This window comes from Bidens hawaiensis, unplaced genomic scaffold, assembly GCF_021521415.1.
Source record: "Bidens hawaiensis isolate Kalapana, Puna unplaced genomic scaffold, B.hawaiensis_p1.1 tig00042384_1, whole genome shotgun sequence".
Lineage (NCBI taxonomy): Eukaryota > Viridiplantae > Streptophyta > Magnoliopsida > Asterales > Asteraceae > Bidens > Bidens hawaiensis.
This window is the reverse complement of record NW_027497505.1, coordinates 5,781-77,869: the sequence shown is the minus strand read 5'-3', so window position 1 is coordinate 77,869 and position 72,089 is coordinate 5,781. Positions and strand designations below refer to the sequence as shown.

At 35.5% G+C, this 72,089-nt stretch overlaps 2 protein-coding genes across 2 annotated transcripts; both read left to right on the top strand.

Moving 5' to 3' along the window:
- The first annotated feature begins 41,755 nt into the window (after positions 1–41,755).
- LOC143593580 (putative inactive G-type lectin S-receptor-like serine/threonine-protein kinase SRK) lies at positions 41,756–58,117 on the top strand. The gene is made up of 8 exons (XM_077073173.1): positions 41,756–43,047; positions 43,155–43,292; positions 43,379–43,536; positions 54,700–54,950; positions 56,421–56,692; positions 57,155–57,314; positions 57,398–57,539; positions 57,734–58,117. Exons 1-8 carry the CDS (start codon positions 41,757–41,759, stop codon positions 58,115–58,117), a joined length of 2,796 nt encoding a protein of 931 aa, XP_076929288.1. The 5' UTR covers position 41,756.
- Positions 58,118–61,804: 3,687 nt separating this feature from the next.
- On the top strand, positions 61,805–62,881 carry LOC143593582 (stigma-specific STIG1-like protein 1). Its single transcript, XM_077073175.1, has one exon. It carries the CDS (start codon positions 62,163–62,165, stop codon positions 62,616–62,618), a length of 456 nt encoding a protein of 151 aa, XP_076929290.1. The 5' UTR covers positions 61,805–62,162; the 3' UTR covers positions 62,619–62,881.
- The last annotated feature ends 9,208 nt before the right edge of the window (positions 62,882–72,089 follow it).

The window sequence follows — 72,089 nt, the reverse complement described above, 5'->3', positions numbered from 1 at the left end:
GCGATATTATATTGATAAAGATTACCCGAAAATGAAAATGAGTCGGGTAGTGGTATTTTATATATTATACGAAAATCCGAGTTGTTACGGATAATAAACCGCATAAAGACTCACAGTGTCCAGAAACCTGAGGCATCCCATCAATACAGGATTTGAGGCCATAAGACCATACACCATTGAAGTGTTAACCATTAGCTAGACAACTTTTATTTAGAATATTTGTTTTTTGGTGATCAAATAATCATAAGGCTTGAGTATGACAGGCTATCACAAGTCTGCCTTCATTACCAAGACTTTTGGAAAACACTAACACCTCTTTCAATTTGGCAATATTTATGTTCATATCACATACTTTACCCTAATTGTTTGTTTAAGACCTGTTAATGCACCAATGCAGTTAAGCACTCAGTCTTTTAAGCCTATTTTTATACTAAAATTTCAGAATAAAATGACCAATGTATAATCATGTTCTCTTTTTGCTTCCAAACTCATTTTGAGGAGCACAAATTTTTAATGTTTTTGTAGTTTTGAAATATTTGTATGTATTTTGATTTTATTTATACATACGACAAGCACAATATTTTTGTATTTTCCCATTGTCTCCCCCAAAACATAAAATATTAAAGAAATAAAAACAACACAAAAACAGTACAAACAAAAGAAAAATGATTATCCGAGCTTAGAGATATCAGCAATAGATTTTAAACCATTTAAACCAAGCAAAAATTTTAATCTTATTTTATCGAATGCTTTGGTAAAAAGATCTGCCTTCTAATAATCCATGTGCACCTTCCCTGCATCAATTAATTTCTTTTCATAGCAGTCACGGATAAAGTGATAATTAATATCAATATTATTCGTTTTAGAGTGGTGCACAGGGTTCTTCGTGATACAAATAGAAGCAGACTTATCAATAAAAATGTGGGTAGTAAGAAACTTCAAACCGTAATCCCGCAAGTGTTGCTGGATCCATAAAACCTGTGAACAACAACTCGAGGCTGCCACGTATTCGGCTTTTGGGTTGAAGTAGAGATCGTTGCCTACTTCTTACACTTCCAGGAAACAAGCCGGCTTCCTAGAAATTGACAACCCATTATAGCACACTTGAAGTTGATCTTGCATCCTCCATAATCCGAATAGGAAAAAGCAGTAAGATCGAAACTATCGTCCTTGGTATACAATAACCCGATGTCAGCATTACCCCCCAAATAGTGAAATATACGCTTCATCATCGCCAGATGAGTCACTCTGGGACTCGATTGATACCTGGCACACAAGCAATCAGCAAACATTATATCAGGGCACCATGTAGTTAAGTACAGTAAAGGACCTATCATAGCTCGGTAAGGTGCAGATCAACGGTATCCTCCAATTCATCCGGTGACAAATTGTGACCCACGGGAAGAGGAGTAGAAGGGACTTTTCTGGCAATAATCTTGAATCGGCTCAAGACATCGTTCACATACTTCGTTAATGAATGAAAATTCCATCATCAGACTGTTGAACCTGCAACCCTAGAAAGGAATATATCTCCCCCATTGAGCTCATATCAAATTTTGTCTGCAACGAGTTTTCGAAGTCCTTACATAACTTGTCGTTTGTTGATCCAAATATAATGTCATCAACATAAATCTGGATGAGGACCGTACACAACATCTCGTTATGCCCGTTTTACTGATGAAACGAATTCTGGTCCATAACAACTTCATCTTCTTACTTTAACTAAGTCTGAACGTCACTAGTTCGTCCCGAATCATCCCAAACAACTTGTTTATTACAGAGTTCACGTTTTTCTTACACGGTACGGTCCGATTTACATTAGTACCAAATCTTAAGAAAAACCTAACTTTTATATCTAGAACGTACCTTATCCGGATGTGTTTCTTACTGCTTCGTGATGCTTGAATCACAAAATCTGCCCTCCTTTAGCTCGGATTTGATCCGAGTTTGAAGGAGAGTGTTTGTGTGTGTTTTTGAGTGTGTGGAGGCAAAGGTGTAAATGAGGGTTTTGGGTTTTAGGGAGGTTTAAAGGTGTTTAATACCCCTAAGCCCATGGACCTAAGCCTCATCACTGTCTCTTATTCCATCTTTTATTGTCCAAGTTCACACTCTATTATTATTTAACTTAAATAATTAATAACACATCATTAAGTAAACGCAATTCTTTTATTTATTGTTATCAAAAGTAGAATGTTACAAGAGATATGCGATACATAGAGAGAGAGAGAGAGAGAGAGAGAGAGAGAGAGAGAGATAAAGATATGTGGAAGAGAGAGTTGTGAGTTATGGTTCAATTACATCTATAAACTATTTAGGCTAGATCTAGCCAAGTCTTTGAGATATCGGGCCTAATCCATGATCAACAAAAGATGATCCTAACAAATGAAAACCAAACTAACCGACCACGTCAATTCCATTAAGTCCCATTAGATTTTCAAAGACATAGTTAGTTTGGTAAATGAAATATATATACATACATATATATATATATATATATAAAATGAAAGAAATAGAAATGATTTAATAACTACCTTCGTTAATTAAGGTAACCTTGTTAGTTCAAATAATCCTAACTATCAAGTCCAGTTCATCAAGTATGCTTAGTTAACCTTGTTAACTTGGTTAAATCAATCTACTAACTTGATTTGGTAAGATCGTAGTTAAATGGTTAATTAATGCATACGCGTTTCAACAGTTAGCCGTGCCAAGTTGAAGAAGGGAGTTACCTTTAACTCGGAACGTAACAGGATTCAGGTGAGTTTCTAGCCCCTTTCCCTTAAAATGTTTTAGGACTATCTGCATACTTGTAAGAAAAGAAGTTGTATACATAATTTGCACATAATTATATATTGAACGAATTATACGCATGTGTTTATTATGCTTATACATATATGATTGTATGAGTTACATAAAGAGTAAAATTTAAGAGATAGGGTAACATATCCTTATAACATTTGTGCAAGAGTTAGGGCGGCAAGCCCTAATAATACTTGTGCAAGAGTTATGGCGGAAAACCCTTATAATATTTGTGCAAGAGTTAGAGCAGAAAACCCTTACAATATTTGTGTAAGAGTTAGGGCTGCAGACCTTTATAATATATTTGTAAGAGGTAGGTGTTGTTCTTGGAGACAAAAACTATCTACAATCTGATTTCATGTTTGCAACTGTGTATGTGGTCTGAAGGTCTGCAATCTGAAAATATAATACTGTTTGTTTTATAAAATGGATATCATCTGCATAAGCTGAAATTTAGTTACCTATCATATATATCTCAGTAGATAGAAGTCATTTAACAGCTATAGACTGCTAAAATAATTCGTGGTGGTGCACGAACTATGGAAGTAGGTGGTAGTGAATGATTGGTGGAAGACGATTGTGGTAGGCAGTGAACGGTGGTGGTGGATGATACATGGTGGTGATGGACGGTGGGTGGTGGTGGTGGTGGTGGGTGGGTGGGTGGTGATGGTGGTGGTGGCGGCGTGTAGCATCCCAGCTACCGCCGCACCATAATATTGTCCAGGTGGAGCCTTCCCAGGAGGTCACACATCCTCATACTACTCCCACCTGAGCACGCTTAACTATTGAGTTCTCCTCTCATCCGCTACCATTAAGCGCCCAAAACGCGTTATGATATGGAAGGTATCCACCTCCTTAAAAAGAAGGCTTAGTTCTCCTCCCCAACCGATGTGGGGTGTCACAATCCACCCCCCCCCCAGGGGTCCAGCGTCTACGTGGGACCTGGCACTACCGGTCAAACCCTGGATCTGATACCATCTGTAGCAGCCCAGCTATCGCCGCACCATAATATTGTCCGCTTTGGCCAGGACGTACCACCATCACCTCACGGATTTGCTTTTGGTTGCCCAGGTGGATACTTCCTAGGAGATCACCCATGCTCATACTACACCCACCTGAGCATGCTTAACTGTGGAGTTCTCCTCTCATCCACTACCATTATGCGCCCAAAACGCGTTATGATGGGGAAGGTATCCACATCCTTATAAATAAGGCTTAGTCCTCCTCCCCAACCGATGTGGAATGTCACAATCTTGTAAGGCCCTGTTCCCGGTGCCTCACTTTGGATGTTGAATTTACTCATAAACACAGTTCTAAAAATCAGAGTTAATTAAAAACTTGTGCGGAATTTAAAACTTCAACCATATATATTATATAATATTCAAATATTGTTTCGAATAAACATATTTTGTCTTTTAAGGTAAAATAAAAATCTTTAAAACATCATAACATTTTTCCTTGAGATGCCAGTATCTTCAATTCCATGCCATGTGTCCACGTCAAGCGAACTGCCTCATCCTACTCACCTGCGTGCATACTAAAAGTAAGCTACGTTGAGTGAGTTCTAGTTAATCATACAATACGTTTACTATCTTACTTATATGTATCCGAAGGCACATATACTTCATTCTTACATAGACACATACTTACTATCGTTCATACTTTATACTTTCATACTTTCATTTTATATACTTACTTACCTTCATACTTTCTTTCTTTCATATTCATACCTTACGTTTTAAAGAGCATCACGCCCCTATTTTCCTCGAGTATTATTAGGGCCCGGTTCCCTCTTGCGTCGAATAGTATTAGGTCTGGTTCCCTCTTTCCTCGAATATTAGTAGGGCTCGGTTCCCTCTTGCCTCGAGTATTATTAGGGCCAGGTTCCCTGTTGCCTCGAATATTATTAGGGTTTGGTTCCCTTTTCCACCATACAACCATACCTTACCTTTCCTTGTCTTTATAATTCTAAACATCATTCATACATTCAATATTTACATTAGCATACATACATTATACATATATACTTTCCTTTACATACTCATCCCATACTTACTACACATTTTCCAACTTGATAGTACGTGCAATATCCAAAGATCGTTCATGTACCGACAAGCATTCATTCATATCACAATTATAACTATCACATAGAGGTGCACAAATCGGTTTTTTTAAAAAAACCGGTTCGGTTATTAACCGGACCGGTTTTTTTCGTCCTGGAAAAAAACCGGTTCGGTTAATAACCGGACCGGTTAATAACCGGTTTTTGTGCATGAAAACCATAACCGGTCAAACCGGTTACGACCGGTTTGGGAACCGGTTAGAACCGGTTAATAAACCGGTTTTTTATAGACCGGTTTTTTAATAACCGGTCTAACCGGTTAACCGGTTTTTTTTTTTTTTTTTTTTTTTTTTAAATAACCATTATTTTTTCACAGTATAAACAAACCGGTAACTACAAGCATTAAATCGTTATCGCATATTCGTAACTCAAAAATACATAACTTTCATTTATAGCTTTTACATTAAAAATACAAACATTAAATCGTTATTGCATATTCGTAACTCAAAAATACAAACATTAAAGAATGCTTAGACATGATTACATTAACAACTTGCTATTTCTTACTCATTATTTTCATCGCTACCCGATCCCGAGCTATTCCTTAGGTAATCGTCGTACGCGGCTTCTTCATCGGTCATTGGTTGAGTGTGTCCTTGATTGACCTCGTCTTCATACAAGCCCGCCTCATAGTCCATTTCCCCCTCGAGTGAGCGTTGATGTTGTGCCCTATCTAAAGCGTCCAAGTAATCCTTGTAGCAAATAGACATCTCTACAGCTGGTGGAGTCAGTCGAGTCCTCCTAATCGATATAACCCTGCCAGAAACAGAAAAAGCAGACTCCGAAGCTACCGTGGAAGCTTGGACCGTTAGTAAATCTTTGGCCATGGCGGCGAGGATCGGAAACTCATCCTCCTTACCTCTCCACCAAGCCAGCAAATCAAGACTTCTAAATTCATCCGGAGTCATGTGTTTCACAAAGTTGGTACCACCATACCTTCCAAGTTCACTGCTTGGGGTGTTTACCTTTTGACGTTTACCGGCGTCTTCCCAAATCATGTAGTACATCCCCATTTCAAGGTCGGTTTGGGATTGGGATTGGGCAACAGCTCTTAACGAGTCATGAATTTGGGAAGACGACCCGTATTTTGTAAGGTAAACATCATACATGTTAGACAAGGTGGTGTTGAAAGCATTCTTTAAAGTTTGGTTATAATAGGGGTTTTGATCGTCGTTTAACTCTAGCTCATCACAAATTTTTTCTATTAAAGCTTCAACACCACCAACATTTATGCAAGGGTTTAACGCAGCAGCACATGTCAAAACAGCGGGTAGTTGTTGAAAATATTTTCTAAATTTTTCTTTCATTTTTACACCCATATCAAAATAAGGTGCACCCCTACAATGAAGTTCACCCAACTTTGTGCACATGACAGCAATTTTTGGTAAAGCAATGGGGCTTGTTGGATAGTAAACCCCGGATAAACTTGTTGTGCAAGATTTAAAAATTTGAAGTACCTCCGTAACGATCTCAATCAATAACCAGTTTCTAGGATCGTACGGTGCACATTTACCCCTACTTGACATTATTTGATGAAACGCAACTAGTGATTCTTTTTGTTGGATGGCTTTCTCAAACATATCACAAGTCGAGTTCCATCTTGTTGGACAATCCCAATTGGGCCCCAACCATTGACAATTAGCTTCATCACAAAATTTTTTGTATCTTGAAAATGTTTTATTGTTGCTAAAAACATCTCGTAACATTCTTTTAAAATTGTTTCTTTGCGTTTCGATCACGTTTAACCCATCTTGCATGGCCAAGTTGATAATATGTGCAATGCATCGGCTATGAAAAAACGCTCCATCACAAATAGGTTTATACTTTAATTTTAAATGGCCAACCGCGGCCGTATTGTTGGACGCGTTATCAAACGAAATTGAAAAGATTTTATCTTCAATCTTGTATTGTCGAATGACTTTATCCAAGAGTTTAAAAATATTTCCGCCCGTGTGCGGGTAATCAAACAATTGAAACGCAACGGTTCGTTTCATCATTTGCCACGACCCGGGGTCAACCCAATGAGCCGTCACACAAATGTATGAGTCGGGCGAACCATTAGGTACCGACCACACATCCGTTGTTAAGTTTACACCAGTTTGTAAGTTTGAAAAGTATGAAATTAGTTCGGATTTAGCGTTTTTCCAAGCTTTAAGACAATCTCTTCTAAGGGTCGAACGACTTACGTGTTGGTAGCGTGGTTGAACATACTTTTGCATCATCGACGTGAATTGAGGGTTGTCGAAGTGGTTGAAAGGAAGTGTATTTTGAATCACAAAGTTTGAAAACTGGTGACGTACCTCTTCAAGGTCGTACGTAAACACCGTTCCTTGATTCGTCATCTCCGGCTGCGAACTACTTCCCGATTCGTCCTTCAAGGCCTTGCAAAAGGGCCTTTGTACATGCGCTCTTAAAGTGGAGTTTGCATCTTTGCCATAAAACTTCAAACAATGTTTGCATCGAGCTTTTTGGGTACCGTTAGACATTTCGCATAGGTCGAAATGTTGCCAAACATCTTGGTTTCGTTTCGTGGGGATGACCCGAACGACCGTTTCTCCCGTGTTCGAGGCACCCATGTTGACGGATGAAGCAGCACTTTGGGAGGCCATGATAATCGACTACGAAATAAGAGCGTATGGAGTGGTAATGTGGTATAATTGAGCGTGAGATAACAAAATAATCGCGTATGTAATAAACGTTTAGAGCGTTTGGAGTTGTATAATCGAGTGTGATCTAACCAATACCCAACCTAAGCTATATATAGATGTTTGTGGGGGTAAAATGGGAAAAAAAAAAACGGTCAAAAATAACAAAAAACGGCTATATGGCCGTTACTCAACGTTCAAAAACCGGTTTTAAACCGGTTAACCGGTTTTTTTATAACGGTCAAAAACCGGTTTATAAAAAAACCGGTTAACCGGTTTTTCTAATAACCGGTTATTAAAAAAACCGGTTTTTTATAAACCGGTTATTAAAAAAAACCGGTTTTTTTTAAAATCGGTTATAAAACCGGTTTAGGATCCAAATTGTGTAACCAATATACAAACCGCCGGTTTGTAAACCGGTCAAACCGGTTTACAAAAAACCGGTTTTTTTAAAAACCGGTTTCCGGTTTAAACCGGCAAACCGGTTCGACGACCGGTTTTTTTGACCACCTCTACTATCACATCAATCATTATGACATACACTTACCACTTAAGGTAAGTGTATTAACATTCACATTGAGTATGTACACAGCCCCCGAAAACATAACACGGAATGGGGCTAGAAACTCACATTTCTCCTGTTTCTTTCCGAGTTTATAGTAATCCCCTTCTTTAATTGAGCACGGCTAACTATATGATAATTACATATAGCAATCACTAACCTTTTACACATCGTATAAGTTTCCTCCTAAAACTTCTAAGTCTGGATCATTCTATTCGAATGGGGTATTCCGCTTAAATGGGGTATTCTATTCTAATGATCATTCTATTCGAATGGGGTATTCCATTTGAATGGAGTATTCTATTCTAATGGACATTCTAATCGAATGGGTATTCCATTCGAATGGGTATTCCATTTGATTGTAGTATTCTATTCGAATTTGTATTTTATTCTAATGGAGTATTCTATTCGAATGGGGTATTCCAGTTGAATGGAGTATTCTATTCTAATGGAGTATTTTATTCGAATGGGGTATTCCATTTGAATGGAGTATTCTATTCTAATGGACATTCTATTTGAATGGGTATTCCATTTGAATGGAGTATTCTCATCTAATGATCATTCTATTCGAATGGATATTCCATTTGAATGTAGTATTCTATTCTAATGATCATTCTATTCGAATGGGTATTCCATTTTAATGGGGTATTTTATTCTAATGATCATTTTATTCGAATAGGGTGTTCCATTTGAATGGAGTATTCTATTCTAATGTACATTCTATTCGAACGGGTATTCCATTTGAATGGAGTATTCTATTCTAATGATCATTCTATTCGAATGGGGTATTCCATTTAAATGGAGTATTCTATTTTAATGGACATTCTATTCAAATGGGTATTCCATTTGAATGGAGTATTCTATTCTAATGGAGTATTTTATTCGAATATACCCACTGTAGGGTACTAAATATCATATTTATCATTTTTCACTACATATTATAACATCTATTCTCATATTTTAGTGTTCTTTTATCTTTTTAACATGCTTCCTTCTAATCTAGACCAAGATCTAGCTCGTTTAACCATCAAGTCTAAACCTTTATTGATTTTAAATGCATTTAGGCTGGATCTAGGGTTTCCATTGGAACCGTACCTACTAACAAGTTCATTAAGTCCATTTTAAACATCAAGTTTACATTTTTGTGGTATAACAATACCCGATTTGCCTTAGTACCAAGTCTTAAGGCAAAGCGTTCTTAAAAACACCTCCTTTATGTATAAATAACATACCTTTGACGTGTTATAGGCTATGGCTAGCTTCACTACGTGACTCTAGACTCGTATCTTGCTTGTATAACTAAAGATCTATCAAGATCTAGGCTTTGTTCAGGATTCCGGATCTGAGCCACAAGGTAGGAGAGGTTGTGTGTGTGTTTTGTGTGTGTAAGGAGGCTTAGAGGATAAGAATGAGGGTTTTAAGGTTTTAGGGAGGTTTAAGAAGTATTTATGCTCTCTCAAGTCCATGGACCTAAGGCACATTACCATCCCTTATCCCATTATTTTATTAACCAAGTCCACACTCTATTATTCTATTTAACTTAATTAAATATTAACACCTCTTAAACAAACACATTTCCTTTTATTTATTATAAAACGTAGGATGTTACAAGTCTTCCCTCCTTAAAGAGGTTTCGTACTAGAAACCTAACTATTACATAAACAGTCCTGTGTAAAACTTGTGCATTCCTTCTTCTACTTCCAAAGTGGCTTTCGATCATTTACGATGTTTCCATATCACTTTCACCAATGGGATAACTTTATGACGAAGTTGCTTTTCCTTGCGGTCAACTATCTCTATAGGTTGCTCAATGTACTTTAACTATTCATCAACCTCAATTTCTACTAATGGCACATGAGCTGTGTCATCGGCTAGACATTTCCTCAAGTGAGAAACATGAATGGTAGAGAGAATCCCTTCTAACTCTCTAGGCAAATCTAACTTGTAAGGCACTTCACCCACGCGATCCATAATCTTAAACGGTCCAATGTACCTTGGACTTAACTTTCCTCTCTTCCTAAAGAGAATAATTCCCTTCCACGGCGAGACCTTGAGAATCACATTGTCACCAACGTTAAACTCGATTGGTCGTCGCCGCTTATCAGCATACGACTTCTGACGGTCTTGAGCAGCTTTCATTCTTGCCTTGATCTGATCAAACCTTGAAGAGGTTTCTTGCACAACTTCCAAACTTCCAATCTTTTTCTGACCAATCCCTCCCCAACATACTGGAGTTCTACAACGTCTACCATACAACATCTCAAACGATGGCATACCAATACTCTAATTGTAGTTGTTGTTATAAGAGAATTCTGCAAGGTGTAGATGATCATCCCAACTTCCTCCAAAGTCTAAAACATAAGCACGTAGAATATCCTCAAGGGTTTGATCGTCATTTCAAACTGTCCATCTGTTTGAGGATGATACGCCGTACTGATGTTCAATATGGTTCCCATAGTTTCATGGAATTTCTTCCAGAATCTTGAAGTAAAGCGAGTATCTCAATCGGACACGATAGACAATGGCACTCCGTGCTTAGTCACAACTTCTTTTATGAACACATTTGCTAACGCATCTGACGAGATAGCCTCTCTTATAGGCAGAAAGTGAGTACTTTTCGTCAAACGGTCCACAATCACCCAAATGGTATCATGATGTTTAGCTGTAAGGGGTAGCTTGGTTATGAAATCCATGGTGATGTGTTCCCACTTCCATTCAGGTATTTCCAATGGTTGCATCTTTCCATAAGCTTTTTGGTGTTCAGCCTTGACTTTTAAACAAGTTAAGCACTTACTAACATAGTCTACTACATCATTCTTCGTCCCCGGCCACCAATAGTCTCTCTTCAAATCCCAATACATCTTAGTGGATCCTGGATGGATCGAGTGTCTTGACTTATGAGCTTCATCTAGGATTCGGCCTCTAAGATCTCCATGGTGTGGGATCCACATACGGTCAAACCTAGTCTTCACACCATGACTGTTATCCATCAGCTCGTCTTTATGTCCGAAGATTCTTTCTTTCTTCACTAGCCCTTCATTTATAAGCACCTCAGACTTTGCCTTGATGATTTCCTCAAAGAGATATGGGTTAATGATCAACTTATACGAGTTCACTGTTGCAATGACTTCTTCATTCTTACGGCTTAGCACGTCAGCAACCACATTAGCCTTACCAGGATAGTATTTGATATCACAGTCATAGTCCTTTATCAAATCCAACCATCTCCTCTATCTCATGTTTAACTCTTTCTGCTCGAAGAAGTACTTAAAACTCTTATGATCGGTGTAAATAGTAAACTTAGTACCATATAGAATGTCTCCATATCTTGAGAGCATGCACTACTGCTGCTAGCTCTAATTCGTGCGTTGGATAAGTACTCTCATGAACCTTCAACTGTCTGGACGCATAGGCTGTCACTTTTCCTCGTTGCATTAACATGCAACCTAACCCACGATGCAAGGCATCAGTACAAACAACCCTCATCACCATCGGGTAGAGCAAGGATTGGAGCTTGTGTGAGTCTTTTCTTTAATTCCTCAAAAGCCTCCTCCTGAAACTTACCCCAATGAATACTACATATTTCTGGGTTATTCTGGTGAGCGCTGCGGCTATTTTGGAGAATCCTTCAATGAATCTCCTATAATAGCCAGCCAACCCTTAGAAGCTGCGTATATCAATCGGGTTTTGCGGAGTCCACAGTGAACCCTTCAGGATTGATTACGTGACCTAGAAATTGCACTTCTCGCAACCAGAACGCGCATTTTGAAAACTTAGCAAACAACTTTTCTTCCTTCAGCTTCTCTAATACTTCTAGTAGATGTTCAGCATGGTCAGACTCGCTCTTAGAATAATTCAATATATCGTCAATGAAAATGATGACTGACTTATCTAACATCGGCCGATACCCTATTCATCATATCCATAAATGCTGCGGGAGCATTCGTCAGACCAAATGACATCACGAGGAACTCGTAGTGTCCATACCCACGTTTGAAACGTTGTCTTAGGTATGCCTGTCTCTTTCACCTTCAGCCGATGATAGCCTGATTTAAGGTCTATTCGTGAGAACCAACTCGAACAGTGTAGTTGATCAAACAAATTGTCAATCCATGGCAACGGATATCTATTCTTCACTATAAGCTTGTTCAACTCACGGTAGTCTATACACATTCTCATACTTCTATCCTTCTTCTTAACAAACAAAATTGGTTCTCCCCACGGGGAAACACTTGGTCTTATGAAACCTTTGTCGAGGAGTTCTTGCAGTTGGGACATCAGTTCTTTCATCTCGGAAGACGCCAAGCGGTAAGGTGCTTTCGCGATGGGCTGTGCTCCTGGTATTAAGTCTATCTGAAATTCTACCTCTCGCTCCGGTGGCAACCCCGGAAAATCCTCAGTGAACACTTCTGGGTAGTTGCACACAACAAGAACATCTTTCACTTCTTTTGTCTCGGTCGTAGCCTTGACAACATATGCCAGGTAAGCACTGCACCCTCGTCGTAACAAACTTTCAGCTTTTATCATCGAAGCGGCGTTAAGTTCTATACTTTCTTTATCACCATAAACTGTCACCGTACCACCATCCAAGGACTTTAACCTTATCAACCTACTCTTACACACTATCTGAGCCTCAAACTCGGATAGCCAAATAATTCCCAAAACCACATCGAACCCTCCTAGGTTATAACATACAGGGTAACAAGGAACTCATGTCCCTCTAACTCTATTATTACAATCCTTAACCATTCTCATTATCCTAACCGAGGTTTCACTAGCGGTTTCTACGGTAAAAGTTTTAGGCACACGACAACATTTCATTTTGGCCATCTTACTAAATGTCGTAGCTACAAAACTTCTATTTGCACCTGAATCAAACAATACAGAAGCAGAAATACCGTTTACTAGAAACGTATATGTCACAACATCTGGGAACTGCTAGGCTTGCTCCTGAGTTAGCATGTAGGCCCTGGTCTTTGGCCTAGCTTGCTTCGCATCTTTCTTTCCACTTCCTCCAGCTTAACCATCGGTGCATTCCCTTGACATGTGACCTGTCTTACCACATTTGTAACACGAAGGCTTTGCACTACATTCATGAGCCTAATGTCCCGCCTTCCCGCACTTATAACAGACATTTGATCCAACTCTGCACTCCCCGGCATGGACTTTCCCGCACTTGTGGCATGTATCGAAACCAATACCCCACCTACCTCACCACCGTGCATCTTACCGCAAATCTTGCATGACTTCTTCTCCCACACTTTCTATTTCTTATCCCTAGAGTTCCACAACTGAGTAACAGGTTGCTAGCTTGATTGACCCATTTCTTATCCTTCTTTTCTCCCACCACCACAACATCTTCCACAGCCAAGTCATCATAAACCATCTCAGCGAGTTCCACTGCAGTGTCGAATGTAGCATGTTTATTTGCCCTGACTAACGTGCGGACGTTCTGCGGAAGTCCTCTTATGTAACACTTGATCCTCTTAGCCTAAGTGTTAACCATATCAGGTACCAACCTAGACATGCGGTTGAATTCGGTAGTTTATTCCCGGTGCGTCATCTTACCCGCCCTCAAATTCAGAAACTTCATCTCGGCCCTCTCTAACTCAACATCAGCACAAAAACGCTTCATTACCATATCCTTCAAGTCATCCCATCTTAAAGCCTTAATCTCTTATCGACTCTTTCTCTGCTCTATCGACTCCCACCAGTACATAGCTTCATCTCCGAATGATTGGGTAGCATAATCCACTGCTTGGTCTGGACGACACTCGCTAATTCGGATAACCTTGTCCATGGCGGTTATCCATTGAAGAGTAGCGATTGCGTCTCCTAAACAAATTAGCTTCGGCGGGTCACAACCTTTGAAGGACTTGTAGTTACACCTGCCTCGGCCCCTTCTTCTGTCATCAACCTTTACAGACCTAACCTCACTCGAGTCACCTTTCTCTCTCATCATCATCCTTTTTACCATTCTCTCCTAACCTCCCAGCAGTTCTTGCATGGCTTCCAACAGACTTTTTAGGACGTAGTTCCTTCACTGCAGCAGCTACAGCCTGAGCAATGGTTGCTTGAATAGCAGGGTCAAGTTGAAGCCCCTCATTGTTTCTTGGATTCTATCCAGTCGCTCTTCCTTCCTCTCTTGAGTTAGTAGCTGATTCCATAAAAGGTTCTCAGACAATACGTGGCCTGCCACGACGCCCAGTTCGACCTCCTTGACCAACAACATTCTTTGCTCTAGCCATTCGTATTCTATAAGGAAACATAAAAGTCATCACTTAAGGAACTATTTAGTAAAACGATAGTAAGGCTAATAGGTAATAACTATGGTCAGTTGTGATTAGCTTATCACGTTACTCTCCGTGTCCTATGCACTTCCCTTTGTGAGTCCAATTGTGCTTGTTCTACTTTTAATAGTTAGACAATCAAACAGGGAATATAATCATATACTCCTATCTCTAGTAGTTAAGCTAACTTTCTTACACATTCTCACAATATACATGAAATTAATCATATACTTTACATTCACTTAGCTTGCATGAGTAAGACATGGCTTTCTTGAATTGGCATCTTCTTTCTTTTCTTTCTTAAGTTCCATTATCAGTTCGATTCTAAGCATGTAGAATGCTTAATTCTCTCGAACTTATGCTCTAATACCAACTTGTAAGAACCCGTTCCCGGTGCCTCACTTTGGACGTTGGATTTACTCATTAACACAGTTTTAATATTAGAGTTAATTAAAAACTTGCGCGGGATTTAAAACTTCAACCATATATATTACATAATATTCAAATCTTGTCTCAAATAAATATCCTTTGTCTTTTAAGGTAAAACATTAATCTTTATAACATCATAACATTTTTCCTTGAGATGACAGCGTCTTCAATTCCATGCCATGTGTCCATGTCAAGCGAACTGCCTCATCCTACTCATCTGCGTGCATACCAAAAGTCAGCTACGCTGAGTGAGTTCTAGTTAATCATACAATACGTTTACTATCTTACTTATATGTATCTGAAGGAACATACACTTCATTCTTACATAGACACATACTTACGGTCGTTCTACTTTATACTTTCATCCTTTCGTACTTTCTTTCTTTCATATTCATACCTTACGTTTTAAGTGCATTACGCCCCTACTTTCCTCGAGTATTATTAGGGCCCGGTTCCCTCTTGCCTCGAATATTATTAGGGTTCGGTACCCTCTTACCACGAATATTATTAGGGCTCGGTTCCCTCTTGCCTCAAGTTTTATCAAGGCCTGGTTCCATCTTGCCTCAAATATTATTAGGGTCCGGTTCCCTTTTCCACCATACAACCATACCTTGACTTTCCTTGTCTTTATAATTGTAAACATCATTCATACATTCAATATTTACATTAGCATACATACATTATTCATATATACTTTCCTTTACATACCAATCCCATACTACACATTATCCCACTTGACAGTACATGCAATCTCCGAAGATCTTTCACGTACTGACAAGCATTCATTCATATCACAATTAGAACTATCACACCAATCATTATGACATACACTTACCACTTAAGGTAAGTATATTAACATTCACATTGAGTATGCACACAGCCCCCAAAAACATAACAAGGAATGGGGCTAGAAACTCACATGTCTCATGTTTCTTTCCGAGTTTATAGTAAGCCCCTTCTTTAATTGAGCACCGCTAACTATATAATATTTACATATCGCAATCAATAACCTTTTACACATCATTTAAGTTTCCTCCTAAAACTTCTATGTCTGGATCATTCTATTCGAATGGGGTACTCTATTCTAATGATCATTCTATTCTAATAGGGTATTCCATTTGAACGGGGTATTCTATTCTAATTGACATTCTATTCGAATGGATATTCCATTCGAATGGGTATTCCTTTTAAAAGGAGTATTCTATTAGAATAGGTATTCTATTCTAATGGAGTATTCTATTCGATTAATCATTCTATTCGAATGGGGTATTCCATTTGAATGGAGTATTCTATTCGAATGATCATTCTATTCGAATGGGGTATTCCATTTAAATGGAGTATTCTATTCTAATGGACTTTCAATTCGAATGGGTATTACATTTGAATGGATTATTCTATTCTAATGATCATTCTATTCGAATGGGTATTCCATTTGAATGGGGTATCCTATTCTAATGATCATTCTATTCGAATGGGGTATTCCATTTGAATGGAGTATTTTATTCTAATGATCATTCTATTCGAATGGGTTATTCCATTTGAATGGAGTATTCTATTCTAATGGATATTCTATTCGAATGGGTATTCCATTTTACTGGAGTATTCTATTCTAATGGAGTATTTTATTCGAATATACCCGCTTTAGGGTATTAAATACCATATTTATCATTTTTCACTACATATCATAACATCTGTTCTCATATTTTAGTGTTCTTTTATCTTTTAAGCATGCTTCCTTCTAATCTAGACCAAGATCTAGCTTGTTTAACCATAAAGTATAAACCATTATTGATTTTAAACGTGTTTACGCTGGATCTAGGGTTTCCATTGGAACCGTACCTACTAACGAGTTCATTAAATCCATTTTAAATTCCAATTTTACATTTTTATAGTATAACAATACCCGATTTTTCTTAGTACCAAGTCTTAAGGCAAACCGTTCTTTAAAACACCTCCTTTAAGTATAAAGAACGTACCTTTGGCGTGTTATAGGCTACGGTTAGCTTCACTACACGACTCTAGACTCGTATCTTGCTTGCATAACTAAAGATCTATCAAGATCTAGGCTCGGGTCAGGATTCCGGATCTCGACCGCAAGGTAGGAGATGGTGTGTGTGTGTGTGTGTTTTGAGTGTGTAAGGAGGCTTGGAGGATAAGAATGAGGGTTTTAGGGAGGTCTAAGAAGTATTTACACTCTGTCAAGCCCATGGACCTAAGGCCCATTACCATCCCTTATCCCATTCTTTTATTAACCAAGTCCACACTCTATTATTCTATTTAACTTAATTAAATATTAACACCTCTTAAAAAAACACATTTCATTTTATTTATTATAAAACGTAGTATGTTACATGGCGCACGGTTGGTGGCGGTGGTATTGGACATTAGGTGTTAGTAGGGCGGTAAGAAGTGTGAAGATGGTGGATATTAACTTATTTTTTAAGACCATAAAAGCAGTTTTCAAATCTTTTGTTTTTTTAAAACAAACTGTCTTCAGAAGCTTATGTTTGCGTGCCCGCAGACATAAGCCTATTGCAGAAGTTTGAAGCAAAAAATAAACACAACCTGAGAGTGGCAGACTCTATAATATCTGCACAAGAGTTAAAGTGGTCGACTCTATAATATCAGTGCAAGAGTTGTGGTGGCAGACCCTTATAATATCTATGCAAGAGTTAGGGCGGCAGACGCTTCTAATATCTATGCAAGAATGTAAGAATAAATGTATGAATAAGTAAGTGGTAAGAAAGTAAGAACATGGTGTATGTAAGGATGGTATCCTCGGATTTGAATATGTAACTTTAAATGTGTAAGAATACCCTGTGACTTGTTAAACAAGAACTCACTTAGCGTAGCTGACTTTTAGAATGCATACGGACAAATTGAACGAGGCAGCTAGCTTGAGGAGCACACATGACATTGAAGAATAAAGACAAGCATCAGAAGAAGGAAGAGTTCTATCATGTTTTAATTATGTTCTAAATTTAAGACAAGTTTTAATGTTTGTCTGAAAGAGATTTGAATGTTTGTAAGTTGTAATAATGAATTGAAGTTTTATTATTCCGTGAAAGATTTTAATTATCTCTGATTTTATAACTATGTTTATGAGTAAATCCAACGTCAAAGTATGGCCCATGTGCGAAGCCTTACCTCACGTGTCCTCGAGTTTGATATTCGGACTTGATTTTCTGTGCTACACATTTCTGGTACACTTTCCGTTGTGTGAGGCTTCGTTAGGGTTTTTCTATTTTTAAAACTTAGTGGTGAATTATGGATTTTATTATATATATATATATATATATATATATATATATATATATATATATTATTTCATGCATCACACTGATACAAAGACGAGGTCTTTTTTAAATTATGAGTGTCTAGTTGTGGTCATAAGTAAAGTTATGCGAACTATGTCAAAATTCTAGAAATGTGGGGGAAATCATTTAAGAAACAACCCTTTCGGGTATAAAGAAATGGTAATTAATATGATTTCTCATACTTGAGATGTAAAGAAGAGCATTTCTTTACCCTATCCGGAACTTGGATGATGTTATCCAATAACACTTAAAATTGGGGGTGTCTTGCATTTGAACTTGGAAGGCTTAGCAATAAATATTATTATAATCCAATATAACATTGCAAATATGTGACCACGTGGAGTAAACAATCGTCATAACAAGCTAATCTATTGATTAGACTCGAATTCCAATTAGTCAAAATCTGAATTTCCTAAAGGCATAACGTGTTTGCCTTCAAATGAGAATCGTGTTTTTCAAAAGAAAATCGTGATAACAAGATTTGGGGTAAGTCTCAAGGTTATATTCTTAGAAGATTACAAAAAAAAAAAGCAATATTAACTTACAAGTTATAAACACGTTATAGCAACTAATCTTAATTGTGATTATCTAGTATGGACTTGGAAATGTCTTAGATAATAGTTTTGGATCCAATAACCATAGAGTTGATGAAAGATTGAGTTGAGGAGTAAGACTAAAGCCCAAGAAAAATTATATATGAAGGAAAACCTAACTTATTTGTCTGGAGGTCCCAATATCTAACTTCAATAGGACAACCTAATTATATATGATCTAAGGGCGGTCACTATGGAGACATAGCTGATGTATAACTTGACATATAAGCTAATATATATGTTTATATATATCCTCACAAGTTGTAAAGGAGTCAACTTACTTCTTAGTTTATTCCTATAACAACAATGACATGTTGTGAAGTTAAGCATAATGCATGGCTAATGATTTGTGTAAGGCATCATAACCTTAATGCTTTTAATGATTTACGGATAATCAACTATGTGAAACAGAAGTGAGGTCGCTCAAATGAAATTGTGGTGTATGAAATTCCTAGAGCTTTCAGAAAACTACATTGGTGTTCCTGGACCATAACGAACAGGACAACGAGGGGGTGTGCTCAGCTAGGGAGAGAATTATGTGAAGTGTATTGTCTTCTACACGAATGAGGGTTTGTTCAAGGACATCGCGCCTACAAAATTCTAGGAGACTAAGTATGCTTCATAAAGGAAGGTTAAAAGATAACACATATCTATCCTGCAATAATCAACTATCGAGGTTCTATTGGAAATTTTATGTGTATTGGTCAATCTCCATTCATGCGGGGACTGTTAAAAAATTTAGTAAAAAAGTGTTTTTAATATATAACAATGAATGTTATATCGAATGATTGGTTAGTGTAAAAAATACAATATCACTAATCATGTCATGACCAATACCAACATGTCTTCAAATTGATGGTTCATATGACCTATTAAGGACATTTAATAAGATCTCAAGAGTCTTTTTTATTACAATTTAATATGTCATTTAACTCTTGTTTATGGCATGCTTAATGGACATCGTAATTATGGTTTGGGTTCTTATATAATGAACATGAAGGTTCATTCTATGGTAAAAATAACTATAAGCATTACAGCTAATCACACAAACCAAAGAAACATCATATTTTTCTTTCTTTCAAGAATAATTAGAGATGAGTACTCTCTAAACTTCATATTTATTTTTTCAAGTTCTAATACACTAATCTTCTTGGTGTAGCCTTGGGTGTGTGGCCTTCCCCGGTAGTACATACTACTTCGGCTGTTGTATCCTGAAAGACAAACGTACTCTTTAGTAGAGACTCGAAACCTGTTTTTAAGGGACCCGTGTTTAACATGAATCCTCAATCACAACTATTAATATTGGGTTTGCTTTTTGTTGTAGTCAATGTGCTTAGTCGAAAACCAAATGTGATACTACATGAAGTCTTATTTAACTACCCGTTGAAGACGCCAATTCGAATTAATTTAGAAATGTAAATTACGTATTTTATATTCTTTTTTTATTCATTTATTTAAGGTATTGTACTATGGTATTTCTCTTGTATAACAAGAGTATCATTATGTTTATTTGTTTTATTATTTTTAATAATATTATGACCCATGTTCCATATTAATGACCCAACCGACTCCGTTATTTAACGAGGCTTTTTGAATCAAGATGGGTGCTATTCATGTATAAAATATGAGTCATATTCAAACTTGTTTCTTAAACAAGTCAATCAAACATGACCCGATTAAAATACGGGTAATCACGAACATGACATGTTAATTTGGGTTTTGATTTTCACTATTAGCATTTAAAAATAAATTGAGTTTCCCTTTTGAACCTTTTTATCAACAATTCAATTCAAAAAGTTTAATTTATTATTTCAAACCGTTTTTTCTTTGATTATCACCATTTGTTTATTCTATATTTGAGCTAACTATACATGATCAAGTTTGTGAACTAGTAATAGTAAAAGATAAATTCACAAAAAAAAAAAATAATAATAATAATAATAATAATAATAATAATAACACAAAAATACTAGTTTTACTCATTTTTGCATTGCAATAAACATGAAATGGGCTGACTCAAAATAAAAGGATTTTTATATATATCCCCTTTTTAACTTAGCTTATTACATATTTCCCCAATCTTAAACTTTTAATTACATATTTCCCCTTCCAGTATACAATTACCATATTACCCTTTTTCAATTTAAAATACCTATTCTTTTCGAACTAATAGTACACAAGTAAAAAAAACTCAAACGCCATATCCAGTTCCAACATTCACCCCGTCAACAATAGTCGGTTCCGGTTCCATCATTCACGGTGTCACACTTCCTCCCGCGAACACGCGGCTTCCTCCAGCGTTCGGGCTTCTTTCTTGTTTGTCGCTTCCTCCGACGAACACAGCAACGATCGTTCCTTTCTGGCTTTCAGTAAGTTCAGTCACAGTCGTTCATTTTATGGCTTTATATATAGAGTGAGCTCAAACAATAATTTTATAATATATAATATGTATAATTTGGATATTTATCTCTCTCTATATATATATATATATATATATATGGGATGATTCAAGAGAGAAATTATAAAACTGCAAGAAATGCGAGAAATGAATATAGGCCAGTAGTTGTGTTTTAAGTTAAAAATGCTTAAAGCTAAATAAAGAAAGTATTAATCATTGTAACATCCCGTTTTCTGGTTTCGGTTAATAAACGAAAGTATGAGTTATTATGAGTCGGGCTAGTGTTGGATTAAATGGTATTGGTTATGGGCTTAAGCCAATGATCTAAAATTATATACGTCATTAATACCCATTTAATTTCATTTCACACATATTCCATACACCTTCCAAAACACACACTTAAGCTTTCTCTCTTTAGTTTCTCTCTCTCTCTCTCTCTCTCTCTCTCTCTCTAGCTGAGTATAGAAGAAGAATCGATCCCTGCCAAAGGTAATGATAGTATGATGTTAAACCCGTTAGTTATGGTCACGAAACAACGAGTCGACACCATTAAAACGTTTAAGTCACGAGATCCGGATGGAATCGGGTATAAACCGAGCCTAAGATGAGCTTAGGGGTCACCCTAGCTCAGATCTGGATCGAACGGAGTGCAAAACGGTGAAAAACGGTGTAAAATGGGGTAAACCGCGTTTTTCCAACCACCGCCCGGTTTTCCGGCACGGCGGCACCAGAAAGGCGGCGCGAGTATTTAAGGATGTCAGAGAATGTTTCTGACATTCTCTGACGAAACCTAACCCTAATTCGTTAGGGGGGATAACGAATGAGCTTCAATTCGTTATGTGGTTCGTTACGGAAGAACCCTCGTTCGTTAGGCCAGTTCGTTAAGGAAGAATAACGAACTAGTTGAGCAATTCTCAATGATCTCCAGTTCTCTATGAAACACCACTTCGCCAAAGTCCAATTCGTTAAGATGGTCCATAAGTGGTGATTCGTTATGATATAACGAATCAGAACTCCATTCGTTATAGAACTCTAATTCGTTAAAGAACTGAATAACGAATCACATAACTGGATAACGAACTAAGTTTACAAGAATGTCAGAAATGGTCCCTAGACTTAGAAAAAGAATGATTTAATTACAAAGAAGCCCTTGAACTTTTAAGAAGCAAATTAATTGATGATTCAAAATGCTAATGAAAAATGTGTTAAGACAGTTAATGGAAATAAAATTTTTCCAAGCTGATCTGGCAGCTCGACCCCAGCTAGGGGCTCTGCCCTTTGGACCCTGCTAGGGGCTGCCGCCCCTAGACCCCACTGCCCGGGGCACTACCCAGACCCCCGTTCGTTGAGGGTTATAATTGGACTAGAAATACGATATGGATAGTGATAGTAATTAATATGCGTAATTATTATATAGTTAGTCATGCACAGCTAAAGAGGGGAATAACTGTAAACGGTGAATGCAATCGCTTTGAGGTGAGTTTCTAGCCCCACTTCCTTGTTATGTTTTCGGGGCTATGTGCATACTCGATGTGATAGTTAATACACTTACCTTAGGTGGTAAGTGTATGCCTTGTATGATTTATGTATGATGATTGCTTGATGGTGTGTGAACGATCTTCGGATATTGCATGTACCGTCAGTTGGAAGTTAAGGATATGATTGATATGTATGATGTATGAATGATGTATGTATGAATATCTATATATATATATATATATATATATGACGTATGAATAATGTACGTATGATATGTTGATGATACGTGAACGCTCTTCGGAGATTGCACGCATTGTCAAGGAAAGTATGTAAAGGGCAAGTATGTTATAGTAGTACGAATGTAGGGAACCGACCCTAATAGTATCGGCGAACGTAGGGAACCGACACTAATAGTATCGGCGAATGTAGGGAACCGACCCTAATAGTATCGGCGAATGAAGGGAACCAACCCTAATAGTATCGGCGAATGTAGGGAACCGGCCCTATAATATCGGCAAAGTTAATAGAGCGAAATGCTCTTAAAACATATATGTACGAAAGGAAGTATTACGTAAGTATGAAAGAAAGGACGAAAGTACAAATGTATGTAAGCATGTAAGTAAATATGAAGTTTGTACCTTCGGGTGCATATGTCAGTATGTGAATGTATTGTATGTCGTCTGATTAACTAGAACTCACTCAGCGTAGCTGACTTTTAGTATGCACGCAGGTGAGTAGAATGAGGCAACTTGCTTGAGGGGAAGCACATGGCATGGATTTGAAGACACTGGCATCTCAATGAAGTGTTATGTTATGATATTTAAAAGACAATGTTTTATGTTTAAATAATTGAAATGCTCGTTAAGGCAAGGATTAATGGTCATGTAATGTAATCGTTCGAATGTATTAATATTCCACGAATGTTTTTAATAACTCTGATAGTATGAACTGTGTTTATGAATAAATCCAACGTCCAAAGTATGGCACCGGTAACGGGGCCTTACAAGTTGGTATCAGAGCAAAGTTCGAGAGATTTAAGCATCCTACATGCTTAGACTCGAATAGAGAATGGGATAAAAGTAAAAAAAGAAAGAAGATGCCAGTACGAGAATGCCATATGTCACTCAAGCAAGCTAAGTAAAGGTAAAGTATGTTATTAAATTCACGTGTAAAGTAGAATGATGATTGAATGTTTGCGTAATTGCTAAATAAAGAATGTATGAATGCTAGCTTAATGGCTAGGGATAGGAGTATATGATTATATGAACTGTTTGAGTGTCTAACTGTTAGAAGTAGAACTAGCACAAATAGACTCATAAGAGGAAGTGCATAGGACATGGAAGGTAACGTGAGCAGCTAATCACAGCTAGCCGCTGTTATTACCTATTAGCCTTACTATCCATGTACTAAATGGTTCCTTAAGTGATGACGTTTGTGTTTCCTTATAGAATACGAATGGCTGGAGCTAAGAAAGCTGCTGGAAAAAGAGGACGTACAGGACGTCGTTGAAGGCCACGCGTTGTCCGAGAACCGTCAGTGGAAGCAGCTACTAACAATTAAGGCGAAGGAAGTGCAGCTGGTCGAAATCCGAGTAACCACGAGGGAGTTCAACTGGATCCCGCAATTCAAACTGCCATTGCTCCAGCGGTAGCAGCTGCTGTGAAAAACATGAATCCTGATAAGTCTGTTGTAGGCCAAGAAGGAACCGTTGAGAGGGTGGAAGGTGATGATAAAAAGGATGATGAAGAGGAGAGGGAAGAATCGAGCGTGGTTAAATTGGTAAAGGTTGATGATAGGAAAAGGGGTCGTGGTGGATGCAACTATAAGTCTTTCAAATGCTGTGAACCACCGAAGCTAACTAGCTTGGGAGACGCAATCGCTACTCTCCAATGGATAACCGCGATGGACAAAATTATCCGAATTAGTGAATGCCGTCCTGACCAAACTGTGGGGTATGCTACCCAATCATTCGGTGAGGAGGCGATGTACTGGTGGGAGACTGTTGAGCAGAGGAAGAGTCGAGAAGAGATCAAGGCCTTGAGATGGGACGATCTGAAGGAGTTAGTGATGAAACGATTCTGTGCTGATGTAGAGGTAGAGAAGGTTGAGATGAAGTTCTTGAGTCTGAAGGCGGGTAAGATGACGCACCGTGAATACCTCACTGAATTCAACCGTTTGTCAAGGTTGGTGCCAGATATGGTGAACACCGAGGCCAAGCGGATCAAATGCTACCTTAGCAGACTGCCACAGAATGTTCGCTTCTTGGTCAAGGCTGGTAGACCAGGTACTTTTGATTCTGTTGTGGGGCTCGCGGAAACAGTTTATGAGGACTTGACAGATGAGGTGGCTATGGAAGAGAAGAAGGAGAAGAAGTGGGTCGCTCCTGCCAAACGACCTGGTACTCAGATGTGGAACCCCAAGAACAAGCAACCGAGAGTTTGGGAGAAAAGGTCATGTAGGACGTGTGGAAAGATGCATGCTGGAGAGTGCAAGTGGGGCACTGGGTCTGAGGTGTGCCGCAAGTGTGGTAAGTCCCATGGTGGGGAGTGTAGATCAGGGTCAAACGCCTGCTACAAATGTTGTAAGATGGGGCACTTTGCTCAAGATTGCTATGCGAAGCCCACGTGTTATAAGTGCAGACAGACAGGTCACTTGGCGAGGACTTGTACGAGCGGTGAAGCTGGAGGGAGTGAGAAGAAAGATGTTGATCAAGCGAGGCCGAGAACTAGAGCCTACATGCTGACCCAGGAACAAGCTAGGCAGATTCCTGATGTTGTGACGGGTACGTTCTTAGTAAACGGTATTTCTGCTGCAGTATTATTTAATTCGGGTGCGAATAGAAGTTTTATAGCTACGACGTTTAGTAAACTAGCTACAATGAAAAGTTTCCGAGTGTCTGAAACCTTCATAGTAGAAACCGCTAGTGACACCTCGGTGAAAATAATGAAAATGGTTAAGAATTGTAAGATAGAATTAGATGGACATGAGTTCCCTGTTACTTTGTATGTTATGACCTTAGGAGGGTTCGATGTAGTGTTGGGATAGATTTTTTGTCTGAATACAAAGCTCAGATAGTATGTAAGAGTAGGATAATAAAGCTAAAATCCTTGGATGGTAGTGCTGTGACGGTTTATGGCGATAAGGAATGTTCAGGGTTTAACGTCATTTCGATGATAAAAGCTGAAGGGTTATTAAGGCGAGGGTGCGGTGCCTACCTAGCGTATGTTGTCAACGCTACGGCCGAGACGAAAGAAATAAAATATGTTCCTATCGTGTGCGAATATCCAGAAGTATTCCCTGAGGATCTTCTGGGGTTTCCACCGGAGCGTGAGATAGAATTCCAGATAGACTTAATACCAAGAGCCCAGCCCGTTGCGAAAGCGCCTTACCATCTAGCACCGTCCGAGATGAAAGAATTGATGTCCCAACTGCAAGAACTCCTCGACAAGTGTTTTATTCGACTAAGTGTTTCTCCTTGGGGCGCGCCAGTGTTGTTCGTGGAGAAGAAAGATGGAAGTATGAGGATGTGCATAGACTATCGTGAGTTGAACAAGCTTACGGTGAAGAATAGATATCCTTTGCCCAGGATCTATGATCTGTTTGACCAACTACAAGACTCAAGTTGGTTCTCACGAATAGATCTCAGATCTGGCTATCTTCAGTTGAAAGTAAAAAAGGCAGACATCCCTAAAACAGCGTTTCGGACGCGGTATGGACACTACGAGTTCCTCGTGATGTCATTCGGTCTAACAAATGCTCCTGTAGCATTTATGGATATGATGAATAGGGGGTGTCGACGGATGTTGGATAAGTCAGTTATTGTCTTCATCGACGATATATTGATTTATTCAAGGAGCGAGTCTGATCATGCTGAGAATCTGAAAGAGGTATTGGAGACTTTGAAGAAAGAGAAGTTGTATGCTAAGTTTTCGAAATGCTCGTTCTGGTTGCGAGAAGTGCAATTTCTAGGTCACGTGATTAATCCTGAAGGGATTACCGTGGACCCAGCTAAGCAATAACTAATGGAAAACTACACAGAATCCGACTGATATACGAAGCTTCCTAGGGTTAGCTGGCTACTATCGGAGATTCATCGAAGGTTTCTCCAAGATAGCCGCACCGTTGACCGGTATGACCCGAAAGTCGATAGTATTCAGTTGGGGTAAGTTTCAAGAAAAGGCTTTTCAGAAGTTAAAGAAGAGACTCACGCAATCTCCAACCCTTGCTTTACCCGATGGTGACGAGGATCTGGTTGTTTGTACTGATGCTTCGCATCGTGGGTTAGGTTACGTGTTGATGCAACGAGGAAAGGTGATAACTTACGCGTCTAGACAGTTGAAAGTCCATGAGAGTACTTATCCGACGCATGATTTTGAGCTAGCAGCAGTAGTGCATGCTCTCAAGATATGGAGATACTATCTGTATGGTACTAAGTGTACCATTTACACAGATCATAAGAGTTTAAAGTACTTCTTCGAGTAGAAGGAATTGAACATGAGGCAGAGAAGATGGCTAGATTGATAAAGGATTACGACTGTGATATTAAGTACTACCCTGGTAAAGCTAACGTGGTCGCTGACGCGCTAAGCCGTAAGAATGAGGAAGTCATTGCAACAGTAAAGTCATATCAGCTAATTATGAACTCAAGCTTATTTGAAGAAATCATCAAGGTGCAGTCAGAAGTGCTGGTTGATGAAGTGCTAGTAAAGAAAGAAAGGATTTTCGGTCAGCAAGACGAGTTGATGGAAAACACGCATGGTGTTAAGACTAGGTTTGACCGTATGTGGATTCCACGCCATGGAGATCTCAGAGGTCGAATCTTAGATGAAGCTCATAAGTCAAGGTATTCGATTCATCCAGGAACTACGAAGATGTACCAAGATTTGAAAAGAGACTATTGGTGGCCAGGAATGAAGAATGACGTGGTAGATTATGTCCATAAGTGCTTAACTTGTTTACAAGGCAAGGCAGAGCATCAGAAGCCTTATGGGAAGATGCAACCTTTGGAGATACCAGAATGGAAATGGGAACACCACCATAGATTTCATAACTAAGCTACCTCGTACAGCTAAGCAACATGATGCCATCTGGGTGATTGTGGACCGTTTGACCAAGAGTGCTCACTTTCTGCCTATACGAGAGGCTATCTCGTCAGAGACGTTAGCAAGCTTGTTCATTAAAGAGGTTGTATTTAAGCATGGAGTGCCGTTATCGATCGTGTCTGATAGAGATACTCGGTTTACTTCAAGGTTTTGGAAGAAGTTCCATGAAGCTATGGGAACAAGTGAACATCAGTACGGCGTATCATCCTCAAACAGATGGACAGTATGAAAGGACGATACAAACCCTTGAGGATATGCTACGTGCTTGTGTTTTAGACTTTGGTGGAAGTTGGGATGATCATCTATATCTGACAGAGTTCTCTTATAACAACAGCTACCATTCAAGTATTGGTATGCCACCGTCCTAGATGTTGTATGGAAGACGTTGTAGAACTCCGGTATGTTGGGGAGAGATTGGTCATAAGGAGATGGGAAGTTTGGAAGTTGTTCAAGAAACTTCTTCAAGGTTTATCAGATCAAGGCAAGAATGAAAGCTGCTCAAGAGAGACAGAAGTCATATGCTGATAAGCGGCGACGACCGATTGAGTTTAACGTTGGTGACAATGTGATGCTCAAGGTCTCGCCTTGGAAAGGAATTATTCGTTTTAGGAAGAGAGGAAAGTTGAGTCCGAGGTACATTGGACCGTTTAAGATTATGGATCGTGCAGGTGAAGTGGCTTACAAGCTGGAATTGCCTGAAGAGCTAGAAGGGATTCACTCAACCTTCCATGTTTCTCATCTGAGAAAATGTCAGGCTGATGACACGTCGCACGTGCCATTAATGGACATTGAGGTTGATGAACAGCTGAACTACATTGAGCAACCAATCGAGATAGTTGATCGCAAGGAGATGCAGCTTCATCGTAAAGTTATCTCATTAGTGAAAGTGATATGGAAGCACCGCAAGGGATCAGATGCTACTTGGGAAGTTTAAGAAGAGATGCGCAAGTTTTATCCAAATTTGTTTATGTAATAGTTAGGTTTCGGGGACGAAACCTCTTTAAGGAGGGAAGACTTGTAACATCCCGTTTTCTGGTTTCGGTTAATAAACGAAACTATGAGTTATTATGAGTCGGGCTAGTGTTGGGTTAAATGGAATTTGGTTATGGACTTGGGTTATGAAGGAAAGAGGAAAAGACCATGGGCTTAAGCCCATGATCTAAAATTATGAGAGTCATTAATACCCATTTAATTTCATTTAATACATATTCCATACACCTCCCAAAACACACACTTAAGCTTTCTCTCTCTAGTTTCTCTCTCTCTCTCTCTAGCCGAGCATAGAAGAATAATCAATCCCGACCTAAGGTAATGATAGTATAATGTTAAACCCGTTAGTTATGGTCACGAAACTATAGGTTCCCAGTCGGATCTACACAGGAATATCTCGTAACACGAGGGTGCGGAATCCTCACGTATACGATACGAGTGTCGAGATGATTAACACGTTGAATATGTATATAAACACACGAGATTATACTGTAAAACTTGATATATTGTAAGAGCCAACACGTGATTCTCTAGATCACCAAAACAACTCGTTCTCTAAACTTAAACAAAATGGCCGAAATTAAGGGTTTTTATAAACCTCGAAAACTTCGCCTAACATACTAGGCGAAGTTGTCATAACTTCGCTAAGCCCCAAGTTTGCCTAAACATACTAGCGATCATACTATAAATTGTGTTCAACACGAAACAAACAAACTAAACGATTACAGACACAGACAAACACAAGATACTGAACTACTGACATCATGCACCAACAGACTCCCCCTTGGCAGTAGCTTCATATCTCTATCTTCTTTCTCGTGTCTTGTAATCCCAAAAATCTCGTACCACTCGTCTTCAAGCATGAACACCCTGCCTTACACAGACAGAGACCACCCTCTGGTACTTCTTGGCTTCATCCTTCCACGCAGGAATGTAGAATATCTTCTTATCATTTAGTACCTACAAATCAGCTTGAGACAAATTAACCAAGTGCATGGGATCATATACTCTCAGGATCTCCTGTTCATCCTCATCTTCCATAACAGCTTCAGCAGTCTGACAGTCTACATACCACCATTTAAGATCCTTTAACACATCCTTGGGCATCATCTTCATCGGAACCTCTTTCAAGCAACGAATCGGCTTGTATTTCATCACCATCCAAGGTTTCCCATCAGTCCTCATGCCTCTTTCCTTGTCTTCGACTAATTTCCCTTTATGTGGCTTCAACAATTCAAACTTTTTCTCTTTCACACTTTCCTTCCATACGATCTTTCCAACCCAATCCGGAAAGTTATAACCACTTCTATTTATCAATCTTAACTGAGCCAAATCTTTCACCTCACACGCAGGCAAGGTGTTGAGCGATCTCAAAGCCTTCTTAAAGTACTGAACCCCATCATAACGCTTAATCACAAACACTTTCAGCTGTTCATCATACAACCAACAGATAATACCCTTCTTTGACTCAGCGTAGCCCTTGATATTGTAACTCTTCTTAAACATTGCTGGAACCGCAGGCTTCTTTGTCTTGAAAAACCACTGAGCACAGCCTTCTTTCCATCTCGGCTGTTCTTCCCACTCAGACTCATCTGACACATTTGCATCCTGACTCAAGTTCACCTTATCAACATTCGGAATATCATGCTCTACACCATAATCAACAATCTCTCCTTCTTCTAACTCACTATCAATCTCTATCTATTCCCCAATCTTTTCAATCTCACAATCGTTAACACATCATCGACTAACTCATCATCATTTCCCAACACTTCCTCATCATCTACAACCACCACATCCTCACCACCTGTACTGCCTGACAGACCAGCAGACTCCCCCTGAGATGTGGAAGTCCCAAGATTTTGTTCAGTTCTTGACAACTCACCACCTACACCTTTCGATGCATTGGGATCATCGTCTTTGTCTTGCCTCTTCTTTGTTCTCAGTTCATCACCCTTGCAACTATATGCATTGGGATCATCGTCTTTGTCTAGAAAAAAAAATAATAAAAAAAATAATAACCTCTAGTTATTATTGTTAAGACTTCTGAAGCTTATTTTTTTACAAATATCTATAAAGAGGCAAGAACGAATATTTCAAAGTATGAGAAAGAACGGGAAGAAGACTCCGAAGATCGACGTGTGCTTATTGATTAATCAGACACTACGGGTCGAAGTCAACTCGGGGCGACTTGGGGAAAACCAAATACGCTTTGAGAATAGATAGGAGGCATCACAATCTCTCATGTGATGTCCATCTAAATTTTGAGCTTAATTGAACCTAATCTGTATCACAGAAGCGATGAAAACCATACTAAGCTTTATACCTACCTACAACCTGCTTCTTTATGTCATAATACCGCTAAACATGGATCTGAGTGACAGCCACTTAATTAGTATGATTCCTGTTCGGATCTTTTCTAAAACATGCAGGTTCTCGTCAAGACTGAAATTTGATCCCGTTTATTCTATTATTTAAATTTCCGTTATTTACTTGGTATTATGTTTAGACTTTTATTCTTCTGGTTACTTGGTTCTTTGATCGTTAAGTTTAACTCTTTTTGGGATAATTTTAAAACAAAGTTGACCTTGGTCAACTTTATATGTTTCTGTTCATAAGTCATAAACGGGCGAACTTAATGTAATGGCGAAGTTAATTGGTGAGCAAAATAGGCGAAGTTGACCACGCGTTGACTGAGCGAAGTTGTTTTTGGGCGAAGTTAACCCAACTTCGCCCCTGGGGTTTCTCTAAACTATATAAAGGGTTTCATTGGTAAAATTAGTCAAATTATTTTCAATCTCTAACCCTCGGCGAACTTATACACCTGAATCAAACCTCATATTAATCTGCTACTCGTCTGTGATAAAGGTTTGTAGGATCTATGTGACTCGTAATTCGTATTATATGGTGCAATCGGTGTCTCAATGATACGTTTTGTGGTCTCTTTTGCTACAAACCCTTAACCCTCGCTTAACAATCGGTATTAACAGTGCTTTGGTGAAAATATGGTTTTCTGGGTCTTAATCGAACTAACTCTTTCATGTTTTCATTCTCAAATCGGTCATACCTAACCACAAATGGGTCGTCTTGATGCGCTGATTACGGAGGCGAAGTTAGGGTTTCAGTGAAGTTATACTTAACTTCACCATAATACTAACTTCTCCTGCTAAGGCAAAATTTCGTAAGTGTTCTGGTCGGTCACTATCTGTGTTGATTCTCAAGCGAAGTTGGACATTATGCGAATTTCAAACTAAATTATAACATAACTTCGCTCCTGGTAAACGGCGAAGTTATGACCTGTTGAGATACTGATCTAACTTAGCTCGTTTTTTGTGAAGTTATGGCTGCTGTGGCAGGTGTTGGTGGTGCTGGTGGTGATGAAGGTGGAGATAATAACCGATAGCTCTTTTAGGATCACAACATGTATATCACTTTGGATCCGGATGCTCGTGGTATAGACGACTATCGTGAGATCATTTCATTTCTCGTTCGCTCACGTATTTTTCACGCCGTCACGACTACTCTTCCCATTTCACTACCAAATATTGAAGACTTTTGGAGAACCGTTGAATATGAAAGTAGGGTTGATCCTCCGGTGATGCAAGATACTGTAAATGAACGAGTGGTACAGTTCTCGGCAAATCAAATAAGGGTCGCTTTACAGTTCGGGGTTGAAACTACAAATGATCCCACAGACTTTCCGGCTACGTTCAGAGATGGTGCGTTTCTGCGTATGGGGTATTCGGGTCCGTTGGGAGACTCTCAGAGGAGAAAAGGATTTTTGTTAGATCAGTGGCGTTTCCTTATGCATGTGATGATAGTGTGTATGTCCGGTCGTAAAGCTGGTACAGATGGTATGGGTGCAACTTTGCAGTCTGCGATGACCGCGTTGACTTACAACAAGCCTTACAGCTTTAGTCAGATGATTTTCTATGAGATTGATAGACAGAGACGTGCAGTGGCTCGGGAAAGATTTCTGATGTACCCGAGATTCTTACAGATGATCCTCAATCATGTTGCCCCCAATTTTCCACAACGACGTCCGATTTCTTACGTTGAGAGTGTTTCTAAAAGAATTTTTTCTCAATGTCGTTCTTCGAGTGCACGTAGCAGGGAAGAGCTACGTCCTAGACACACAGCATTGTTTGGGTACTTAGTGAATCCTGCTTATGTTGCTCCTTCGGGTGATGAATTTCTTGATCCGACACCGCAACAGGCCAATGTTTCTCAACCACCTCCTGTGGTTCAACCACCACCCGTGGTACAGCAAGCACCGCCTGCTGATCTTGTTGCTACTCCGGAAGAACAGGTTGACCTTGAAGTTGCCTTTGGAGGGCAAGGGTACTTTGACATGGAACAGGTTGATCCAGCTGCTGAAGCTCATGCCTCAATAGCAGAGGCATCTGGTGTTCATGTTTCCATGGTCGCTACATCTGTGGCGGACTCAGAGAGAACTGACTCTGATTCCTCCACTGACGATTTAGTTGAAGCACAGCAGATACTTGCCCGACAAGAAAGAATTCATGGCAAGAGGAAGAAAGACTCAGATGATAGTGAATCAGACTTTGAGGAGGATCTATATCGTATGGTACGTAGATCAAAGAAGCAAAGGGCTGGTGAAGGTTCAGGAGTTGGTGAAACTTCGAGAGTTGTTCGGTTTTCTCCACCATCTTTATCGGGTATGACTATGTTACCTGCTACTTCAACTGTCACACTGCCGTTATCCTCAAGTGTTCCTTTGGTGACCACGTCGTCATCTTTTGGTGTACCTCCAACCTCGTTTCAGTTTACCGCTCCATATATTGTCTCTCTACCTTCACCTACCGTTACTCCATCAGAGGTGGTGGCTATGTTTGCTGAGTCCACACTGGTGGCGACTGCTGGTTCATCTGTTTCGTTGCCATCCTCAACTCCTACTCAGCATCCACCTGTCATTCCCGCAAGCTTGGAGATCCCACTACGGTTTCCTCAAGCTACCTTTCCTCAGGATACCTCTCCCTTGAATGTTGTTTTTGATTCAAATTTGTCTGATTCGGAGAGGATTGCAGCTCTTGAGAGGGTGGTTACTGAATTCTCACGGGTAAATATTATTCAGTCTGAGACTATTAATCGTCTGGTGGCACAAAATCAGGTTCAAACTGCACTACACTTCCTCATCATATAGTGTCGAGATGATTAACATGTTGAATATGTATATAAACACACGAGATTATACTGTAAAACTTGATATATTGCAAGAGCCAACACGTGATTCTCTAGATCACCAAAACAACTCGTTCTCTAAACTTAAACAAAATGGCCGAAGTTAAGGGTTTTTATAAACCTCGAAAACTTCGCCTAACATACTAGGCAAAGTTGTCATAACTTTGCTAAGCCCCAAGTTCACCTAAACATACTAGCGAATATACTATAAACTGTGTTAAACACCAAACAAACAAACAAAACGATTACAGACACAGACAAACACAAGATACTGAACTACTGACATCGTGCACCAACAGAAACAATGAGCCGACACCGTTAAACCGTTTAACTCACGAGATCTGGATGGAATCGGGTATAAACCGAGCCTAAGATGAGCTTAGGGGCCACCCTAGCTCAGATCTGGATCGAAAGGGGCGAAAAACGGTGAAAACGGTGTAAAATGGGGTAAACCGCGTTTTTCCGACCACCGCCCGGTTTTCCGGCACAGCAACGCCAGAAAGGAGGCGCGGGTATTTAAGGATGTCAGAGAATGTTTCTGACATTCTCTGACGAAACCTAACCCTAATTCATTACGGGAGGATAACGAATGAGCTTCAATTCGTTATGTGGTTCGTTACGGAAGAACCCTCGTTCGTTAGGCCAGTTCAATAAGGAAGAATAACGAACTAGTTGAGTAACTCACTATGATCTCCAGTTCTCTATGAAAGACCACTTCGCTAAAGTCCAATTCGTTAAGATGGTCCATAAGTGGTGATTCGTTATGATATAACGAATCAGAACTCCATTCGTTATAGAACCCTAATTCGTTAAAAAACTGAATAACGAATCAGATAACTGGATAACAAACTAAGTTTACAAGAATGGCAGAAATGGTCCCTAGACTTAGAAAAAGAATGATTTAATTACAAAGAAGCCCTTGAACTTTTAAGAAGCAAATTAATTGATGATTCAAAATGCTAATGGAAAATGTGATAAGACATTTAATTGAAATAAAATTTTTCCAAGCTAACCTAGCAGCTCGACCCCATCCAGGGGCGCTGCCCCCGGACCCCCGTTCGTTGAGGGTTATAATTGGACTAGAAATACGATATGGATAGTGATAGTAATTAATATGCGTAATTGTTATATAGTTAGTCGTGCACAGCTAAAGAGGGGAATAACCGTAAACGGTGAACGCAACCGCTTTGGGGTGAGTTTCTAGCCCCACTTCCTTTTTATGTTTTCGGGGTTGTGTGCATACTCGATGTGATAGTTAATACACTTACCTTAGGTGGTAAGTGTATGCCTCGTATGATTTATGTATGATGATTGCTTGATGGTGTGTGAACGATCTTCGGATATTGCATGTACCGTCAGGTGGAAGTTAAGGATATGATTGATATGTATGTGTATGTATGAATATATATATATGACGTATGAATAATGTACGTATGATATGTTGATGATACGTGAACGCTCTGCGGAGATTGCACGCATTGTCAAGGAAAGTATGTAAAGGGCATGTATGTTATAGTAGTACGAATGTAGGGAACTGACCCTAATAGTATCGGCGAACGTAGGGAACCGACCCTAATAGTATCGGCGAATGTAGGGAACCAACCCTGATAATATCGGCGAAGTTAATAGAGCGAAATGCTCTTAAAACATATATGTACGAAAGGAAGTATTATATAAGTATGAAAGAAAGGACGAAAGTACGAATTTATGTACGCATGTAAGTAAATATGAAGGTGTGTACCTTCGGGTGCATATGTCAGTATGTGAATGTATTGTATGTCGTCTGATTAACTAGAACTCACTCAGCGTAGCTGACTTTTAGTATGCACGCAGGTGAGTAGAATGAGGCAACTAGCTTGAGGGGAAGCACATGGCATGGATTTGAAGACACTGGCATCTCAATAAAGTGTTATGTTATGATATTTAAAAATACAATGTTTTATGTTTAAATAATTGAAATGCTCGTTAAGACAAGGATTAATGGTCATGTAATGTAATGGTTTGAATGTTTTAATATTCCGCGAATGTTTTTGTTAACTCTGACAGTACGAACTGTGTTTATGAGTAAATCCAACGTCCAAAGTAGGGCACCAGTAACGGGGCCTTGCAATCATTCTCTTTCTACAATTAATATAGCTAATAAACCATAATACTTATCTACTTAAGTAATATAACTAATTAAATTATTATACTTGGATAATATTAAGAACTTATTTATTTTTATAACTTATTTTTTGTGTCTTGAATTTTATCCTACACAAGTATAATTTATTCATACATTAAAATTTCTTTCTATCTAAAACTAATTTCTTCCAATTCAATATATTAGTATCCATCAACACATACTTACATTATAATGAATAATACCAAAGAACTATTTTACATGTGTTTGCATTAGATATCAACAAAAAAACATACAACCTACACAAAAACATATAATCTACGCTTGTTCTAAGAATAAGACAACATATAACCTACACACGAAAAACATTTAACATACACAAAAAATTCATCATCAATAAAATACACACGCACACGAAAACATATAATCTACACACGAAAAACATATAATCTACACACGAAAATTTTATCTTACACAAATACTCTTTATTCATACATTAATTTCTTTTTATTCAAAACCAATTTCTTCAAACTCAACATATCAATATTCATCAACACGTAATTACATTGTGATGAATAATAAAAAAAACTATCATACACATGTTTGCATTAAATGTCAATAAAAAATATACAACCTACACAAAAACATATAACTTACACTTGTTCTAAGAATAAGAAAACATATAACCTACATACGAAAAACATATAACCTACGCATGTGTAGGATATGTGTATCTTTGTGTAGTTTATATAATTGTTGATGTCGAATTATATATGTAAGTTGTATGTTTTTTGTATGTTGTACGTTTTTATTGCTCAAAACAAGTGTAGGTTATATAACTTTGTGTAGATTGTATATTTATTATTTACATTTAATGAACGCATTTGTGTAGCTTGTATATTTATTATTTACATTTAAAATAAAACTAGTGGCTTATATTCATTTTTCGCATTTCTTACAGTAATACTCAATCTTATTTTACACTCTTATCCATTCATAAAATGTGCTGCAACTTTTTCTTTTATTTTGATGTCTGTCAATTGTTTTTTTTTTTATTTTGATTTCACTCAATTACATATTAAGAAGATGATATATATAAGAATATTGGATTTTAATAATCCCTATTGAATGGTGTTGGCCGATAATAATCCATATTCGTTTTATTGTCACTGGTGGTCCCAAATTCAAAAAAGTTGGCCCCCAATGGTCCCCCGTTAAAAATGGCTTAACGGCGTTATAGTTTTTTCTGAATTTCAAACCAATGTTTTAGGGCATTTGATCGTTAGGATGATACGAGTCGATTGGTGTAACACTTAGCTCGAAACAATGATCCAAATGACTTAATTTTGGTTAATTGTAAGTTCAAACACCCGAATTGAAGCATTGTTTAGTCATTTTGAATCACTATTTTAAACTAAGTTTTACATCAATCGACTCGTATCCTCCTAGCATTCAAAAGCCCTAAAACATTGGTTTGAAATTCAGAAAAAACTATAACGCCGTTAAGTCATTTTTAACGAGGGACCATTGGGGCCAACTTTTTTGAATTTGGGACCGCAAGTGGCGATAAAATGAATAGGGATTATTATCGGTCAATATCATTTAATAAGGATTATTAAAATCCAATATTCCTATATATATAAATTAGTTTATTAAGAGTAAAACTGTCAATTAGTTAGTTAATTTTAATAAAATTGAGAGATGTGTAAATTATGTGGTTTAGGAAAGAGAAATATGTAATTAAACTTTTAACATTGGAGAAATAAGTAATATGAGAAGTTGGGGAGGGGATATATGTAAATGCCCCCAAAATAAAACCCAAGCATTACACGAATTAATTACAAGCCTACTATTCTGCTTTGAAACATTGTAAGACCATGCCACATTTTTTCCTCGGAAGTTCGGAAAGGCCATAAATGTTTTGTTTTATTTATTTATATTTATTTTATGAATGGCGCCATAAATATGTTATCAAAACTTTAAAATTGGATATCCTGAACCACAAGAGCTTACACCATCATTCAATCCTTTGACTTCAAATTTCCATGGCTGACTGAAATTCACTAGTTTGATATAGAGGACCATTGGGCCCTTTTTGCTCATTTGGTGAGTAGTTGTTGACGTACGGTGATGGGTATATGCTTTGCATTTGTGGTTAATGTTTAAACACGTACTAAAGGGTGATGTTAAAGAAATATAAAACGAAATATATGTTATAACATTTGAGATTTGAGATAATAATTGACCGGGATCTTGATAACAAACACACATCGATTGCTTTATGAGACGATGACGACGGTTCATTTCATCCGAAGATGATGGGCCCTCGATGAATAACCCACTTTTGTCGCGGTATATACAGAAGTGACTAGATTAAACACAAGATTTTCCGTAATTATCAAACAAAATGTCATGACTTTTGACCATGAGATGTCACACTTAGATGCCCGTCTATAAGATTTTCGGGATCTTGATTCCAAACACATCGAATTTTGACAAATTTGGGTCAAGTTACAAATAAAACTTTCTTAAAAAGATTTTTACCTCTAACGGACGACTAATAGTTATCATACACAAACACAAATAATAACCCACGTATATATGAACCTTATTAGAACCCTTATTCAATAATGAATTCCTTTTTGATTCATGCCATAATGAATCGTGAGTTTATGTGTTCTTCTGACGTGAAAAATCGAATTCTCAAACTAAAATGCATAACTAGGGAAGCCAATTATTACTGTCACTGTAAGATAAATGAATATCGTTGACACTTATTCACTGAAAAAAATCCAACGTGGTAAGTCCGGCTCTAGTTGTTATTTGTGGGAACTTGTTTCCGAACAATTCTTAATGATTTTATGATGCGATTTCAAGTATGATTTCTTCTTAGACTTTGCAGGCGCTTGTCAATGTGCACAGTTTGTGACGAGTACGTGACTTGGTGATCATCAATCACTAATTTGCAAGGATGCTATTTTGAAAAAAATCTACAATACAAAGTGGGGGTGGGGGGGGTGGGGGAGGAATGTCATATAACAGTAACCAAGTTTCAAAAGTGTTATGATTAGGTCAGTCATGCAAATTTTTACTAAATCGGGTTACTAAATCTTTAAATCGAGCTTTACTGATTTTTTTGTTCGTCAAGAAAACAATGGGAGATAAGACGTGGGACGATTAAAACCTTTGATTTAATAAAGGGGCAATTTTATAAAATAGTAACTAAGTTTCAAAAGTGTTTCAATTAGATAACTCATCTTTAAAAAGTGTTCCAATTAGGTCACTCAACTTTCATATTTTATTAAATTAAAGGTTTTAACATGTTTTTTAACGTTTTTATTTTTTGTTTCACATAAGAAATCTTTTTATCTTTTTGTTAATGTTAACGTTGAGTGGCGACGTGAATTTTATTTTTTATTTTTTTGAATTTTAATACAATTAACGTTTTTTAATTTTTTTAAAATATAACAACATATATTGCAAATTCCGACCCCCACATCTTATCCTCCATTTCTTAATTGACAAACAAAAAAAATCGATGAGACTCGATTTGAAAATTTAGTGACCCGATTTGAGAAAAATATGCATGAGTGACATAATTGGAACACTTTTGAAAAGTTGAGTGACTTAATTGGAACATTTTTTTAAACTTGAGTGACCCAAACACTTTTAAAATTTAGTTACTATTCTATGAAATTGCCTTTCGACTTGAGCAATTCGCGACCAGGAATTAGGACGATTCTGTGTCTGTGTGTGTAAAGTAAACCTGCTACAAATGGTAATTGATCATAGCATATTCCAAATCTTTAAATGGAAACCTTCATATCTAGTAAATATGGCAAATCAACATTTGAATATGTTCTGGGCGAAGAGTTTTTGTACAAATTACAAAATAAGTACGACAACTGTGAGTCTGTGATATTGAAATCTTTAGTTGAGCAACTGTAATGTTAGTGGGTTTGTTGGTCTCAAAATTTAAATACGGTGTATTGGCAATTTGGCACACATCTCCCTTTTTATGAAGAGGTTTCCCAACTCCATCCCATACATACATACACGTTACTTAAGTAACATTTTCCGTAAACTTATTTAATATTTGAAGAGCGAATGTAATTTATTTGTAAGATAAAAAAACATATACTGTAACATTGTAACTTATCTATAGGACGTGGTCACGTGGAAAAAAAGTGAAATCATAGTGATTGAAAATTCAAAGGGTGGAAAATTTATTTTCTTTTAATATTTAAATCTTAAAGCTACAAAAAATAATATTTTTTACATCTAAATAAATCTAAATAAAGGTAGATGAACAATACGTTGAATCACTGACCTCCTTTTAAATTGTAATACCATGTCTTTTATAAATTACTAGCTTTTAAACCCGTGTATTACATAGGATTTATTAAAAAATAAAAACAAATAAGATTCGTTATTTGCAAGATATAAACAAAACTAAAGGTAAAAAGAAAGTAAACTTAGAAGTTTAGAATCTATATTTAAAAATTCAAAAAAATCTCTTTATATACAACATTTGTTAAAATTGTTTTGACCCATTACACGTGGATTGCTAAGATGAATGAGATGAGAGATTAGATAATTATAAGGGAAATAATAACCTATTTATATAAAGTGTTTTAACCCGCAAACAATGGATATGTATGATAAATAAGATGAGAAATTAGAGACTTTGAAAAGGAATTATAACTCATTTGTCAAAATTATTTTGACTCATGACTCATAGATAACTATGATGAATAAAATGAGATATTAGAGAATTAGAAAGGAAATTATAACTCACTTGTCAAAATGATTTTGCCCCATAACCCATGGATGTAGAATCAATGAGAATAAAGATTCTACCTATAATGAATGTATGATTGCCACATCATTCTTATTATTTTCTTTTAGTAGTATAGTTAGAAGTTAGATTAGATGTGATAACTCATGGGTCAAACTATTTTCACTCGTGACCCATGGATAGCAAGAATTAATGAGAAGAGAGATTAGAAGATTTATGCTAAGACTGAATGCGGTTAGGACAACTAAGCATCATTATTTTTATTTATTAGTACAGTAAGATATATATTGGTTGATCTTATATTCATAACATTAACTTTACACAGTCAGCTGTGAGAAAACCAAAAGTATTAAATTTAAATGGTGTAAACGCGTATTGGTTGTCAAGACACGTTTTTTTTTAATAAATTGCATTGATTGATCGTTTAGCCATAAAATTTTATTCATAAGTGCCTATTTTTTAACAAAACAAAACCAACATGCCTTAATAGGTAAAAAGAACACCCATAACCAAATTAAGGAGTACTTGAACTCGTGACTCTCCACAGTGTATTGTGTGCTCTTCATAGTAGTCTAAACAAGCCTTACGGGCCTTACGACAAACAGAGCATATCTAGCTCATCAATTTATTTTAAACTTTAAATTTTAAATATATTAAATGTGGTACAAGTTTTTGATTATATTTTATGGACAAAAATGTTGCTAAACAAAAAAATTAGCTCTATTTTCACAGGAGGTGGTGATTTTCCATGGGAAAAAAACACATGTATTTTATTTGATCTTTTAAATTGTAATATATGCGTAAATGGTACTCCACGGGACCATCTAAAATGAAGTTTTGTATTTAATTTTCCGAACTGAATCAAAATGTTCTTATTTGTAAATAGAAAGAGTGTTAATTACTATACGATAATGGCGGAAAGAAGAGTGATTAACACCAAGTTCATCTTCGGCTTCTTTGTTGTGTTATATGTATCAATATCTTTTACCTTTGGTGCAGACACCATATTTGCAAACCAAATTATTAGATATAATGATACCATCGTTTCACCACAAGAAACCTTCGAACTTGGTTTCTTTAGCCCCGGCAACTCCATGACTTATATCGGAATTTGGTACAAGAAAAGATCTTACCGAACCATTGTATGGGTAGCTAACCGGGATGCACCACTCGCTCATACCTCAGGTGAGCTAACTCTCACCCTTCAGGGAGTTTTAAGTCTCCGGGACATCACCACGGGCACGGTCCTATGGAACTCATCAGGGACATCTTTGAGAAATCCGATTGGTCGGCTTCTAGATACAGGCAACTTTATAATTTATGAAGAAGGTGACGACTTTAATCAAGAAAATCCCATATGGCAAAGTTTCGACTTTATAACAGACACTTTACTTGAGGGAATGAAGTATGGCAAGAATATGGTTACCGGGGTTGAAAAGCGCTTCAGGTCATGGAAATCGGAGGACGATCCAGCTACGGGAAATTTTTCTTATTGGGTTGATACGAGAGGTTATCCTCAACTGGTCCTAACGGAGGGTCCAGATATAATAAAATTCCGGGGAGGTTCATGGAATGGACTCAGGTTTACCAGATTCCCTAATTTGAGACCGAACTCTATTTACAACTACACCTTTGTTATTAGTCAACAAGAAGTTTACTTCTCGTTTAAACTTATAAATAATTTGACTTTAATGCGGGTGGTGTTACACCCAGATGGTCGTTTACAGCGCTTGTTATGGGATGATGGCAAACAAGATTGGACAGTTTTTTTGGCCCCAGAAAGCGATCAATGTGATCATTATGCTGTGTGCGGGCCAAATGGGAGGTGCAACATTGACAACTCCCCGATTTGTGAATGTTTGAAGGGGTTTGAGCCCAAATATCCTGACAGGTGGAGCGCTGCAGATTCATCACAAGGGTGTCAACGCACTGTCGAATTGGATTGTGGACCCGGGGAAGGGTTCAACATATATTCTAACTTGAAGTTGCCCGACACTCGGTGGTCCAGGTATTACCAGACCATGAGCCTTGCGGAATGTGAGAAGATGTGTAAAAGCAATTGTTCGTGTAGTGCTTACACAAATTCGAATATCTCCGGGACTGGGAGTGGTTGCTTGCTATGGTTTGGTGATCTAATTGATATCAGAAAGTTTTCTGAAAATGGGGACACTCTTTATATACGGATGCCACTCTCGGAGTTAGGTAAATATAAACACTTGTTTTAATTTTCTTTTTAAAAAAAGAATTATATAACTTTTAATAATATTAACACAAACCAAGCTACATATGAATATTTTGTTTTTGCACAGACTCGATAGAAACTAGGAAAAGCTCAAGTGCAAGAATAAGACTGCGAGTTATAGTGTCCGTACTATTTGTGGTTTTGGTCATCCTAGTTTCAATATGCTTATTTTATCGTTTCAATAAGAAGAAGCAACATCAACAAGGTATGAAGTTTAAGCATGTATTTCTATACTTATGAATGTGTTGGTTCATCAAAACTGCTAATATTTTCTAGAATGTGTATTAACAGGGACATCGAATAATGAATTTGAAAATGATCATGAAAATAGAAGTGGTGAAGAAGATCTAGAGCTACCACTCTTTGGCTTGTCTACATTACTTAAAGCTACAAACAACTTCTCAGTGAACAACAAACTCGGAGAAGGTGGTTTTGGTCCGGTTTACAAGGTATTCTATAAGTTCATGACCTTTTTTTACATGAGGCATAAGTATTGATGAATTCAGTATTAACAGGTTATTTTAGCTTAGATCGATTAATTTAAGTTCAAAGTGAAATCATAATAACAAATATCGATACAAGTCAGAAGGTGGAGTATGCACTTGTTAGAGACTATTGTCATTTCTAGCATCAACGAATTCGGTGTTACAATGGCACGAAGACCCCTAGTGACCTGGGTTAATTCTTTGAGGGCATTGCCTTAGCGACGTCCAAGGAACAACACCCGGGATTTGCATTGTTGATAGAAAGTTGTGTGAAAGTTGATTATTAGTACAAACTGGTCATTGGTGTTAACTATTAAGTAGTGGTAACTAACAAATAGTAATTGTTGTGATTAGCGAAACTTGGGAGTTCAGAATAACTAGAATAACTGAGTTAGTGTGGACAAACAAATCTTTACCGATAAATTTCTATTGAAGATTTTCATACTAAATAACTCCAAACATTTTTAACCGCCAACAAACAGTGTTTCACGAATAGTTGTGATGTTTCCATAACACCTTGTGATGGCTCCCTGCTTGTATAACTATGGTATTGGGTATGTTTTACAGATTATTTTGATAGGATTTTGGAAACTCGTTTTCATACTATATAGGATACTCGTTCTTGTGTTCTGAGTGAATTCTTTAGTTAAAAGATTTTGATAATATCACACAAATATATTAATATCAAATAGATCAAGACACGATAACATTTATGTGTTACTATGAAGATGATTCTTAGTTGGACATCAAAGGTCATTAGAGAATTTATATAATAACCGTTTGTCTTATATTTCGATGTAAAAGTTGATTTATATAAAAATGAATATGAAATGCTATTTGAAAATCAAATCTCTCAATTTGTAAATAACCTTCGTTTCACAAATCTTGTTTTATTTTGGAAAAAAAATAATCAAAACAACTCGCATGATGACCCATGATTATTGCTACATAAATAGTGGTTGTGGACTAGATCGGTTACAATATAGATCAACCAAAGCACGTTTGATATGAATTCCCTTACGTTTTCTTGTGTTTTTGTTGTCAAAAGTGGCTATTACGATTTGCCAAACGATAATAGTAAGAAAAATGAAACAAGTCATATAACATGCAATATTTGACGATGCGTGCATATATACTTCTTTTAAAAACGTTATGTTTTAGGGTGTACTTGAAGACGGTTGTGAAAGATATGTGAAATTTAATTTGTGAATCTTTCACATTTCTTTAAATTATTTACAACTTTGCCCCCTCAACTTTAATTACTTCTTAAAATTTAAAGAAAAGTTACAACTTTGATCCACCATCTTTTAACTATATATTATTTATAATTTCACTTTTAACCCATATTCCCTCACGATTTTTAAACGGTTATAACTTTTTTATACGTTAATAACTTTTTAAAAAAATTGCACCATAAAAACGAGCATTTAATTCTCTTTTATTTGAGTATGATATTGTCATAGTCTGTTTTCTATTAAAAAAATAACATCTTGCGTATAGGCGTTTGTGGTCCGGTTTTGATGGTTTTAAACTAAGCCGTGAGCCAAACCGTTTTTTTTTCATCAAAAACTGAAACCAAACTGTTGAAAATTAAAACCCAACAAAAACAAATCATTAACAATGGTTAGGTTTCGGTTTATTTGTACTTCGATACTAAATTGAGTTTAAAATAAGATCTTAAGTGATTATTAAGGTCTGTATTTCACACTGCATCGCACGAGCACTCGTCTAGTCCTATATAATAAATAAAGTTTTCTAATTCCACATGTCATCACCAAAGTGTTACTTACAAAATTTTCCCTCTTCTCCCTCATATTAAATACATGGGTAAAGTTATTCTACAAAGTGGAATAAAAATAGGATTTTTTTTAAATGACCAACTAAGTAACGCCAGAATAAAAATAAGAATGGTGAGAATGATTTCTAGCCACACAAAAAATACCCTAAAAAATAAAATAAATAAATGATAACTCAAAATATAATAAAAAATGAAAAAAGTAAAAACACAATATGTTTCCAGTTTCTTTCTCGTTCTCATAAAGAAACAAAAAAAAAAACACAATGGTAAGTGAAAAAAGCCGTTGTGTCTTTTTGTTTATCATTGTGTTTTGTGTTTATTATCGTCATTGATTGTATCTTTTTTCCTTGACATTGTGTTTTTTTCTTTATATTGTGTTATATTACTTAACATTGTGCTATATTTTGTTCGTCATTGTGTTCTATTTTGCGATCTATTGTGTATTTTTTTAGTTATAAGTGTGTTTTTTGTTCATTTTCGTCATTTTGTCTTTGATCTCACCATTGTGTCTTTTCGACAATTTTTTTTAATTTATTTTATTGAACGGGAATGATGGCGGAAACATTTTAGTTTTTTTTTTATGTTTTTTATTTATATTTTGAGTTATGATTTTTTTATAATTTTTTTAAATTTATTTTTAAGGAGTTTTTTTGTGTGGTCAACAATCCTTCTCACACTTCTCATTGTTAGTGCACGGTTTTGGTGTCCGTAGCGATCGAATAAGTTAGAGGCGGTTTAGTCTTTGTATTTAACGTATATTGTAAATAGCCTATAAATAGGGAGCTCATGCTTATAATTTAGTAGAGAACTTGTACATAGTTTAAGTTATTCTCTCCATAACTTATCTCCACCATAATGTATTTACTCCATAATTATCAATAAAGTATTATATTTAAAGTATCGATTTCGTGTTGATGTATCGTATTAGCGGCTAGATCTTGGTCTCTATGACGTTCTCTCACTCATTTTTGTCTCCCTTTGTATTTTAACTTTACCCTTAAATACATTTCTCTTTCTTACTAATAGTTATGTATTTCATTTTTTTCTTTTTAATCTTTCATTTTCTCTTTTTTTGTAATTTTTTCTTGATTTAAAAAATTAAATACCAGCATAAATATGTTATTTTGTTTTATATAAATATATTGTATTATTATTAACATTAGGCTTTTTATAAGTATCCAATTTTCACGTTGATTTTGAATAATGATTGCAAAAATTAAGGTTTTAAATATGTTATAATTTAGTTAATTAATATTAAGATTTTATAAGAAATGATATAATTGGATAAAGAGGCAAGATTAACTTAAATTTAAAATTTCAATAAACTTTAACTAATTAAATATATATGATTGTTTACTAAATTACAAGTTTATTCTTTCAAACTTTTAAAAGACAAATTCACTATTTATGTATTCTCAGTGTTTATGTTAATTTAAACGAGTGAGTTTCTTTAACTGGTTAAAGTATCAAACATGGTTAAGGTCAAAACAATTTGTTATTAGAATGAGTTTCGGTCATGGGTTGGTTTAAAAAGTAACCATTTACTACTTTTTTTTAATTGATTTTTTAATAAACACATCATTTATGTTAAGTTCATAATCTTAAAAATTCATAAAGATATAAACACTACACTACATGTTTTGGGTTTTCAAGTGGATAAGACAACTTCTTGTCTTTGGAATACAAATGCTAGACATTCACACATTGTTAATCATATGACAAATGACTATGTATATCCTTCTATTATTGAAGATTTCAAAAATATAGTTTTCTTTAATAAACGAGTTGAACTTGCACCAAAAACTAAGGTCGTTCAAGAAGTTAGAAAATATTAGTTATCCATGTTTCCTGGAGATGAAATATTACCATTTTTCATATGGTATTTATCATACATAAAATGATATGTTACAAGAAAGTATTAGTTTCCTGATGTTTTAAATGACCTCAAAATCTAAGGTTGTCAATCATAGGTTAGTCCTAAAAGCCGATGTTGAAGTGATGTTGCTTAAAATATTAACTAGAAAATTGGTCTATGCAATGAAACTAAACTATATTATATGAAAATACAATATGAAAACCGTGCTATAGAAGCCGAAATCATATATAGAAGTAATATTGGTACTCATACTTTTATTCTTAAAAAAATATACACCTTTAGATAAAATAATAATTTCAAAGAATGAAATTTTCACTTTATTTTTATTTTGCAATGAAGATTAATAAAAGCTATACTCAGATCATTATAGACACTTGGTTTGTTTTTTTGACAACTTATTTTAGCTTATGGTTAGTTATGTGTTGCATTATCTAGAATTAAAAGTAGAAACAACGTGAAACTATTTAGTTTTGATATATAAAGTAAAGTTACAGATAAAACTACAAACGTTGTGTACAAAGAAATATTTTGAGATTTATAAATTTTGTAACAATTCTTTATTTCCATATTGTGTATTGTGTGATTTATTCTCCCAAATAATATATCTTTATATTTATTGATCACGTATTTTTTTTATTTTACATTGTATTATTTAAATAAATATATTTATTTTAACCTGTGTGCTACACGGGTAGCTAACTAGTAAAGTTATATTTAAATCTATAAAATGTCGAAACAAATTTGAAGTTTCAGGTGTTTATTAAATATTATAAACTTTTAAAAAATAGAAAATATAGAAAATTAAAATTACAAAAACCTAAATTATATCTTAAATGAATATTATAAGGAAACACAATACATACGATAAATTTCAAAAGATTTTGCCAAAATAATATGATTGGTTCATTTGCTGACGCATGGTTGCTCAAATTACTTTTTTATTTTTATATTTTTTTTTATTTAATATCATTTTCTAGGTTAAGACAATTTGTTTTTTCTTCAATTTCGGAAAACTTATGTCGGTTTATCATTACAACACGTGGGTTTACTTTTGGTGTCGTAAGGTGATACCGAAAGATTTCATGTCAGTTCGCCACCCATCCCGTGTTTTTTTATTATTTTGTGTCGACTCTATCGATTCACGAAAAACTCACCTCGGTTCGCCGACACCGCAATGCGCATATTTTTTTTCTCCGCAGTATTTTTAATATGTTAATCTATTGTATTTGACTGTTGAAAGTAAAAAATTTGGTTTACTTTAGCTTTCGTATGGCGATACATGAAAGTATTCACGTTGTTTCGTCATTGCAACGCTTGTTTTCTTTAACAACTTAATTTTTTTGTATTTGATTATTAACAAATTTAGTGTTTTGGGATTTGTTACGGAGCCGTAACCCAACACCGATCCAACTCACGTCGCCTTTTAGTCGCATCGCACGTGTTTTATCAACCGACTAAAAGTCATTTTGAATATATTCTTTTATAAGAAGCTATCTAAATGTCGATGTCATCAGCCCGGTATAACGCGTTGGGTATACTACCTAGTTATATATTAATTTCGCTGATGGACGATGGGAAGTTGAATAAACAGATTTCCAAAGAAAAAATATATCTGTTAAAATTTTTTCTTATCATATTTACCATACCCTTATGAAAATTTCAACTTTGAGCATAGTAACTTTTTCCGTGGATAGCTTCAAAGGTTATCCACCATGAAAACTTAGGATAGCTTTGAGTAAAGTAAAGTTAACTGTTTAAAAGGACCCGAAAGTGGTTTACTCTTTTATGCAATTTGCCACTGTGAAACACCAAATATAAGTGTGTTTGTTGATGTTGATAGGCATGGGGACTCCATACTGAAGGCAGATCAATGGAGTTGGTTGCTAAGTGTCTAGGTGAATCAATCAATATGTCTCAGATTTTACGATGTATCCATGTTGGTTTGTTGTGTGTTCAACGTCACCCAGAAGATAGACCTACTATGACTTCCGTGATCCTAATGTTGGGGGGTGAGGGCACATTGTCTTCACCCAAAGAACCCGGTTTTTATGTTGGAGAATATATGCAAGATAGTGTGCAAGTTTCAAGTTCATATGGAATAAGTTCTAACAACGAACTAAGCATCACAATGTTGGATGGTAGATGACATAACTTAAACGTGAACTCAAATGATGTGGCTGAATAAGTTTGTTCATACATGTTCAGTGATTTTACGAAACATCTGTTGTATAATTGCGTACCTGGAGGATGAATTCGATCAATGATGCAAACCTGTAATCTTGATTTCAATCTTAGTTACTTGAATAATTGCCTGGATTAATCTCAGAGTCGTGAATCACTTTCAGATAAACCTATTCGCGAGTTACACGCAATGATTTATCGGATAAGACAGAGATTCTGTAATTGGAATTGGATTTTTGATGTTCCATATGGATGAAGAACAAGAGAGAACCAAGTAACCGCCAGTTTCCTCTGTGTGTATATATCTGATCGAGAGTTATTCTTTCAGGTATAACATGGATCAATATATATATATATATATATATATATATATATATATGATCATTCCCACATGAGCCCAAAATAACCAAACACAAGCCCACTTAATATTATACTTAAGCCCAAGTATAAAACCGAATAACAAAGCCCAAATAACATTATTGTTAAACGAGCTCGCACTCCCGAGTCACCTAACTCGTTTAATCTCTAACGTTATTTCCTCGATCGACAAGTTAATCCAATAACACTAAAATATCCAACAACCCTCCCCTATTTTAGTGATATCCATGATTAACTTAACCATCGTCACAGAAACGCAAACGTATGCATAAATGAAAATGTCCTACGGATTGAATTTTCATCTTAGTAAATTACACGATCCAAATATTCGAATATCAGGGTGTCCTATGGATTGAATCCTTGCTATCCATATGAATACTTGAAGGCAAAATACACATACATTTAAAAATCCAAAATTCCACTCGACACGATATTTTACTAGCATGTGTCCTAATCCTTCAAAGAATATATCAAAGCTCAAGTCCAAAGCTTATTGAAGCAGCTAAACTTCATATTCTTATAGGTAGTTCGTTATTCTCGCACCCGCACTGCAATTTATCAATGAACTATTAAGAAGCTATACTTCAACCTTCTTTATCTTGCGGTCTGAACACAAACCTTGGGATGTTTATGATATTGTGTTCCAATATCTATATGACAAGCTTTCCGCAATGAATTCAGCATCTAACGTTGTATTAGATGGGAATTGGGTGTCTTGACATATGATATTAACTTATGGACTTTAAATTCATCCCCATGACTGATACGTTCACGAGATCTCTTCCTAACCTTTAAGTTAGATCATCAGCCAAATTATACTCAGATATTACAAACCAACTGATATCACACATTGCATTGTATAATATATAACCGTCTAGACTTTCCATTATACATTTGACATAGTCATCACTATCTCACCTGATAGATTTTGGTGATATCGGTTTGACCACAATAGAATTTCATAAATTCAGTTTCTTAGCCATTCAACAACTTTTATCGGTTATTGCAAATGCTAGAAACTCGCATTCCATTGTCAAGTGATGCAAATTCATTCCTTAATTACCTAAGAAATGAAGCATTCTCCAAAAGAGAAAACACATCCATTGTTATGCAGTTTGTTTACTGCTTGCCAGTGTTGAGCACTAGGATTAATAGTATATCTGCTCAAATTACCCACCACATAAACTATGTAAGTCGTTATGCTAATCATAACATACATTAAATACTTAATTAACTTTGAATACTCTAATTGTGAAATAGAATCACACTGATTAGACACAAACTTGATATTAGGATCTATATATATGAGTGCTAACCGAAGAATAATCAAACTGATTGAATTCTTCAATACTTTCTCAATATAATGAAATCGAATCATCTATATCATTGTTACTCCTTTTTATTATTATACCCAAGGATAACATCAACATCCCCCAGATCCTTTATATCAAAACTAGAATATAATAATTTCTTTGTTCAATCAATCACTCCAACCCAAGTAAAGATAACAAGGAATCAATCATTTCCTTCAATATTCTATTTTTCTTTTCACTCCAAAATAATTGACATGATCTAACCTGTCATGTCACAATATATACATATAGTCTGCCCTGCTTTGAAATGATTATGACATACAAACAGATTCAATAGCAAACGGGAAATTTATACTAGCTTTAAACATTCAATTACACAAATATCCAAATCCAAAAGATTTCATGTCAAGATAAAATAAGTTTACTTGACTTATTAACCTGGTTAAAACCACCTGACAAGATATTCTTTTAATCCATGAAATATACAACACATAATCTAAAACAAATGTTTTTCATAAATCAATAGAAGTCAAACTTTTACATTTCTCATCCTAAGTACAAATCTATTTTCATATGATTTAAATTCTTCAAACCATCTCAGATCCTTGCATACATGACTCGTATCACCCGAGTCTATTCACCATGCAAGCATCCCATCCTGTACATAAAAGGATTCAGAAATAAACGATAGATAATTCTTAACCGAATTATATTTAGAAACCATTGAACTTTTAAAGTCCAATAACAAACCCAAAATCAGGGTTTCGTTTATTTCACACCCAACGGGTTTTCCCGACTTGTATACCTCTAATGAGCTTATCTTAACTTGATTTGTGGTACATCAACACCATGTTCGTATCAAGTAGACAAATATTTCAATAATATTTTATTTCATTCAAATTACAAGAATAAAAGAATATGCCCATCAACACAGAATCTAGACAAATAAAAACTACACCAGATTCTTGTGATATAAGACTTTTCCACCAAATCTATGTTCAGCAACCAGATAATGGTAGCACATGAAACTAATGAATTTACTTTAACCACTACTAGTATGTTTCCAAACATTTAAGTTATTTATTAACCATACACCAAAGAATGCACAATCCCTCATATGGGCAAGCACCAATTCGTGCTTTCATACACAAAATTATATTCAGGAAATAAGCCAAAACAATCACATTCTAGATACATATTATTAATATAATATCATATAACAAGCCATAACAACAAGCTTTACAAATATTCAAGAATGGTTTAAATCCAAGAAAATAGTTTCAACTTAAAACAATCAATCTTGAGAAAACCAAATAAAGCAAGATACTTATTGATTTGTGTTGAATGATTGCTTCATATAATTAAAAGGTCAGAAAGAAACAAAATAATAAAATCTGAACTTTTCACCAAGCAATTGATTCTTCCTACGTTGGACAATTTTAAAGCCCAATTTTCATTGACAAAATAACAAAATGAAATTTCGTAAAATCTACAAATCAATTCTTTTATTCCAATTCCAATCCTCCCAATTCAAAACAATCCCAAAACAAAAGTGGCCAAATATATTCTAACTTAACTAGAGTTAATAAGCCACTGAAACTAGGATCATTATCATTAACTCAAAATTGCAAAATAACATAGCACGAGATTAGAGATTATAAACATTGTATTCTATCAATTATTATAAACATAATCAAACAATCCTTTAAACCACCAATTTGAAAGTTAGGGTTTCAACCAAATTTTACCGTAATCAAAATTTGATAAATAATAACCGTATCAAACCCAATATATTAGTGTTAAAATTCACATCACATGTAATTGACAAATTCATAATGAGATATCAAATTATGCAGGCCAATTTACTTCTGTGCCTTTCACCAAGGAACCACATATTATATCTCAAATACATGGATATATTAACTCCATATAAATCTCATTCCTTTAACCCTTCTAGAACATTATATACAAAATCTAATTCGATATGCCTATATAACAGAACTTGCATACGAAACTACTTCAAGAACCATAATAAGTCAATTTGTTTAATTGAAATCATGAAAATTTAAATCGAAACTAAAAACCCAAAATAGGTTTATCTTTGTTGTATAATTGCGTACCTGGAGGATGAATTCGATCAATGATGCAAACTTGTAATCTTGATTTCAATCTTAGTTTCTTGAATAATTGCCTGGATTAATCTCTGAATCGTGAATCACTTTCAGATAAACCTATTTGCGGGTTACACGCAATGATTTATCGGATAAGACAGAGATTCTGTAATTGGAATTGGATTTTTGATGTTCCATATGGATGAAGAACAAGAGAGAACCAAGTAACCGCCAGTTTCCTCTGTGTGTATATATCTGATCGAGAGTTATTCTTTCAGGTATAACATGGATCAATATATATATATGATCATTCCCACATGAGCCCAAAATAACCAAATACAAGCCCACTTAATATTATACTTAGGCCCAAGTATAAAACCGAATAACAAAGCCCAATTAACATTATTGTTAAACGAGCCCGCACTCCCGCGTCACCTAACTTGTTTAATCTCTAACGTTATTTCCTCGATCGACAATTTAATCCAATAACACTAAAATATCCAACAACATCTCTTTATATGCAAAGAGATTACAAAGAATTGAGAATGATGAATAAACCTGCAAAATAAAGAGATTACAATGCTATATTATTTCTAAACTATGTTAAAGGATAAATATAATATTTTGTTTATATATATCTCCAATCCTCTCTAGCTTGATGTTGGGACAAAGGTGTAACTTGAAATGAAGAGTATCAAATTGAGTAGTTGAGTAGTCCAATTTGAGCGGGCATGGTGGTAGATTTGTCATCTCGTATATTAGTTGATTTATCATTTATTTATTAGTTTGTTTGTGAGTCAATATTCTATTTCTAGTTTGAATATTAGCAAAGTTATTGACTAATAAATATAAATATTCAACAACAAAGAGATTCACGGTTGATGCCACAGTCAACTATATTTGTTATCTCTTTGTTGTTGAATTTCTTGTTATATGACTAGATAATGTTAATGAAAGTCAACTGTAATTGAAGGATAACGGGGTAAACAAAGTTTTGGGTCATTATTGATAAGTCATCAATAGTTCAGTCTACTGAAGTGTAGATTAAAAGTACTAAGACGTGGAAAGTTCACGGACCACTTATGAAATTCGTGAAGATTAGTCTGTTAACAGTTGTTAAACAGATTATGGCTTATATAATTGTGGATTTTTCTCAGTTAGGGTTAATTCAATTCTTTTTCTTCTTTCTTCTATAATTCATTTTTCTTACAACTCAATATTGTAAACATTTTGATCAATTCTTAATAATAGTCAATTGTGAGTTCTTGTTTCGTATATGCTCGTATTATTTCGCAAAATAGTACCAATTGGTATCAGAGTGCTGGCTCTTGATTCCGAATAGACGAACTCTGTAATTCAATTGAAGATTCAAGAATGTTGACTGAAGTGAAGTTAGATATTGAACAGTTTGACGGTAAGAACGATTTTAGCATGTGGCGTGTAAAGATGCGTGCACTTCTTGTACATTAGGGCATCTCCGATGCATTGTTGGGTGAACTAAATATTCCTGAAGCATTGACGGAAAAAGAAAAGAATGACATTCTTGAGAAGGCTCATAGCGCAATAATCTTGAGTCTGGGAGATCGTGTGTTAAGAGAAGTTTCCAAGGAGCTCACGGCAGGCGGAGTTTGGGATAAGTTGGAATCGTTGTATATGACAAATTCAAACTGCAAGTCGTGTATACTTAAAGAAACAGTTGCATATGTTTCAAATGGCAACTGGTACGTCCCTTGAATACCATATTGATGAGTTTAATAAGATCATTCTTGATCTTGAGAATATTGAAGTTGAGATTGATGATGAAGACAGAGCAATCATCTTCTTGGCATCATTACTAGTGTCCTATGAAAACTTTGTAGACACTTTAATGTTTGGGAGGGATAGTTTGTCTATGGAAGATGTAGTATATGCCATGAATTCAAAAGAATTTCACAAGATGGGTGAAACAAAAGATGAGGGTTCTAATGGTTTTTTTTTCCGAGTAGATCTGAACATAGGAATTCAAAGAATAAGAATCCTATTGTTAGATCTAAGTCAAAATGAAAGAAAAGCTGTTTTGTGCATAATTCAGACAGTCATTCAAAAGGGATTGCATGGAGGAAAAAGAAGGTTTAATTCAAAAATGATAAGAAGAATCTTGGGTCATTAAAAGAGTTTCAAGACGGTTATGATAGTGTTGAAGTTTATATGGTCACCAATCAAGGTTCGAAAGAAGATTGGGTTTTAGATAGTGGTAGTTCATACCATATGACCCCTAATAAGGAATTTTTCAAAGATTTAGTTCTTGAAAAGCAAGGGGTAGTTCAATTAGGGGATAATAGGTCTTGCCAAGTTCAAGGTATTGGTTATGTCTAATTTCAGTTGAATAATGAGTATGTGATTAATCTTAATGAGGTTATATATATCCCTTATATGAAAAGAAATCTGATATCTTTGGGAACTTTTGAGAAGAACGGTTGTCATGTTAGTTTAAAGGATGGTAGAGCCAAGTTTATTAGAGGTTCTATGGCTGTCTTGACTAGTACTAGGAAATATAACAACATATATATGTTAGATGGTCAGGTTCTGTATCTGTTGTAGAGGATAAGTCAGTAAAAAATGCTATGTTATGGCATAAAAGGCTTGGACACATGAGTGACTGAATTAAGAAAGCAGGGTGTATTAAAAGATCTAGCGGGTTGTGATTATGGTGAATGTGAAAATTGTGTGTTGGGAAAGGACAAAAGGATTAGATTCACTATGGGCATTCACAGGACTAGGGGAATACTAGATCATGTACATGCATACATGTGGGGTCCTACCAAGCATGCTTCATTAGGTGGACCACATACTTCTGGTCTATAAGATATGACTATTAAAGAAGGGTATGGGTCTATATTTTGAAGATAAGTCTGATGCTTTCAATAAGTTCAAGGTTTGGAAGGTTTAGTAGAGAATCAGACTGAAAAAGAAGTAAAGAAATTAAGAACATATAATGGATTAGAATTCTGTAGTGGTGAATTTAATCATTACTGTAGGAAATCTGGGATTGATAGACATTACTCCATACCAGAAACTCCCTAACAAAATGGATTGGTAGAGAGAATGAACAGATGACTCTTAGAAAAGGTTATATTCATGCTCTCTACAGCTGGTATGCCTAGATGCTATTGGGTAGAAGCTCTAAAGACTGTTTCATATATATTTAATAGGTCTCCTTATTCAGCAATTGATATGAAGGTGCCTATGGAGATGTGGTCTGGTATGAAAACTAGTTATGATAACCTTAAAGTGTTTGGGTGTGTGGTATATTCTCATATTAGTCAGGGTAAGTTGGATCCTAGGTCTCAGAAATGTATAATGCTAGGATACCCTGATGGTGTAAAGGGATATAAGTTATGGAGATTATATGAAGGCAGTCCCAAGGCTACTGTGAGTAGAAATGTGGTGTTTAAGGAATATATTATGTACAAGGATGTGAAGGGTAAATCAGTATTTAGTTGATGAGACTAATACAGTTCAAGTTGAGGTGGAGTTACCTCATGGAGAGACTTCTGAGTCATATGTTCAAGATGATCATATCACAAGCTACAAATGATGATCAAAGCATTGCGGTGAATAGACCTAGAAGAAATATAGTCTAGCGAATCAAAAATAGAGATGGTGATATGTCAGCTATAGCTTTCCATGTAGCTTCTGAAGAATGTGCAAATGAACCTTTGTCTTATCATGAATATGTTAATTCTAATGATCAAGGTTGCAAAAATCATTAGACGGACCTAGGCGGCCGATTGAGAATTGGGAGTACTCGGCCTTAGTCGGTGAGTACTCGGCCTTATTTGTAGAGTACTCGGGGATGGCTCACCGAGAACTCTGTCTAGGCGGGGATTACTCGTTGAGTACTAAACGCCTAGGCATGATTTTTACGAACATGCTAATGATAAAGATAAATGGTTGGCTGCAATGCAAGATAGTATGATGTCTTTGCATAAGAATCAAACTTGGGTTTGGGTTGAAAAACCAGAAGATCAAAAGGTGGTAGATTGTAAATGGATATTCAAAGTAAAAGATGGTATATCAGGAGAGGTTCCAACGTTTAAAGCCAGGTTAGTGGCTAAAGGGTTCACTCAAAGGAGGGAATAGGCTATAATGAGGTGTTTTCACCTGTTGTAAAGCATTCCTTCATAAGGGCAATATTGTCAATTACGGAAGTGTTTAACTTAGAGTTAGAAAAATTGGATGTTAAAACTGCATTTTTACATGGTAATCTTGATGAGAAGATATACATGAGGCAACCTCTAGAATTTGAGGAAAAGGGTCAAGGAGATAAGGTATGTTTGTTACAAAAGTCATTATATGAGCTTAAACAATCACCTAGACAATGGTATTTGAAGTTTGATAGGCATATAGTATCACATGGTTTCAAGAGAAGTTATTATGATACATGTGTATACTATAAGGAATATAGTGATAAGAAGTTAATTACTTGTTACTATACGTTGATGATATGCTAATAGCGTACAAGGATCAAGATCAGATTGATGACTCAAAGAAATTTCTTATGTCTGCCTTTGAGATGAAAGAGTTAGGGGAGGCAAAGAAGATTTTAGGTATGGAGATTCATAGAGACAGGGTTGCTGGTACAATCAAGTTGTCTCGAGAGTCATATCTAAAGAAAGTTTTGAGTAATAATCATATGGATGATTGTAAGTCACTAATTACTCCTTTAGCTATTCATTATAGGTTGTCAGAATTAGATTGTCGTAAGAATGATGAAGAAAAGGATAAAATGGTAAAGGTCCCTTATACAAATGTTGTTGGGAGTTTGATGTACATCATGGTCTGTACTAGACCAGGTATTGGTTATGCTTTTAGTATTGTCAGTGGTTATCTTAGTAATCCTGGGTAATTGCATTGGGAAGGTGTGAAGTGGATACTAAGGTACTTAAGTGGCACAAGACAAACAGGGTTGGTTTTTGATAATTGTTAAAGTCAAGATCAGATTTTGCAGGGGTATGTTGACTGTGATTTTGTTAAAGATCTTGACAAAGGCTTATCAATTACGGGCTATGTTTTCACTGTGTTTGGTGGTAGTGTAAGCTAGAAGTCAACTTTAAATAAGGTAGAAGCTTTATCTACTACTGAAGCTGAATTTGTTGCTTTGGTTTATGGGTTTTATGTCTGAATTGGGTCTATCTGTGGTTGATGGATTGGTTCATTGTGATAATATGGGTGCAATCCAATTATCTAAGCACCATGTGTTAGGGGTGTTCACGGTCCGGTTTTCGCGGTTTTTAAGTCAAACCGTGAACCAGACCGTTAGTGATGGTTTTTGTTTTTTGTAAACCAAAATCAAATCGTAGATCTTTTAAACTGAACCGAACCAAATTGTTAGTAACGGTTTAGTTCCAGTTTTATTTCACGGTTTAGGCTTGTTGGGTTTTATAAGTGATGCCCATGGTACGATATGATATGTTTATAGTAAAACTTTCAATAATCAGCAGAATTTTATACATGTGTTTAAACACAACCTGCCTAAATCACAAGTATGAACAAAACCTCAGCGTTTGGGGTTTGGGCTTAGTCCATTCTATTTAGTTAATGTTAAAGATTGTTAGCATTTAGTAATATATAACCATATATTGTGTACACTAAAAACTTTAATTAGATTATGCCTAGAAATATATTATATATACATACATTGCATAACTTATTCAAAAATTTAATATAATTAAATTATACGTTCTGGTCTGGTTTTATACGGTTGGTTTTCGGTACAAATCGTAACCCAAACCGTTTGACACGGTTTGAAAATGTTTTTTAATGACCAACTAAAATTTAAGGAAAAAAACCAACCGTGAAACCGAACTGATGACCGGTGTGGGTCGTTTCGCGGTTTTGAAACCAAACCGTGAACAATCCTACCAAGTGTTTCAAGACAGGTCAGAACATATAAGTATAAAATTGCATTGGGTGAGAGAAGTCCTAAGTACAAAGAAAGTAAGGGTGGAATATGTGGGCACTAGGGAGAATGAAGCAGATATGTTAACTAAATGTGTTCCTAGTAATAAGTTTTTGCATTGTTTGAATTTACTAAATATTGATTAGAGGCATTATTGGTATTTTTCAGTTTTCACTCAAAGGTGGAGATTGTTATATGTTGAGTTGGAAATTGGTGTATGATAATGTTTTGTTATATGACTAAATAATGTTAGTCAGTGAAAGTCAACTGTAGTTGAGGGGTAAGGGGCTAAATAAAGGTTTGGGTTATTATTGACAAGTCATCAATAGTTCGGTCTGTTGAAGTATAGATTACAAGTATTAAGACGTGGAAGTTCAGGGACCACTTATGACATTTGTGAAGATTAATCTGTTAACAGTTGTTAAACAAATTAGGGCTTATATAATAGAGGATGTTTCTCAATTAGGGTTAATTCAATACTTTTTCTTCTTTCTCATGTAATTCATTTTTCTTTCAATTCAGTATTGTAAACATTTTGATCAATTTTTAACAATAGTCAATTGTAAGTTCTTATTTCGTATATGTTTGTATTATTTCGCAAATTAGTAACATTTATAGAATGAAATCAAGCTTCTAATAAAAGATTTGTATAAACATAAATGAGATATTTTGTTGAACATTGTTGACTACTGTATCTTCCTCAAGTGAAAGTAATTCAAATTACATAATTCCAAGGGAAGATGGTCTTAACAACTGAGGAGTACTTAAGCCTATGACGAAGGAGACAAAAATTCCAAAATTTGGTGTATAAGAAAGGAATCTTGTTAATCTAAGATTTAGTCCCTCTCTCGCTTGCTTATTGTTAATTAACAACCCATCAAGAGCTTAATGTACTTTCAACCCATTGCGATGGAGCTACTTTTAAGGAGACAAATGTGGACAACCGTGCGTAGTCCGTCTGGCTAGTAGCTTAATATTACTTTTTAACCCCAAAAATGTGTTCTCTTCCTTTTGCTACCATCCATGCGCTTTCACTTTTTCTTACCAATGTTGAATATTATTAAAATATATTTTCTTCCCTTGATCTTTAACTAAATATCCATTCATTATTAAGAAAAGATGAAAAATGAAGATCAAGAGAATAGGTTCAATAAGATAAGTGGTATGGGTGAATTATAATATTACCCAAAGAATGAGAAGTTTGAATAGGTGATCAATATTTATTTACTTAGAGAAGTATCGGTGATTTTTACCAACTTAAAAAAAGTTTTCTTAATGAATGCAAACTCTCGATAGAAGATTCAAAAGTGCGTGTTAGGTGGATATGCAATGTACGTGTTAACATCCATACATTTGGCGTCAATTCTTCCCTTGTCTCTTAATATACTTACGAGTCACAAGATATTAATTTCCATATCTAATTTTAAGTTGAAGAAAATCGAAAAAAGAGAACATGTTCACCCCTTCTAAGTTCTTACACAACATGTTCAGAGAAGCTGTGATTTATACCATCTTGTTCCCTAACTCAATGTTCATGGTGTCCCATGATTTTTCTGTTAATAGGTACTTACGGTTATCCACGATGTGTGTTTATACATATTATTACATTAGTCATTTATAGACAAATGTGCCAGTTAATTAATAAGATGTCAAATAAAAATAACCAAAATATAATAGGAAGTTAAAAATAAATTGAAGAAAATATATCTCAAATATATTAGTTACATCTGACTTATAAGCAATCTTAACACATGCTAATATGCATGTGTTCATATGTTTACATGATTATGGACTTCGTATAAACGTAGAAAGTGGACTCAGCGTTTCTTCAAGTTTTAATTACATAGTTATAATATGATTAGTAAAATATATGTCTATTTTTATTAATATTTAATGTTTTAATAAAGTATAAAATAAAAGTAAACAAATTAATCTTCAAGTTTTGATTGCTGACTTGAGGTACTTAACATACGGCTGCTTGAAAGATATCAACTTCTATTGCATGATTCCTTAATTAGAGTTTAGGGGGTAGTCGTCCCCTAACTATTATATTGTTTAAAAAACTATTTTCAAAGAAAATTCCCAAAACTGTCATTTTGACTAAATAAATTCCAAGACTAGTCATTTGTTTTCGACAATCCCTAAAATGTTTACTTCAAAAACCGTTGACAATCCGTTTTCATTTGCTATTTGGCAATTTTCGTCTGCCATCTATCTGACTTGTAACCCAATGAGATCCTTCGATCCGCTAACATGATTGGCCATCCAACTATTTTTATAAAAATCCGACCGTTTTGATCGGCCACTCGACCACCATATAAAAATCCGACTGTTTAGATTGGCCACCCGACCAAACCTTAAACAGTCGGGCCAGATAGAAACAAAACTTTAAACAATCGAACCAATTTTTTAGTAACTCGTTGGTTTTGAGAAAAATATGTCAATTTTTTAATGTTTGGACCCGACTTTAATTTTATGCGGGTTGGTGATGGTTGCCTAACCCATAGAAATGTAGAATGGCAGATTTTAGTCTGACGGTCCGACTATTCTTACACAAAATTTTAGGTATTTTAAGAAATAGGAATTAGTCAAGAAATATACTTGTTCAAAATATCCATTTTAATCATTTACCCTTCACAAATTTACAAACAGTCATTCTTGAGAAACAATTAACGTATACATGCAGCATACAAATAGTTAAAAAAAAAATTATTATTTAGTGTAGGGTTTACTCTTCAAAAATGGTAAAATAATATTACACGCTGTATCAAATTCAACTCACATGGTAAACCCCACCACATGCCGTCCACCTGGATCCCCGCCGGTCAAACCACCGCCATTTCCGGCCACCCTATATATATAAACTCCAAAACCCTACCTCCCACCTCACCACTTGCCTTCAATCTCTAAACAACAAAAAAATCTTCAAACAGTTTGATCCATCGATCTTTATATTTAATAACTAATTTCCATTTATCATAAGTTCATAACCATGAAGATTATGAAAGTAATCTTCATGATCACCACCACCATGGCCATAATCATAGCCACCACCCTCACTATCACCTCCATTGGTGGCAATCAAGAAGCAACGTCAAAGACGCTCACCGGACCACCTGGACCGCCAGTTGTGAACCCGTTCCCGAAAAGGGTGAGCCGTTTTCTAGCCGAAAACAAAAACCCTCGAGCCGCTGACCACTGCAAGAAAGACGACGAGATTTGCTACATCTTAGAAGGCAAAAACTCGACTTGTTGTAACAACAAGTGTATGGATTTGAGTGAGGATAAACACAACTGTGGTGCATGCAAGAACAAGTGCAAGTTTACGAACTCGTGTTGTAGAGGGGAGTGTGTGAATTTGGCTTATGACAAGAGGCATTGTGGTTCGTGTGGTAACAAGTGTATGCCTGGTGGTTATTGCATTTACGGCCTCTGTAACTACGCGTAATAATCTTGATTGTTGATCTCGTATGTCATGTGTGTTGAGAGGTTCTTCGGTACTAGATCGATTACATATACATGCATTAATTAATTGTTCATAGGCACGTTATGCCATCAATAATGACCCTGTTCAGCCTGGTCACCCAAATGTTGTATACCATTTATAATCTAAATTTATGTTGTTTTATAATATTAACTATAATGCCCAGTTTTGAAATATGTTACATCTTTCTTATCAACATTTTTAGTTTAGTACCAAACATGTGTTACAAATATTGTCTCAATAAACGTGTGGTATGTGTTGAGTAATTAGTCGACTTAATCGCAATAAAGTTTAAGGATACGAGCATTTGAGCAAGACGAAACCTTTTTTAGGTTAAACTAAAGGCTTTGTTTGATCTATGGTTAAGATCAACGTGTAGTCAAGTTGGAAAAAGCATATTAATCAGGCAAGTGTGTATTATAGAAAAGAGCACATAGAGGCTGCTATTTTTAGCAAGAATATGTGAAATGTAGGCATGCATGTTCATGTTACCTTGATTCCAGCTAATTAAGAGTCGTATAAATGCTTGCGTAGAAAGTAGAGAGTAGAAAACTTTTTATGTTCCGAATTCGAAGTTTCCCATAAAAAGTCGTCGCTAGATATATAGAACACATGCAAGCAGTTTCTTGCAATATACACATTTACTTCTTTCCAATTTATCATGTTCCATTTTCGATCTTTCATGTTTTATTTACATTCTGTTTAAACTGTTTTCTATATAAAGTTGACATATTAAAAGGTACGATTTTTATAAACATTGGGTTGTTTACATTACAAATAAATGACTATACTGACAGAGAAACGGAATACCAATAGAAATAGCCAAAGGGAGGTGTTTGGTTCTTGTAATTTTTTTTAAAGGAGTTGGAAATGAAATTTGAATTGGAAATGGTATAAATCTTTGGAAAATCCATAATGTTGGTGAGCTTGTTAATGTAATTGGAATTCTCCCCATCTTCCTATCACCTACATTTAAGGCTAACAAACGAGTTAAGTTGGAGGTGTTCAGGTCGGATTGGGGGTTGATTAGTAAAATATTGGCGTTATCTTATTTTAATATATAAAATTGTTAAAACTTCTAACAACTCCGTATATTAGTGGTTCTCTTTTAAATTTTATTTTTATTTTTATTTCAGGACGAAATTTCTAAAAGTTGTAAATCCTGTAACATTCGTTACTTTTCAAACCCGAAAACCCGACCCATTTTAAATTTTCGGTTTTATTCTATTTAAATTTATATGTATGTATATATATATATATATATATAGGGGAGGGTTATTTTGAGAACCATTGTGAGTTTTAAGAACATTAAGAATTCAATTTTGAACCACACATTTAATTAAATGATATGAAATATGTGGCTTAGATTAAATTTAATTAAAAAATGAAGCAGGAGAGAGAATAAGTATTTTTGATAATTACACAAGTTTAAACGTTAGTTACACATGTGTAAAAAGTCGTTTCGGTGTGTAAAAAATTACCGTAATTTTTTGTACATCACTTACACTTACGTATTACCCATGTGTAAAAAAAATTCGGAAAAAAAAATTGTTACGTTGAGTTCTTTCGAGTTCTTAAAACTCAAAGTGGTTCTTAAAAGAAATCAATCATATATATATATATATATATATCAAATTTGTTTATGTATTTTTTATATTGAATTCGTTAAATCGACCCGCTCTGTCGTTTCAATGTATTCGTAAATATCATTCGATAATTTAAAAATAATTATGACGCTTTATTGTCATTATTAACTCATGTTCTATTTTGTGTAATTCATTAACGAAATTTCAAGTTTTAACATGTTACTTAATCGAGTCCCAAACTATCTGAGTATAATACGAACATATTTCCAAGTCATTAACTTTTAATTCATTTATATAACATTTAGAAGTACAAGGTCCAAAATGTAAGTATATATTAATTCTATTTAAAAGAAATATGAAAGTCTAAGGCCGAAAGTGTAAAATCCTTTCAAAATATAATATAATATTATATAATAATAATAATAATAATAATGATGAAAAAATGTGGCAGCAAGCCCGTCCAGTCTCCAAGATTTTCCGGAGACTCTCCGACGGCCAGAAACGGCGCCGGAGATAGCCCAAAAGCCATCTTTACGCACCGATTAGATCCGTTAATATGACCAAACAACTTCTCCACTAATTATAAACATTACTTCGCGATTTATATCACCATTTAACATCAATTAACTCGTATTAATCATCGAACCAATCGGATTATTATTCAAAACTTTAATAACTCGAATTAACCACTAATCGACCCAACTAAAATTATAAATATGACTTTAACATACATCTAAATTTTTCCCAGTCATCACTTTAATCTGAAACATTCTCAAACATCACAAATTAGCTCGTCAAAGTTGTTTTCCGGCGAGTCCCGTTCATCATCAATCCGGCACCATAAGAGGTATTTCTTATATGGTTTGATTCATTTTTGGCGGTTTAATAGAAACCCCTAACTTTAATTTAACAAACACGAAACAGTTTAATGGAATTGAAATCATAGGTTCCATAGTGAAGAAGATGAAGTGATCAATGAGTTTACAAATTATTGTTTCTAACTTATAACAAACAAACAATCTGGTCTAACTGGTTAGTCCATGAACATGTCAATCAGGGGACCCGGGTTCGAACCTGGGTCATAGAAGTTTTTTTGTTTTGTTTTGTTTTGTTTTTAAAGCCTTTCTTTTAATATTTTTTTTAATTCCGTAAATCCTTTTATATATAACACAAACCGAACTACATCTGGATAATGGGTAAGCGAGCAACAAGCTGCGCCGCTATCCCCTTTTTATTCATTAACCAAATAAAAATTTATAAATTATTATAAATCAAATAAAATCATTTTTAATTAAATAAAAATTGTTGTAGTTTATTTTATAATCTTTTTATCCGAAAACCAAGCTTTTTCAAACCCGAAACATTTGTTAAAACTCGTGAAACAAATATATAAATATATATACAATATCGTCGTAAACTTTATAAATTCCGATCGACAACGTTTATACTAAACTAAAATATACCGGTAAAGGCCGTAAACATTAATATATTTAAATTTAATATTAATCTCGTTAGTAATATTATATTAATAACTATTATTTCGTTAAATTTTATATAACGCTAACATAATTATTTTTCAAAGCTAAATTCTGTTAAAAGTATAATATCAAACTCCATAAAATAATAAAACATACATTTAAACACTTCTAATTACCGACAAATCGATTTATTTACTTTTATAAGTTGTTAGTTAATATTTTATTTTGTTTATTTAAATCTAGTTCGTGAAGTTCAATTGTATTGGTTTCATTTACGTGCTATTGGTTTTATTTCAAGTTTGTCTTCAACTTCAAGGTGAGTTTCTCACACCCCCTTTTAACCCCTTTTAACTATTTGGGGGTAGCATATATATCCTATCAACAATTCAATTTCTTTTATTATTTATTTACAAACTAAAATTCGTTACATGGACTTATGTGTTTACTTGTTACTTGCTCAAATATTACATGCATGGATTTCTTTGATAAGTATGATCATACCCCCCTTGCACTCAGGACCGTGTTTCGAGTGAAAAAGGTACCCCGATCTGAGTACGTTGGTGCACAATCTCAACTGGAAAAGACATTCATTTATTCTTTATGCTTAGGACCTTTGATTCGATTGTAAAGAACCCTTACTTGCTTTTCACAAGTATTCATGGAATTGTAGATTTTTATATACTTATATCAAATTGTGGAAGCTTACCAACTATTCATTTAGTTGACATTATTATATATATATATGCTACAGGTACCTTATTTAGAGAATGTTGTCGTGACAAGGACACTAGAACTTAGGTTATATTAATAAATGGACAAGTTGTTAATTGTTTATTTATTTCCTTTGTATTTCTTGTTACAAACTTGTGTACTTGTTGTCTAAATCAATTAATGATAATATTGTCACTTAATAGTGTCACATGTGTCACATGAGTATCAGAGCCGTGACTGTAAGATAGGACATTAAACGTAGTGTTCTAGTAGGTTATAGTTTATTTGCTTAATTGTTTAGGTTGCATGATTAGAAATTATGTGAGCCTATTGATTGTTCAAAGCACTTACTTGATATTATTATACTGATGATTCAATTACTTCAATTACACAAAGCACACACAAGTCCAAGGCTTATGCCTAACGTAAAGATTCTCAAGGATTTTCAATAACAGATTTTCGATTTTCAGTTTTCGATGGTTTATGCGACGTTTGACGTCCGACTCTCTATGTTTTACAATATGTTTTAACTGAAAGTCTGTCAAGTCGTGGTGATACACGAATGCTCAGCTTTCGGTTCGATTTAATTACGCATTTAGATACGAGAATAGTTAAGTTTAAAAATATTGTGACTCATTTTCTTTATTTATGCATCCATTTACGGTTTAAAATTTGTTTAACCGAATTTCAATACAATTAATTTATTATTTTTCTATTAGGTTTTAGAATTGGAAGTTCAAAAAGTTATGGTGATACATAAATGGGTGAATTTCGATTCGATCATTATAATATTTTATTCATTTACTAATACGTTTGTAACATCCTAAAATATTCTATTATTAAATAAAAGAAAGTCGCGTTTTGTTATTGGGCCTAAATAATTAATTAGTATTAATAAGATCATGGACTTGGATTGATTGGTGGATTAGAGGGTAATGGACCTTAGGTCCATGGGCTTTAAGGGATATAAATACCCCTTAAACCACCATAAAACCCTAAATCCTCATTCCTTTCATCCTAATCTCTACACACTCCAAACACACACACAACACCACCTCATACGGCCGCGAGAGAGAAAACGGGATTCGAGTCCAAAATCAAGCCAACCATTATTAGATCTTCAATATATGAGCTAGATACGAGATAACCAAGCAAACCGCGACCACACCGAACGCATAAAGGTATGCCTTTTACCTTAAAAGTTTATGTTTTTAGGATCGGTTAGCTTTGAAACTTAAACATAAAGTAAATCGGGTCTAAACGGAATGTAAAGTATTCGGCGACGTGTATGGAACGTTTTAAGATTTAAAGGTACAAGCTTTGCGGTGTATACAGGTTAAATATGAACGAAAACGGTTATATCGAGCCATAACAACGGTATTGAAATCGCAAAATGCTTGTAAACGTTGAATGAAAATCAACCCGTTGCTGCTACTTAATAACTTTGCCCTATAAGTTCATGAAGTATACAAGTTCGCTAAAATCAAGTTCGCCTTGGTTAACATCGCTATATGTAAGTTCGCCATAGTTAACTTCGCTATACGTAAGTTCGCCGTGGTTAACTTCGCTATACGTAAGTTCGCCGTGGTTAACTTCGCTATACGTAAGTTCGCCATGGTCAACATCGCCTAACTTAAGTTCGCCTAGCTTAAGTTCGCCTGACAAGTTCTCTCACTGAGAACTTCGCCTAATATAAGTTCGCTAATGATTAATTCGCTTAATATTAAGTTCGCCAAAAGTTAAGTTCGCTGAGAAATGAATTAAAATCCTAGTGAAAAATGTGTTAAGACAGTTAATGGAAATAAAATTTTTCCAAGATGACCTGGCAGCTCGACCCCAGCCAGGGGCTCTGCCCCTTGGACCCTGCTAGGGGCTGCCACCCCTAGAACCCCGCTGCCAGGGGCGCTGCCCCCGGACCCCTGTTCGTTGTGGGTTAAATAAAGATAGAAATACGATACAAGTAGTAATAGTTAATTGATACGTGTAATTGTTATACAGTTAGTCGTGCACAGTTCAAGAAAGGGATTACCATTAACGGTGAACGTAACCGCATTCAGGTGAGTTTCTAGCCCCATTTCTGTGTTATGTTTTCGGGGCTGTGTGCATACTCGATGTCTTATGTGATTATGTGAGAGGTAAGAATGATTGCTTGCCGGTATGTGAACGATATTCGGATATTGCCCGTACTGTCAAGTTATAATGCTATGTACGAAATATGAATGATATGTATGTACGTTATGAAAGGTAAGAATGATTGTTTGTCGGTACGTAACGATCTTCGGATATTGCACGCACTGTCAAGTTATAGTGTTATGTATGGACTATGAATGATATGTATGTATGTTATGAACAAATGTAAGAAATAGAAAGGTAGAAAAGGGACTGAACCCTAATAATATCCAAGGCAGAAAAGGGACCGAGCCCTTTAATAATCTCAAGGCAAAAAAGGGACTGGACCCTAATAATATCCAAGGCAGAAAAGGGACTGGACCCTAATGATATCCAAGGCAGAAAAAGGGACCGGACCCTAATAATATCCGAGGTAGAATAGAATAGAGTAAAGTAGAATTTGAGTTATGAAAGTATGAATGAAAGAATGTATGTATGTAAAGTATGTGATGTTATTAACTAGAACTCACTCAGACTAGCTGACTTTTAGTATGCACACAGGTGAGTAGGATGAGGCAGCTGGCTTGAAGGGAGACACATGGCGGATGAATAAAGAAGCTGGCATATGAAGCTTTACTTGTTAATGTTGAACTAAAAGATATGTTTTAAGTTATGTTTTAAAGACAAATTATGAATGTTTGTAACGACTGATGATGTTTTATGTTATTCCGCGAAAGTTTTAATTAACTTTGATATTTAGAACTACGTTTATGAGTAAATCCAACACCAAAGTAGGGCTACCGGTAACGGGGCCTTACAACGTTTTAGAATTGAAAATTCGAAAGGTCATGGTGATACATGAATGGTCGAATTTCAATACGATAACTTTATTTCTATATTCATTTACCCTTATGTTTTAAAAGTGAAAATTTAAAAAGTCATGGTGGTTCATGAACATTCGATTTTCAACCCGATCATTATTTATTGCTAAGTTTAATACTTTTTCCATATGATTATTCAAAAATTTATGAAGTTTTCGTTTATTGAAAGGTGAAAACTCCTGAAGTTTCATGGAAATTCCAATTTCGATTTCAAATTTGTTTCATGCGTTTTCTTTTCTTTACTTGTTATCAGTTAGTCGTTTTCATACTTACGTCCCAAGTCACGCGAATTCTTCACGTTTCGTATCATACCTCCTCGTTTTCCAAGTTGTTGCACTCAACTCGCAAATGACAACCCAAGTTCGCAAGCAAATGGCCTCCGCGATCCCGATCACCCCACGTTTGACCGCACCCACCTTCATCGCTGCAGTAAATTCAAATTCAAACCCAACACCATTCTTGGAAACGCGAACTAAACCCAACCGAAAAGTCTCGCGCTGAAACATACCCTTTGTACAGTATGTGTAAATCCACCACTTTACTTCCCTGAAACGTTGATATACTTCAATATGTGGTAGATGCAATTAGCACTTATTGCTAAAACCTACCCAAACTCAACGTCACTCACCCATCTGCAAGACCTGTACCTAACCATTTGTCTCAATCTTATGCTTGATCTCATGCTTCAAGTCTACTATCATTGTGATGACTCTAGCATACCCGCCATAATTCTGAAGGCCTAACTTGTTTCCGCTATGCAATACCTTACCCCGCATCGCTCGTCTATTCTATTCGATTTTACAGTTTCAACACTTAGATTTTACAAAACTCATCAAACTCGTCTATATATTCTTTTGCATATTTTCCTACATTTTATTTCTTTTACTAAAACCTCACGCCTAATCCCAAATCCTCAATTATTTTTAACTTTCAGTCAAATAGATTTTCTTTAAAAAGAATTTATTATCTCTATTGTTATTATTATTATTATTAAAGTTATTAATATTATCATCATTACTAATACTACAACTACTATTTTTATTTGTACTATCACCGTCATTATTATTATTAATATTAGGGTAATTATCAATATTATTATTATTAATTTTTTTTATTATTATTGATTTTTATTATTATTATTATTATTATTATTATTATGATTAGTAATATTATTATTACTAGTATCATCGTCACTACTATTAATATAATAATAATTAAAGTAAAATAATTGCTTCAAACAAGTTTTGAGCCCTTTTAAGGCTATTTTTTTTATTCAACAAATCGGGTAATATGACAATCATTTTTCTTTACATAGGTCGCTGGCCAAAAGAAAACATTTGTTTTTTTATGTGAAAGTTTCATAAAATTTGCAAGTCTTAGCAATACCTAAAAACTTTTAAATAAAATTGAATAAATTTTATATTACCATGAGATATAAAAGCATCACGATTTACAACCGATTTTCGTAAGTTACAATATATGTTATTTCCCTTCCTTTCTTTCCCCTTCGTTAACGCCAATGAGTTTCGGCTAAGAAATCATGGCACCACCTCCCACATCAACCTCTCATACCCCAAATTGTAAGGCCCTGTTACCGGTGCCTCTCATTTGGACGTTGGATTTACTCCTTAACATAGTTCTAAACATCATAGTAAATAAAAACATTCGCGGAATATTAAAACTTTCATTAAACAAAACATCATAATTCATAAACATGTCTTTAAACATCCATACTTGTCTTTCAAAATTAAAACATCAACTAAAACACTATGAGTCTTCAGATGTCAGTCTCTTATTCTCCTGCCGCGTGTTTCTCTCAAGCGAGCTGTTTCATTCTACTCACCTGCGTGCTTACTAAAAGTCAGCTACACTGAGTGAGTTCTACTTAATTATACAATACATTCATAACTACATACTTTCATACATACATTATACTTTCATACTATCGTTACAATATACTTACTTACCTGCATACTTTATTTCTTTCTTATTCATACATTACGTTATAAAGAGCATTTCGCCCTATAACCTTCGCATATATTATTAGGGTATGCAATCCTTTAACCTTCGCATATATTATTAGGGTATGCAACCCTTATCCTTCGCATATATCAGTAGGGCATGCAACCCTTTATCCTTCACATATATTAGTAGAGTATGCGACCCTTTATCTTTCGCATATATTAGTAGGGTATACAACCATTTAACATTACTTTGCCTTTCATTATCATCTCCAATATTACATTCATTCATAACATACATACATATCATTCACACATTATACATAACATTCATATCCACAAATATAACTCGACAGTACGTGCAATATCCGAAGATCGTTCACGTACCGAAAAGCAGTCATTTATACTTTTCACATAGTCATATATGGCATACACTTATCAATTAGGATAAGTGTATTAACAAGTCACATCGAGTATGCACACAGCCCCGAAAACATAACAAGTAAATGGGTCTAGAAACTCACCTGGGTCCTGTTTCTTTCTCCGTTAATTGTTAATCCCTTCTTTAATTGAGCTCTGCTAACTGTATATAAGTTACACGTATCAGTACTCATCCTATGTGTATTTCAGCCAAAAATGTCTAAGTCTGATATAATCTATTTGCCTTGTATTAGATTACTTTATACTTAGAATATTTTCATCCCATTTG

Coding starts and splice junctions, on each gene's coding strand:
- LOC143593580 (XM_077073173.1), top strand. CDS start 41,757: ATGGCGGAAAGAAGAGTGATTAACACCAAGTTCATCTTCGGCTTCTTT. Junction 57,315..57,397: donor GTTCCAACGTTTAAAGCCAG/GTTAGTGGCTAA, acceptor TTCCTTCATAAG/GGCAATATTGTCAATTACGG. Junction 57,540..57,733: donor AAAAGGGTCAAGGAGATAAG/GTATGTTTGTTA, acceptor ATAGCGTACAAG/GATCAAGATCAGATTGATGA.
- LOC143593582 (XM_077073175.1), top strand. CDS start 62,163: ATGAAGATTATGAAAGTAATCTTCATGATCACCACCACCATGGCCATA.